At 38.7% G+C, this 72,089-nt stretch overlaps 1 protein-coding gene across 1 annotated transcript; it reads left to right on the top strand.

The window, feature by feature from the left end:
- The first annotated feature begins 22,400 nt into the window (after positions 1-22,400).
- LOC146003005 (uncharacterized) lies at positions 22,401-61,931 on the top strand. The gene is made up of 7 exons (XM_083141165.1): positions 22,401-22,436; positions 39,140-39,286; positions 49,734-50,135; positions 52,150-52,269; positions 57,826-57,962; positions 58,708-58,756; positions 61,282-61,931. Exons 1-7 carry the CDS (start codon positions 22,401-22,403, stop codon positions 61,411-61,413), a joined length of 1,023 nt encoding a protein of 340 aa, XP_082997291.1. The 3' UTR covers positions 61,414-61,931.
- The last annotated feature ends 10,158 nt before the right edge of the window (positions 61,932-72,089 follow it).

Genomic DNA, 72,089 nt, shown 5'->3' with positions numbered 1-72,089 from the left:
AAATCTTTCGACCGCAGCGCCAAATACGACCAGTAGATAAAACTTAGAACACGTTGATTTTCTCGCGTTTTAAACACTTGCTTTTCACACCATAGAAATCGCATAGCATTTTAAAATGTTCTTATACTTACGCTACACATTTTAAGACCTACAACCAACATCTGGCCTACATTTCACTTCCATGATTTCAAACAAGTGAATAACAAGAGAACGAGTCTAGTAAATAAGACTGCAATGACGCGTACTGCATGTTCGTTTAATTGGAGCTTTCCAACTGCACTAGGTGACGTCACTTCCAGCAAGACAGTTCTTGAGCCTGCTTTTTGGACCTTCGGACACAGCCAAAGTATTGTCGAAGTGTGCATCGTTCCTTCCCACTACTAATCTTCCATATCAAGTAACGGTTCAAGTTTTCAGAGTCGGTACAATATCACCGTTTACCTCAATTCTTGGCTCGAATTGCTTGCATAGGCCTCCTCGATGGCGCAGTGGTATAACTTGACAAGTTTAAAAACAAGATGCTGCAAATAGCCGTTGCGCAGCTCACACCACAGTTCCCCACTCCATTCTTCGCAGCGACGTTGGTTCGTAGTGTTGCAACCTGGAGGGAGCGGAATGGTCTGAGGATTTTCAACGAAATTTGTATTCGCTTTTTCCTGGGCTGTTTCATATCTGTCGGAGTACAGAACTTCAGCTCACCTTTCGCCAACGACTCTCTTCCTTCTTTTAAAACTTGAACTCCCCAATGGCGCAGTGGTAGCGTCGTCGCCTTGTAATCAAGGGATCCCGGGTTCGATTCCCGGTGGAGGCACATAGTGGTTCGGATTCCACTTTAAACTGTACGTCCAGTCTCGATTATCCTTACTGTGCATGAAGTGGACTTAAAACAACAATTCAATCCAATCGAATTCTTTTAAAACTTGAGAAACCATCCATTTAGATACTCCTGTGGCGGCGCTTGTGGACTCGACAACATTATACTTAAGTTTATGTAACTCCTTCTGATTTCGCAAATATATTGCAACATTGTAAACAATTTCTCTGCCTGTCCTCTAAGGGTCTTTCCAGAGCAGATTGTGGATTTCGTTGGACCCGGCATGATTTGATTTTTGCATTGCAAAAATATGCAGCCAAGAGTAAAGAGCAAGAACATTTCAATGATATAAAAAAGAACACAGGCAAGCGTGTTATCAGATTGCCTTCTCGAAGTGATTGTTGTACGATAAACAAAATAAACCCCACCCCACTGGGCTTTTAAAAAAAACAGGCCACTGTTCGATGTCGCATTCAGAAAATGAAGTCATTCGCCCAGTAGTTTCTCTTCGTTATAAACGTTAACGCGCGTGCGTAATACTACAGTTTACGATCCGCGCACCGCACGCACTTTCAAAGACAGGATTAAATGAAATGAACCACTGATAAACTGATATGATCCGGCACCGACAATCTACACAGTAAAAATAGTTTGTCATATTTGTTTTAGTTTAATTTTGCTGAGTTGGCACCACTCGTAGTCACAAGGCCAGACAAGTACGTAGAAGAGTGGTGGGGAGGATGACGTAATAGGACGTGCTCCGCAGCGATCTGCGCATATCGGGACTTAACTTGTCAGGCTTATAGCGTCATCGCCTTGTAATCAAGGGGTCCCGGGTTCGATACCCGGTGGAGGCGCATAGTGGTTCGGATCCCACTTTAAACTGTAGGTCCAGTCCCGATTAGCTTTTCTGTGCATAAAGTGGACTTAAAACAACAAATCAATCAATCAATTGCTTGAACGAGTATCCAAGTTTTGAGGACTCACCCTTCCCGTAGCTTGGTGTTCTGGTGAAAATAGTGCCAGACACAGAACGTAAAATAACCCAAATACGCATAAAATACATGAAAGACGGCCCCGAGATATCTGAAACTTGAAAGCATGATATCAAGCGGATCTTATTAGCTTGTTAAAGCCGGGAAATCCAAGATCATTAAGGCTTGGTTGAAAGGTGTTGTCTATCGCCTCGTTACTCCCTGGACGCGCTGCCAAGGACGCAGATGTTGGTTGTGGAGTGACTAACGTTTCTTGTCTGCCATTGGAAGCAACAGAAACATTTGCTCGTCTTTTTATTCTTCAAAGTCGCATATTCACACCAAACGGCTGTTAAGGCTTCTCAATGAAACGTGCAGAATGATATGATTTCGTTCTTTGCGCCCTTTTTATTTTGTCGGAAACACTTTTTTAAGGTTTTATGCTAACATAAATGCTACATGAACATACGAATCTTTCAGGCAGACATTATTATTGAGGTTTTGTTTATGTGCAGACATGCTAATCGGTAATGAATCTGCAAGTATAAAGTGTTATCCGAACCATCATGTGCCTCCACCGGGTATCGAACCGGAAACACCTTCATTACAAGGCGATGGCGTTAATATTACGGCATTGAGGAGCCCTCATAGGGAAGTAACTGACGAAGTATTCTTATTGACATATTCTGCTGACAGAGAGAAAGTATTATGTACGTATTCCTTATGGGGAATCAAGTTCAACATCAGGTTACGGCTAATCAAATGGGAGTTTCGACTTTTCTGCTTGGCCATCACTTCTTCAAACTGCCCTCTTCCCGTTGATATCATTTTCTATTACATCGGAAGTTTGATATTCCCAAGATAACAAATCAAATAATACTCCCATGCCCAATGCAATTCTCCTTGCCTCCTGGCAGTGTTGCCAAACCTGATGCGCATAAAAAAGCTAAATTCACCTTAAATGGATAAAAAAAACTGACTTTCAAGGAGCTAGATTTACGAAGTTCTTCCTAGAGTAATGTTAGTTGTCAAAGGGGTGGGGCGCTGCTATTTCAGTTCACTCTAAATTGACGACAATTTGGTCTTAGTTTTCACCATCTAGATCCGGCGGCATCACCCATCTCATGGTCGTATGAAATCGAAAATAAATGATTCCCTGATAACAATATTATGCCAATTTCACGTCAATACGGCGCTATAAAAAAAAGTAGCTGGGGATATAAGAGGGGGTGGGGCAAAGCACGTCACGTGCAAAATGTATAATCATGGCAAAAATTGGTTTATGTGGGCCGGAACCAGTGATGGTATCATAGTGGGGCACGGGGGCGGGCGCCCCAGTTCACAGCCAAGCGATTACACGAAAGAGCCAGATCTGGCTCCAAGAGAGCTAAGTTGGCAACACTGACTCTGAGGGAAAAGCCGGGCGGATGCCCTTAATGCTAAGTCAAACTGCCCTTTGCCACCCCCAAGGATTTGGCATCCATTCGCCTTTACAGCCTAGCTCATGTCCGTTGCCCGTCTAAACGCATGCAACGCCACCATCTGTCATACTATGTGAATGAAGTCTCACTACGAATCAAAAAGGGTTGGGGTTGATTTAAACTACACCCACATCTTACCTCTTCTGTCTCCGTGGCGGAGTGGTTATCACAGCGCACTATGACGCCAGGGGTCGCGGGTTCGAATCCTGGTCTGGGCATGATTGTTCTTTGTGAGTGTCCTTTCAACAATTTCATCATATCATCATTCAACCTCATCTCCGCGATTGTACACCCAATTGTCAACCTCGCTTCTACGTTGTACAGTCTTAGAAAAAAATACCTGGGCCACGGGACGTAGAATTTCGTAACGTCTTAAGCCTGTTGTTTATGCAACCCAAATAACAAAATATTCGCTTAAGTTTGCCTGGTGATTCTGAGTTCTCGGGAAGGATTGAGCTTTGATAGCATGAGTCACATGACTCGTGCCCCAGCCACAACAAACAGCTGGGTGCTACGATGCCTCCAGAAGAAAATTTCAGGAACTGGTTTCTTGACGAAGCTACTCGTAAGGAAATACTATTCTTTCAAGTGATATTAGAGTCATTGTCAAGAAGGTTCGCTGAAATGATGGTTCACATCACAGACCACATGCCACACGTTAATTGTTTAAGTCCAGTTCATGCACTGGACCTACAGATTAAAATGGGATCCGAACCAAATCCTCTCTATTTGGTATTGAATTCGGAAGCCTTTCATTACATGGCGAAGACGTTACCACTACGACATCAGAGAGGCAATGGAACCCCTTGAGAAATAGATAAGCGAAAATTGCTACGTGACAAACCATATTTGCCCGTAAATTTTAAAAATAAGACAATATTTTGTACTGACAGTTTCGAACCGTGGGAGAGGCATATATTTTTTTGTACCATCGTCCATTTCACGAGTTTATAATTCTTCCTCACCGACACGAGTAACGCGAGTGGTAGAAGAAAAGCGAAGTAAAATAACTGAAATAGAAATAAAAGGAAATAGCGAAATAAATTTTATTCATAATATTCTGCAGTCACTTGAGTTGTATTCACGGGATGCTATCTTTAAAGAAAGCCGTGGTCTCTTCCTTGTCTTTTTCGCTTCCTTTGTGCTCTTGCTTCCTCCGTCACGATTGGTCTAAAACTAATTAATGCGACGTTAATTAAACAATCCAAACAACGAAACAATGCACAATCAACTGCACAAAACAACATTCCAAATGTTTTCGAATCGGAAAACAATTGAGATGCTGTAAAATGACTTAAGATGCAGTAATAAAGTGGGAATTCGGTACCGTATAGAATTAAATCGGTAGAGATGTTCGATTTGATTGGATGTTTGTTATTTAGATTTGCTATTCTTTCACTTTTGGCAAATAGCAACGATGAAGATGAGTGATGCTGTGATGAAATTGATGAAGGGACACTTACCAAGGACACCCACGCCCAAGTCGAGATTCTAACCAGGGACCCATGGCATCGTAGCGCGCTGTGCTAACCACTCCTCCATGGAGTGGACATTATACCATATTTTGTGTGCTCAATTGGGATCAATCAATGGAATGAATAGGCATATTATATGATTAATAAATTCATATCATAATACCACGTCATATTATTCGGCACGAAGTAACATCAGAGACATTCAATCTTGCATTTTTGCCTTTCAACTAATTCTTTGAATTTAGGTTAATCACAACAATAAGATAAATTATGAAGCAAATGATAGTTATTACGAATTACCTGACAGAAACAACATTAAGCAGGCTCGGTGGTCAAGCTCATTAAGTGATTGACATTCGATATCGTCGCCAAAGTTCCCGGGTTTGAGTACCGTCCTTGTCGGGGGTGTTTGACTATTTCGTCATCAATTTCATATAATGGTCACTCGTCCTTATCGTCGCGATCATCGAACAGGGAATAAAAATTATCAAAATAAATACGATGGAAGAGTACTTACTTCATCTCTCACGAAATCTCCTACAAAACCGGAATATATAAAATACATGTATATTCATTCCCATACATTTTCGATTTCTATATTTAACTAATCGAGACCGAGAACGGGAGAGCAATTTTCAATTCGACAAACCGAGAGACGGAGAAACTGTCAAGTCTCGTTTCTTCTTGGCACCTCCTTAATCGAGTTGTTCTGTTTGTCATTGGCTTTGTATTGGCAATTATTGTCATTATTATTTCCCTGCAGGTAAACCATAACGATGAATTATGATGAAATGAAGCAGATAAAAGGGCAAGAACAAGAAAGTCATGCCTGTTCGGGACTCCAACCCAGAACCTTACGTAACGAGATTTGAAATTCTGGAGAAGGCGTCCGTGTTTCGCTTGGTTTTCTCTTTCCTCTACTTCCCTTATATTATCATACATATATAATAAAAATGGATCTGATACGATATGTTGCGATTCATAATTGTGCTGGTTAGATGCTACAGATGTGAACTCCAACATGCAATATATTATTCCCTTTTGTTTCGTATCTGGTTGAACATGAAATTTTCTTACACTGTGACAATTTCTTTCTTAGTTTTGGTTTGGTGCACAGATTAGAGACCTGCACAAGACCCGGAAAAAACCCGTCTGCGAGGAGGCGCGCCTACAATAATATGCAACACGCACGTCAAGCCCAAGTGTTCGAAATCGCGCAAGCGAGCTTCACGTCACAGTTGTGCACAGGCATCGATGCCTGCCAGGTTTTTCTATTAGCCGGGTCTTAAGAAGACCCGTGAGACTCGATGTAGTTCTTGCAGGTAGACGGCGAGCACTACTGTCAGTGTTGCCAACGGCCATCATATTTCACTTCGCATGGAAATATTTGAATTTCTGCTAGGCGCAGGTGCCTTGAGGTTGTATAACCATTGGATTAGCAAGGGGTGAGCGAAGTGGGCGACCACCCTGGGCCTCGCGTATATAGGAGCCTCGCGTCCTATGAGGTTGATACGAAAAACGTAATAAATGGAAGTGAGAAAGATAGAAAAGGCTAATTTTTTTGGGCAATAAAATTAAAACATTTTTTTTATCTTGCTTTATATTCTAGTTTAACATTATAATTTGAATGAATACGTGAAATCAGAGGCGGGCTGGAGCTCTAAGCCTAAGGGGTCCCAAAAAAGTCAAAACAATTCTCATTTCTCATGTGAAACATTTACGCTAAAATTGCTTGGACAATTTTATCCAATTATTATTTTCTTGAATAGAAAGCGCTTTGTCTTGGCTTTTCTTCTGTCTCGTGACCTTGCATAGCCTACACGATTTTAATATGTTAATGATAAAGCACCTCAAACTGCCACGGAGCAAAGTATGGGGCATTTAAATGCTCCCGGTGTTTTAAACTGAGGAAGGGTATGGATAATATTAGTAGTTCTTCCTTCCTTCCTACAGATGCAGCTATTGCCCTCTGTAACGGGCACGAATATGATTTATCTTCAGAATATCCTGATAAAGTTTTACGTTTCAGGAATGTGCTTAAATCTGAAATCAAGTGCTTTGGCAAAGTTTCTTCTCCTGACAGCTCTACACTAGCTTCCAGTGTTCTCTGTATCCTGTACGCCTTCTGTTTTTTTCCTACTCTTCAAGTAACAACCACGAAAAAGGAAATTTCTCAAAATTGAAACTTAGGAAAAACTTCTGGAAGGTAGTGTCGAATGGCATGATTCAGCCCAAATTTACCGGACTCAGTAATCTCACTCTTGAACGAGAAAGGACAAGATCTAATGTAAAAGTATCATTCACTGCCCAGAAGCCAGCTTTCTGTTAAGCAAGGTGGTTTGATTTAAATCAAAATTTAAATTCGGGAATTCTATTTTTAAAAAAAATCACTTATTGAAATCACTTTAAATAAAATGACAGAATAATGTACACAAGAAATTTGTAGATATCAGAATTGGCAAAATTACACCAGAGAGAAAATCTGTTTGATTGATTGATTCATTTATTTGGTCAATTTATGAACAATAATGCTAATCGGGACTGGACCTACAGTTTAAAGTGGGATCCGAACCACCATGTGCCTCCACCGGGTATCGAACCCGGTACCCCTTGATTACAAGGCGACGACACTACCACTGCGTATAGGGGAGCACCCCCCCCCCCCCGCAAAAGTATAATGTAGAACAACCACCAGTAACACAAAGTCCAAAATATTTACGATGGCACTTTTTACAAAACTTGGTTCGTACTCCTTTACAGGTGTCAGCAGTGGCGGCAATTAGGGGCGGGGCCGAGAGAGTGCAGTTGCCTCTCCCCCCCGACTTTTTGAAACTTTTGCACCACGCTAACCTCATGTATCAAGGGAAATTAAACTGTCCTTGCCCCCCCCCCCTTAGTTTTGGAATCCAATCGCCGCCACTGGGTGTGAGTGATACAAATGTTTTCTAGCAAGGAATAAATGTCTGCAATTTCAAATTGATAAAAGTGATGAACATTTTAAGTGCTCCTAGAACAGTTTAGAATCTAAAAGTTGGCAACGGTGACTGCGTGACTCATGTATCTGGAGACGGTGCAAAACCGGAATGAGCGTTCGCTGAAGATAAGCGAGCTTCGTCTTGCAAGGCCTTCCAGTTACCCGTGGGCTTTCGATGCTTGACGGGTCAAAACTCAGGTATATAGTTTTACTCGCCCGCCCGACCCGCCAGGCGGGCCTAGTAAGCGATTCTGACCGATATGCAGCCCTCTGGCACAGATATGCTAATCTGGACTCGACCTTCAGTTTAAAGTGGGATACTAACCACTATGTGCATCCACCGTGTATCAAACCCGGGATCCACTGATTACAAGGCGACGACGTTATCACTACGCCATCGAGGAGGCCCCATGACAAAATGTTATTCACTCGATCTCTACCATAATTTATTTCAGCATTTACATTTTCGTTTTCTTCTTTTTTCCTTTTGTTAACTACTCTTATACAACTCTTTTTGCGTCTTCGAATTTCTTCTTGTTTCAGGAAAAAATAATACATGCAGGCTGTATAAAAATCCCCCGTTCAAATAGATAAAACGTTCACTCTGGAGAACTAATTTACATGTTTATCACTAACGTAACCATTAGGAAACTATTGAAATGTTAACTGATATAACTGCAGATGAAACAATACTTACAGCCACTAACGAAATATCTATTCTTGTGTAGCCTCACAGACAACAAGTATCTGGTGAGTCATTCACTCTTGCTGACTACGGGCGAAGGTCACTGAACTAAAGGGTGGTGGCAAGCAAGCAGGCTTCTGCTCTACCAAAGACGAGGTCACGTGTTCCAGTTATCAATGGCGTACGAAATAAGGAGGAACACAGCTATCTGACGTATGATTTGGTCCCGTCATTGCACCTAGAACACTTTATCGTCGTGGCCTTGAAGTTCCCTCAGGGCACTCCTACGTAAAGGCTTCTCAGCTAGAAGGATATCTTCCCCATTGAGTGGAGGAAAAGTGGGTGCGTATAGAGGTCCTTCAACTTTCGTATTCTTTTTCATTTCAGAACCCGTGCTGTATCGTCGACTTAATCCAATCTATCCGATGTAGGTTTTAGGTTCTGGTTCTGTTCGGTTATTTCACGTTGTCTTCCTGCTTATGTTATTCGCGACGAAGGTTCTGGATTCGATAATCTGGACAATTGCTGGATTTGGTGTCTTAAGTCCACTTTATGTCCTGTTAGGCTAATCGTGAATGGACCTACAGTTTAAAGGGGGATCCGAACCACTATGTTCCTCCACCGAGTATCGAACCCGGGATCCCTTAATTACAAGGCGCCCACGATCCCACTCCGCCATCGGGGATTGTGTTCGCAACGAATGAATCAAATTTGAGTGATATGATATGCAACCATTGGAAGACTATTGAAAGAAAAGCAATGGGAACCTGCCAGTTTTTCTACTGCAGACAGGAAACCATAAACATGGAAGAGAAGCTTATATTCTATGAAACCTGACGCTATGTGCTCGAATACTGGCTAAATATAATCCATAGAGGCATAGCAACGTTAAACAACCTCTTATATGATACATATAGGTTTAAAAAGGTCGAAATACAAAGATTGTGTGCGCCTCACTGATGGCGTAGTGGTAAGGCCTTGTAATCAAGGGGTCTCGGGTACGATACCAGGTGATCGCACATAGTGGTTCGGATCCCACTTTAAACTGTATGCATTTCAGATTAGTCTATCTGTGCCGGTGACTCAGTCGGTAACGCGTCTGACTACCATGCTATAGGCCCCGGGTTCGATCCCCGGCCGGTTCAAGCCCGGGAACTTTTCTAACGTTGGAAGCGACCCCGGCGCCCACCCAGCGTCGAATGACATGGGTACCTGGGGGAAACCCTGGGGGTAAAGGCGGTCAGGGGCGTGATGCTGATCACATCACCCACACTCACGAACGAATCAAGAAAGTGTGGGGCGGCGTGATGCTGTTCACATCACCCCCACTCACGAACGAATCAAGAAAGTGTGGGGCGTTACCCCCACACCCCCTATACGATTTCATGGCGTAGCGCTAAGCACAGGTGAGAACTTTACCTTTTTTTTTTTTTGCATAAAGTGGACTTACAACAAAATTTAAACTTGCGATAAAGATTATGATAAGGTATTAAAGAATTGGGTCTAACACATTTTTTTATTGTTTACCAATGACATTGTTAACTAATATTCTTAATTTCAGTTTCAAGATGAAATCGGCTACGAAATAAAAGGAGTGGGTTCATATTTCTGTTACGAAATTCCACTTTTGTAGTAGACCTGTGCCACACTAAGATGTGACATAATAAACAAATCTGAGACACTTTCAAAGTATTAAATTGCTATCTACGTATTTGGGAACAATCTTTCAATATAATACTTTTTTTGGACGCGTCAAATCATAGTATTTAATTCCTGTTTTAGCAGCTTTAAGAAACCTGATTTTTGGGGGGGGTTACAAATGCCCTTTCTGCTCCCGTCAAGTTACGCCTATGACAAACAGGAATTCAAAGTAAAAGACTGTCCCGACTAAATAGGGAGACACGTCTGATAGATTTACAATTGGGAAAATCATAATTAAGCGTGTAGTTGAAAACAACCTATTTTCATATATTGCATGCAGCTCTACTTTTTCTGCAATGTGGATCAAGAACTGGGGACGTGGAGAAGCACAACACTCCACGTAACCAATAGTCACGTGATCCTCTTTGCTTTCCTGCCATGTTGACCTTCGCGTGGAACACATTTCTCGGTGTTAAGACAGGCAAAATCACCCGATCATCGAAGGGTGCAATATGTGTTGCCTACCCTCCTGCATTACTTGCTCCTATTAAAGCTTTATGGGGAAGAACTTTTTTCCATGACTGTACACCCTGGACTGCATTTTGCAGACTAACGAGGCTCTGGCGTCTGGAGCTACGGCCAGTATAATCTTTGTAGGACTGTGTGTGTGTTGTCCTGTGTTTTGTCCTTATGCGTGCTAAGTGCTCCTTTACAGCCATCGGCTTTCAATCCATTATGTTAAGGGGCTGGAACCCGTATAATGTGACCGGTGCAAAATAGCCTGAGTGCTGACGCACCGAAAATTTCAAGTTCAATCAATCAATCATCTCCTCTTTTAGGCAAAAATGGCAGAAAAACTACTATATCAATTAGTATTGATTGATTGAGTTTGTGTTTTAAGTCCACTTTATGCACAGTAAGGCTAATCGGGACTGGGCCTACAGTTTAAAGTGGGATCCGAACCACTATGTGCCTCCAATCAATTAGTATTGGTCGATATATCGTCCAGACGATGTGAAAAAATATCGCCCAGGCGATATCAACTAGACGATATATGGTCACGATATTTTGGCGGTATATATCGTGTAGGCGATATATCGTCACGATATTTGGCGATACTTATCGCGGAGACGATATATCACCGATATCACGATAAGGAATAAATATCGTATCGTATTGTCTGTGACGATATTTTCTTGACGATATATCGTGATATCAAACTTTCGATATCGTCTATCCCTAATATCAATCAAAGGTTAGGTTGATTTGATACTGAACCGCTGAAATTGCCTACGTTATTCCCCATTGCATACATTAGCTAAGAAGAAAAATAATAGTACACTGTAATTCCTTGGTGAATTGCTTCATGTGCGACAGAAGCAGCGGAAGAGGGGGAACCTGTCCCTCCCAATAATTCATAAATATTTTTTGTGAGGAGAAAAGGGGGAGTTGGAGATACTGATTCAAACTTGTCCTGTAATGATGCCATTTGAAAATGAACGCTTGAAGTACAAGGGTCGTTCAAGGTTGACCGGGACTTTTATTTCTGCAGAGGAAATAGGTAGCAGAAGAAACACCAAACTATGTCAGTTTTTCAAAGTATTCTCCGTACGCGCCGAGGCACCGTTGCCATCGTTCTGGCAGCTTCCGAATTCCTTTGGCGTAGAAAGAACTTAATTGTTGTCGTAGCCACTGGAGGACATCGCTCCGCAGTGCTTCGTCTGTCGTGAGTTTATTCCCTCCCAGATGGTCTTTAAGGGGTGCAAACAAATGATAATCACTGGGGGCTAAATCTGGACTGTAGGGGGGGTGGGGCAGAACTTCCCAGCGCATGTCGGCCAGAGTTGTTGTTGTCACATTGGCCGTGTGAGGGCGGGCATTGTCATGGAGAAGAATGACATTTCCAGACAACATCCCAGGTCTTTTCTTGCGAATGGACTTTCGTACAGCACCACTCAACAATGTGGAGTAATACTGGGCATTAATCGTGCTCCCTTAGTCCAGAAAATCCACATGGATAACGCCCTTCATGTCCCAGAAGACACTTGCCATGATGTTTCCAGCGGACGGCTGCGTTTTACTTTTCTTGGGGGGCGGGGAACCTTTATGCCGCCACTCCATGCTGCGTCTTTTGGTCTCTGGGGTTGAATTGTGCAACCATGTTTCATCACACGTGATGATGGATTGCAACAATTCATCACCTTCTGCTCGAAACCGATTCAGAAGCTGTTCACAGACCGTCCTGCGTGTCCACTTCTGATCGAATGTCAGCTGGCGGGGAACCCACCTTGCACAGATTTTGCGGAAGCGTAAGTGGTCATGAATCATTGTCTCAACACTCCCGACACTGATATTCACCTCGGCAGCAATATTCCACACTGTTACTCGCCGGTTCTCAAGAATCATTTGCTCAACACGTGCGATATTCACTGGTGTGACTGCAGTCGGGCGAATGTGTCCATGCGCTTCATTTGTCACCAGCTCCCGTCCTTCGCGAAACTGCTCACACCATTCGTACACTCTTGTCCGTGACATCGTTTGTTCACCATACTGTGCTTGCAATCGTCTGAAAATCTCAGCTGGTTTCACTTTCTCCTTCACGAGAAATTTGATTACACACCGCTGCTCCACAGCCACAGACACACTGCTTGCCGCCATGTTCGCTGCAATTGCTGCGCATGCGCGAAATACGTCATGCCGGGCGCTAGTTACTCGCGAAGGAATACATTACGTCACCCGCACGTTTCATCATGATCCGTCTATTCATCGATTTTTTACGTACGAAAATCCCGGTCAACCTTGAACGACCCTTGTAAATAGTCTAAATCAGGAATCCCTGCAAAGATATATAGGTGCATATGTCTGTACCAGTGACATCAGGGTCCTATAAAATTTAATTTTCCGCCCGGAAAAGTCTGGTAAATGTTTTCAACAATTTCATTCAGGAAGAATCGAGTTGTGAAACGAGTCAGCATGGCGGGCCCTGGGGAGGGTCAAGGAAAAATTGTCTCCTTCCCCCTTTTCTTTTACTTGTAAGTCTTTTGTTTATTTCTTTACTTCTATCTTCTTTCTAGCTTTCGATCTTCCTTTCTTAATTTTAGTACATCTTCGTTCGTGCTTATTTCTTCTATTCTTGATCATTTATTTTTCAGTTTTTCTCTTCCATATTCTGTCTGTTTCTTCTTTAATAATTTCCTCCATCAATGTTCCCTACTAAAACCCAATGTATTCTTATAGGTTCCCCTAGAATTTTGAGCAAAATAGATAAATCTAGCCTCCCCAAACTCAACGTAAATGATACGCATCTGCCCTTCTCCACTACTGTTAAGAATCTGGGTGTGATACTCAACCACCATCTCACCTGGGCAGAGCACGTTAACTCGGTATCTAGAACAGCTTTCGATCCATTGCATTCATTCTATCGGCTCAAAAACTTCCTCCCTGAACGCATAAAGATTAAACTGGTCCAGTTTCTTGTCTTTCCAATTATTGACTATTGCGACATTGCTTTTTTGGATGTCAATCACGAGCAAGCTAAACGACTGCAGCGAATCCAAAATGCCTGCATTCGTTTCGTTTTCGATCTAAAATATTCAGAGCATTTGACACCGTACTTTGCGAAGGTCGAGTGGCTTAAATTAAGCGATAAACGTAATTTTCGTAAGTTAATTTTACTGTACAAAATCTTCCAAATAAAAGACCCGCAATATCTCTATAACCGATTTCAACATCTTTCCGACTTTCACAGCCGCAACAACAGATCGCGCGAAAGGTCTCTGCTCTCCATTCCACTCCACAAATCCAACTTTTATGCAAACTCTTTTACTGTTACCTCAGCAGGCCTTTGGAAGAAGTTGCCACCTGGAATTCATGTCTCTTCCTCAATTGTGACGTTCAAAAAATTGTTAACGTTACACATATTATATAATGAAAATTAAATGTTTGACTTCCCTAATAAAGTGGCGGGTGCAGAGAATGATAGAAGGACGTAAGGCACAAAAATGATTTAACGTAATAGTTAATATGAATTATCGTCAAGGTAACAGTTGGGCTGAAAAGTTCGTAGGCTGACTCATAGATGGCGTTACTAGAATTAAATCCATGTGATTTTTACTTAGTACTAACCTTCAAAAGATACGTGTATAAATTTCACAGCTGCCGGATAATTAGTTCGTGAGATATAGCATTGTGAGTGAAGCAGCTTTTTTTATTGTGAAAAAATGGATAAAAAAAGAATTTCGTGTGTTAATAAAGCATTGCTTTTTGGCGAAAAAAAATACTGTTGAAGCCAAGGCTTGGCTTGATAAATATTATTCGGACTCTGCACCAGGAAAATCAACCGTTGAGAAGTGGTTTGCTAAATTTAAACGAGGCCAAATGAGCATCGAAGACGATGCACGCAGTGGACGCCCCAAAGAGGCTGTTACCGACGAAAACATCAAAAAAGTCCACAAAATAATTTTTAATGATCGTAAAGTGAAGTTGATCGAGATAGCTGAGATTATTACATAGCGTTGTTGGAGCGTTTAAAGGATGAAATCACGAAAAAACGGCCCCATTGGAAGAAGAAAAAAGTGCTGTTTCATCAAGACAATGCACCGTGTCACAAATCAATGAAAACGATGGCAAAATTATATGAATTAGACTACGAATTACTTCCCCATCCACCATATTCTCCAGATCTGGCCCCCAGTGACTTTTTCCTGTTTGCAGACCTTAAAAGAATGCTCGCTGGAAAGAAATTTAGCACTGATGAAGAGGTAATCGCCGAAACTGAGGCCTATTTTGAGGCTAAAGAGAAATCGTACTATAAAAATGGCATCGAAAAATTGTATGACCGCTATAATCGTTGTAATGCCCTCAAAGGCAACTATATTGAATAATAAAATCGAATTTTGTCAAAAAAATATTTTTTACTATGTTAGCCTACGAACTTTTCAGCCCAACTCTTATACCGTTTTGGACTGTGCTTAAGTAAGTGTAATGTTATGTATTTGCTTGTACGTGTGTATATGTAAGGGTAAGAATATGTATGTGTGAGTGTGTGTGCCCGTATTTATAGGTTAGATTACCATTCTTATATGTATTTTTTGTGGGTTTTTTTTATTCCTCTGTAATTTTTATAATTTTTTCTTTCTTTCTTTTTTTAATATTTCAATATTCCACATTCAAAATTTTTTGTAAACATGATCAAGTGGAAGAAAAGGCTCCACAGCCTTAACTTCGCCGTTGAAAAGAAGATGAAATAAATAAATAAATAAATCTTCTACTACCCTCTTCCCCATCTCTATATTTTCCTGCTTGCGTTCAGGGGTCCCGGGTTCGATAGCCGGTGGAGGCACAAGTGGTTCGGATCCCACTTTAAACTGTAGGTCCAGTCCCGATTAGCCTTACTGTGCATAAAGTGGACTTAAAACACCAACTCAAACCAACTCCTGCTTGCGTTTCTTCAATATTTATATTTCTCTCTCGCTTCTCTATTTCTTCCTTTCTTTCTTCTCTATTTCTTTCTTCCTCTCTCTCTTCTCTATTTAATTATTCCTCTGTCTCTAATTTCTCCATAGCTTTCTTTCGTCCTTTTTCTCTTCCCTATAATTCTTCCTCTCTTCTCTATTTCCTTCTTCCTCTCTCTCTCTCCCCCTTCTCTACTTCATTATTTTTCTCTCTCTTTCTCTCTTTTCTGTTTTATCATTTCTCTCTCTCTCTCGAGTTTCTCTGTCTTTTTCCTCTTCAACCTCACTGTGGGTTTCCCCCATTTCGGTATTTCTCTTTTATTCTCCCTCCCTCTCCCCCTGTCACTTATTTCTCTTTCCTCTGCTTTTCCTCTTTCCTTCTCTCTCTCTATCTTACTTTCTCTCATTCTCTGCGTCTTCTTTCGTCTGTCTTCTTTCTATCTCCTTTAAAGCACATGTAATTATTCTAAATTAAGGACACAACTTTTCGATTTGACCCTGCAGAAAATTATCAGCCATGTGCGCACGTGAGTCAGTACACTAAGTAACGAACGTTGCTTTGCTTGCGTTAGATTTGCCAAATTTATAAATGGTCAATATATTCAGCACGACAAAACAGATTTTCTTACAAGCGAAAAAGACTGCTTTATTTTTCTCAGAAAACGCTTGCTTCGAGGCTAACAATGTTGTGAAGACGTGTAAGCCCAGGTATGCATGAATAGTTCAGTTGAATTTTTTGTATGTCTATATTACACGACAATGTAACGAGTTCCTAAGGTGTTATTCTCAAAGTAAAACAAGGCATTATTTTACTCGGGTAACTGCCATATCGCTATAATCAATACATAATTGTTTACAATTACAAGTTGTTTATTTATCATCATCTTTATTATTATCAGAATCACTTCATCATCATAAGCCGTAGTAGTGATACCAGTAAAGTGGCTCACATCCTGGCATAATTCTGGCGGAAACTACGATACTTGTTTATGAAAGCCAATAAAATTGATTTTACAAATTATGGCTACCAACGTTCGGAAAGTTATTCTTTAAAAGTAACTCAGTTACAGTTACTTGAAAAATAACTGTAAGTTATTGTACTTTCTGCTCAAACATTTACTTGCAGACAAATTACACACAATCAGTGATGATTAATTGTAATCAAATAAATATGTGAAGACTTACTTGTGTTTTATTTATGCTTCTGGTACACAAGCTTTCAGATATTTATATTATTACAACAAATAAAAATATCATTGAACAAGGAGTAAACTTTGATCGAATGATTTTGGTTCGAAAAATCGTTCGTATGCCAGCCAGTAGCCACGGTAGTTTGCATGTCGTGGTATCAATTCCACTTAAACTTGTTTCTTTCTCTTCCATTCCAAACTCAACAAGATCGGTTTCCTCGGCAATAATTTCTTTCTACCTAAACTACTACGTTCCAAATGGATGTAGGGTAGCAATCCACCCAAAACACTGCAATGTTTAAGCGCAATGAGAAATGACGAATTGCAACAAATCGTGGATGTTCTAAATTTCGTGTGCAACGAAGTCCAGATTCCTTGCGTCAGGCGGTTCCACTAACATCGTTTCACCTTAGCATCCAGAGAAGACACGTAATTGAAACCAGAGTTGCCAAATTGAGCTCTTCCCCCACGTTACACATTTTCAAGTTAACAATTTAATTTAAAATAAGAGTAGAAGTAACTCTTGATAACGTTACTTCTATTGCAAAGAAGTAACTGTTAGATTTACAGCTACTTACTTTTAAAAGTAGGCTAGTTACAGTTGGAATTCCTAAAAAAGTAACTGTTAAGGCCGAACCACACGGAATTTCCAGTAGTTGACGCTGGACTGGCTACCTGGCTGGAAATGATGGTTGCTAGACTGGTTTTTGACAACTAGACCGTGTTCAAATTGCCACTGGCTTTATTTGCCTAGATTCTGTGAAAGAGCCAATCAGAGCGAAAGTTTGTTCATGCGAAGATAATCTGTGAGTTCAGCAAGGGAAAGTCTTTTATCTGTGGCTTCCGAGTGTTGGTTGTTTTTGTCCGCTGCTGAATGAAAGAAAAAGAACAGACTAATGTTCTTCGTGTTCATTTAGTAATTTATCCAAAGCGATGAAATTTTGTACACGACAATGATAATGAAAATAATTATTATTACCAGTGTATTAAATGCTTGACATGTTTAGTTGAACAAAATATTTTTTATGAATGAATCCTGCGAATCTCATGTATGAATATACATTCCAGAGTTCATTAATACGCTTGTTGAATACATCATGATTACGATATTCTCTTTCGAGCCAATTTGTCTGTTCTGTGCAATGCCTTGTGGGAACAAAAAAATACGGTAACATGTAGAGGAGAAGGTCTAAATATGGGCGAAGGTTTAAATATGGGTTTTGGAGTTATCAGCGCTCCCGGGTACTGCAGCCAGGCAGAGGCTATGGGAACTGGTTATCTGTCAAGGACAAATGTTGCGGCGCTAATTCGCAAGAGAAAGTGGTGGTTAGTTTTGACCTTGGACGCTGTTATAGAATTGCGACCTCCGAAAACTTTTTGCAGGAATGTTTTAACTCAGCGTTTTCTGAATTCTCATCTGCTTTGTATAGGTTATGATATTAGCGGTACATAAAACAAATGTGGGCTTTTATAATGCCATGATTTGTTTGTGAAATACTATGTACCACAGAGAGCGAAAATAAATTGAAGAAGAAAAATAGCGTGATGGTCTAAATATGGGCTATGACATGAGGTCTAATGCTGAGGTCACATTTTCAACAAATATTTGGATGTTTTTCTTAATTTCGATTTTTCACATTCCGCGTGATTTTCAAAACAACAGATTATTCCTAAATATGAATTTTATAATGTTTTAGCGATAAATGACTGTTTTTTAAAAATTTTAATTGCTTTTTGTGATATTGCCACTAGTAGCACATATTTAGACCACAATTTTGAAATACATCATTTTACAATATTTTGGAAATTGCTTTTTCTTAAAAAAAAAAAAAAAAGGAAGACCTTCTATACTTTAGCATGCTATTACATTTAAGTAATTATTTCATAGATATGCATTTTAAAGGCAGGTGCTTGATATATTAATTTTTTCCTCCGAAAATGACAAAATAAAAAGGGGGCCCATATTTAGACCTTTTCCTCTATCGTGTGAGGCGAGAACTAGCAGGTGAGCAAGTACCACACAGGTAGTCCAAGTATAACTGGAGAATCCAGCAGGAAATCTAGCCTCGCATTATTCGGGCATTACTTGCATTAATAACTAGTTACTTCCAACACTGATGACTACCCGAAGTAATCGTCAATTTAAGGCTTATATTGATTGATTAAATATACACTGAATTATTTTAAAGCCATTTTTCACCTATAAAATGAAGGAAACCGAAAGTTCACTGAAGTGTTCTGCGCGTGTATTCACAGGTAAAATTTGTCAACAACTTCCGCTTCTTTATACAGGGAGCAAAAGGATTCCTTGTAACCTTTAGCGGGTCTTTTGCGGTCTCTAATGGTTCGTAATTTAATCATTCTGGGTCATCTGAACTCCTGTTGGTTCTTTTAATAACTTAATGCGATACGACGAGGATAAATCATGCAAGATTTAATCCCCGGAAAGAAACCAAATTAGGAACGTTGAATGAGGGCACAGGTGCCTCAGCGGAGACTGCTGCCAGCGACATCTGAAGTCATTTTCGACACATCCCACACTTGAGGGGGCAGCACGGGCAAAAATCCTGGACGAAACGAAGGCAGGTTCCAGACGATCAACAAATTGAGAATGAACCTGACTGTCGCTTATCAATTTGTTTATGTTCTCTGTTCTTTTTTGGGGGAATAAATGTCAAGTGCAGTCTGCTGGTCTATGGCTTGGCCAAGGGCATGCGAGTTTGAAGATATGCTGACCAGGTGTTTGCATGTTATGGTTGCATTTTTAAGCTCACACAGATAAATAGTTTAAGAAACTATAGGATACGGATGCACATCGTACGACATGTTACTCGATCTACTTTCTTATTTAAAATGTTCAAGGTACAGTGCTGTGCAGATAGCTTTGCAAACTGTCCATGGCTATTTTAATTAACTTCTCTCTTACATCCTACATGTTTTATAAGGAATGAGATGTTTACGTGTGCCGATGCAGGGGTTGCCAGCAGTTTGTTTGGCATCTTGTTTCAATTCTTGAAGCTCCCATTGCGTAGATCAAAGAAAATAAAGATGGTGATGGAAAATTTTGTTTTTAATACTTATGCATCCCACTGTACCCTCTATGCCTCTCTTTAAGGAAGGTGGTACGTCACGAAAGTAATGCAAGTTACTTTTTTCTTATGCTATTTTTTGGACTGGCAATGAAATTGTTATCAATTAATTATAGTTTCCACTTCCATAATGCCTAGTTGATGTATAAGTTCGTGTCGCTGCATTTTGGCGTCAATGATGCTGTAATAGGAGGACTCATGTCATGACACTATTAGTTCACATCAATTCCTGCCGGATTACAGTACTTGATCAACTATATACTCCGCCTCTGCCAATGGCATTCTCCCTAAGTTTGTACAAGCAGCAGTGGCGCAACTACAGGGGGGCAGGGGGCATTGCCCCCCAACCTTGGACGGAAATGTGTTCTAGGGGAGGGGTAAAAATTGACGGCCAAGTGTATCTGCAGAGGGCAATTACCGCCCACAACTTCAAATTTTATGCAAATAAAAACACAATTCATAAAATTTTGTTGCTCGCTTTGCTCGCAACACCTCCTTTTCATGCTCTTATCAAGTCCAGGACCATAGTTAGGAGGCGGCAGGAGTCGGCCCCGGGCGCCGAACGATCTAAATGGAAATAAGTTCTATAATTGATTGATTACGCACAGAAAAGCTAATCGGAACTGGACCTACAGTTTAAAGTGGGATCCGAACCACTGTGCCATGTGCCTCCACCGGGTATCGAACTCAATACCCCTTGATCACAAGGCGACGATGTTACCACTACACCATCGGGGAGGCACGAAAGTTGTAAAAGAGAGAATGCATTGGCGTCCCGTGAAATTATTTGCGCCCTATTAAATCAATATTGATTTCAGCCTGGAAAAATATTGGATCCAAAAATTTTCTTCCTCGCTTTGCTCGCTGTATCATTGTTCTCTGTAGTGCATTGTAAATACCCAGACAGAGAAATAACACTTCTCTTAATTGATTTTTCTCTTAAATGCATGAACAATTGTTTTGAGGAAAGGGAGCGTGCACATTTGAGAGACAATTTATGTAATTTTTTCTGTTGGTTTATTGTGAGATGGATGAATTGGTTCTGTAATGTATTTAAAAAATATATGTTGTATATAATATGTATTAAAGAAACTTTGAATACGCACACAATTTATTGTCCACTTTGCTCCATGTTGCATATGTGTGAAACATATATCGTGCTTGGAAGTTATACATGTTAATGTAAAGAAGAACTATATTTGGAATGCATTTATCAAGCATTTTCTGTCTTTCAAAAATTGTTTGGATGCTTGTTTTCCGTTATTAATGTGAAATTGAACGTGTTCAAAAAAATAATTCAAATTGTTGGTTCGAACACAAATGCTATAGCACCAACTTCTACTCCCTTTTTGCATAATAATAATATTAATAATGTTAGTTCCGGGTTCGAATCACGGGTTGGGCATGGATGTTTGTGAGTGTCCATTCATCAATTTCATCATATCATCACTCGTCTCCATCTTCGCAAATTAGCCAAAAGTGGCACAAGAAGCGAAATAAAATAAAGCAAATTAATAACAATAATAATAATGTCATAATAATATTATTATTATTAACATTATTAATATTAGCGTATTATTATTATTCGTACGTTTATCACGGTACTTGCCCGTCCTCCAAACAAAAATTCGTGGTTGCGCCTCTGACAAGCAGTCAAGTCCTTGGTGGAATAATTGTACAAGTGCGGCCGAGAAGAAGTCTTCCAGAAAAGTTTCGAATGGAGCGTCGTCTTGGAGCTGCTACCTGTCATTGCATTCGAGAGCATAAAACAGATTAAAATATCATGGAACCAAGTTCGGAGAGTGTGGCGGATGCGGAATAGCTATCGTGGTCCTAACATTACCATAGAGCAGCGGTTCCCAAACTTTTTCGTATCCCGGTTCCTCCATCAATTTCATCTGATCATCACTCATCCTCATCTTCGCGATTAGCGAAAAGTGGCAGAAAAGCGAATTAAAATATACCAAATCAATCAATGTATTACCATGTAATGTTAATTGGACTTTATTGGGTGTCCTTAGAAAGAAACATCCCTTACAACACAAAAATCGAAGTTAATAGTCTGAAGCAAAGGTTGTTCAACTTTATATCCTCTACACGTTAGAGAATTTTTTTAAAGTAATTACCCTTACCACCAAAACGGAAAGGGTAAAAATTGTATTGCCACTTGGCGGGAAGCTAAACAATAAGGAAGGAGTTAAACTATAAGCAGCTATAAGTATCCATGCACCGTTTACTGAAACACCTGTTATTGCTGCAGTTCCATATTTCAAGAAAAAGCCAAAGGATTTTTAATGAAGCGAGCTATTCCTCGAAGCCTTTCAGTTATGACTAACATTACAGGCCCCTCGCAGCTGCTTTTCCACATTTTGCACATAGCTTGACCCGCCATCTATCAATGGTTTTTTTCACCCTTTTTAATTTCTTCATCCTTTTGGTCGCCGGCGAAGATACACTCGAGATGGTCCAACCCACAACCGTCCCGCCCATATTTAGATGGAAAGAAGCCAGCTGTGATGCATGTTGGGTATTAGCAGCGTAAGAAAACGGTTCGGTTTCCCCCAAAACCAAGTTGTTGGTCTTGGGCTGAGTGGCTGTGCTGGAGGGCGCTTCAGGAGAAAGCAATGGCGGACGGTGCTGAGCCGGCTAAGGGCGAGAAGGTAGGTCTGGGCGGTGGCGATCGCCTGTTCTTTGCAAACTGGTAGGCAAACCAGATAGTCTGGAGACAAGGACTCTGGATAGAGATATTTTATTCTTCCATCCGTTATAGATTGAAGCATATTTTTGTCTTTGATTTGACTTTTTATATTTAGCGGCGCTTTCCTGCCACTTTTGGCTAATTGCGAAGATGAGAATAAGTGACAACACAATGAAATTGATGGACACACAAAGAATACCAATGCTCAAGCCGGGATTCGAACCCGGGATCCTTGGCGTCGTAGAGCGCCTTGCTAACCACTCCGCCACAGAGGTTGGCCGTCATCCTTGTCGTCTTTCTTAGTATTCACGACAGATTCCCGCGTAGCTGAGTGGTTAACGCTCTCGCATTTGTATTTATCTTACTTAGCGTCTATTTTCGCTCATTAAGTCTAATCGCGACAATGAAGATGAATTGACTGGGTGAAATTGATTAGGGACACTCACAAACGACCACCCCTACTCAAGCCAGGACTCAAACCTATTACCTTCCGGGTTATGAATCGATTGCTGAACGGGTTCGGTCACACCTTTAATCTTTGTTATTCAGCATCGTTTTCTGCCACTTGTACCTAATCGCGACGATGAGATGATATGATAGATACTCACAAAGAACAACCATGCCCAGGCCGGGATTCGAACCCGAAAGCCCTACCCATGGGCGTCCGCAGGATTTTTTCCAGGGAGGGGCAAGGAAGGTATTTTTTCCAGGGGGACAAATAAGGCATATTTTCTACAATGATAGTGTTGTTCCCTCAAAAAAACATTGCTTAAATTTTGAATTTACCATGTTCGTGCAATAATGAACACATATTGTTGTGGCTGAAATGAAATTATATGTGTGAAATATATAATTTTTGAGTGCCTTTCATTTTCCAGTGGGGGGCACGGCCCCTTGCTCCCTCCCCCATGGTCCTAGCGCGTTGGAACCAACAAGTTGGGTGCTGGCTCAGTATCGTAAGAAGAGATGGTATAGAGGCAGAATCGAGGCGAAAAGGAAACCAAACTCTGAGACTTTCTTATGGCGAGACCGTGAACGTGACAAATGTTTGATTGCATCAAGTATACTTTCTTCTCGGGACTACATATACTACTTAATGTAGGATCAGAACTACTGTGAAATGTACAGTGAGCGGCAATAAAAAAGGGACTCCTAGATCCTGAAATGCTCGCTTACCTCCAAGGCGTTATGTGTGTTACCTAGCTCTACGGCGTTAAGTTGCTTTTAATAGCAAATTTTCAATGGCAACTTCTACCACCATCGTAGTTAGGCAACGCACCTAACGCCATGGAGGGAAGAGAGCATTTCAGGATCTAGGAGTCCCATCTTTATTGCCGGTTACGGTACAATAAAAATGACGTAGTTAGAACCTGAAACATTCGCTTACCTGCATTACATTATGTGTATTTCCTAAGAGTATGACCACACTGTATACGGTATCGCCCGAACATTTATACTGGCGTCGTAGAGGACGGAAAATTGTGGAAAACACAACACAATGTAAATAAGCGTGGGTATAGGCGTAAATTGGGAACTAACTTTGGATGGGTAGAATCGAACTTGGAAACTTTGGGAAGGGGGGGATCAAAAAGTTTTCAAGCCCATAAAAATATCGTACAGGATAATTTTGATAAATAACTGCCACAATTGAAAAACCATAAAAAAGTACTCGTTACTTTGCTTATCAGGTTCAAGGAGGTTAACAAAAGTACCATTAACATGTAAATTTTCATAAACATGAAAATTAGGAGGGCAAGTGCCCGCTCTGTCCCCGCCAAGTTACGCCTACGAGCGTGGGAGGTAACATTGGAGCCAAGCTATTCTGTCGTGCACGGCCGCTTCTCACCCACCACAGATTCGAACCAAAATCCTTACGTTTCTTTCTGCCGAATTCGCCATAAATTTAGTACCGTGCGCTGTTTATAGTTGTCTTCTTTGGTTCTTTGGCTGACAATAGTGGACAATAAAAAAATGTATTGACTTGTTTTACAAAAGTAAACGGATGTAAACACCTCAATCAAAAATATTTCAAGATCTAGGCGTCACATTTTTCATTGTGGATGTCTGTACGTATATCCTCCGGGAATCAAACCCCTTGTTGATAGCGTTACCAATAAAACATCGGGGAGGGGGGGGGGGCTCGTCTCATTTGACACTTTAGCCAAATAAACTACGAAGTACAGGGAGACCCCAAAAAAGGTAACCGTAATACTGACTTACTACTTTATTATCTTTTTGGACCACCATGTATATGAAAATTTGTGCCTAAACAAATTGCTTTACAATGCGAATTATTTAAGCATAGGGATGCTATCTGATATATTTATAGATATATAGGTTATAAGCATTATTTGACGTAATTACACGTCGACCTCCGCCGCGAAGTGGATAGCACAGCGCGCTACGACGCCAGGGGTAGCGGATTCGACTCCCGGCTTCGGCATGGGTATTCTTTGTATCCCTTCATGAATTTCTTCATAACACCACATGACCTCATCGTCCCGATTAGCTAAAAGTATAAGAAAAGCGACGCTAAATAACAAAAATAAAAATATAAAGTAATTGCAAGTTAAAATGGACAACTGTGGTGTGTTTTGAGACTCAAGAAGTTTTAGTAACTATTGATCAAAAGAGGTAAACACAAATATTTTTTATTTTTTTTAATTTACGTGGCTTACGTGTTCTTTTAGGAGAGCCATGCCCTACCTTTGTCATAGGCTACTACTTTTAGTTGTCGGAACACTCGCATTTGTTGTTCCAGTATTTCAGAACCTGCGAACTACTTCAAGCAAGTTTTAATGGCAATTTCCCGTTCCCAAACGCTTAAATTTTCTAAGAAATGCAACATGTTAATGTTCAATATTGGCTTTGAATTTTAATTGCATTTACTTCGAGTAGATTTTCGTTCCCCTTACAATTAAACGTTCCAGTGCCATTGGACATTTAAAGTAACAAAGAAAAAGAGAGAATTGTAGGTCTACTTACCCGAATTAGCAGAACTCCTCATCTTCATAACAGTGTGTTCGATGTAAGAGAACAATATGTACTGTACACATAACGCAAACTTCGCTGTTCCTTGAACACGCATTCAGATTTGCTCGAAACAAGTGCACAGAAGTACTAGCAATAAGGTAGTGATCCAATGTCAAAAACATAATTAGAATTACAAAATAATTGGAATATTCAACATAACACTCGTGATGTGTTTTAAAAAATACGTCGCGAAGACTGGAGATATCGATCTTATCTGTAACTCGGAACTTGGCGCCCGCCTCAACACGTCAATGTTGACAAGCACAAAGACTCAAACATCACTATCAAGCATTGATATTCCACTTTCCAAGTCATCGATGTCATCGGAGATTTTGTTTGGGTACCGTCATTTTAGTAAACCGACAGTGGCTTGTCAACCTATCTAGAGGTGGGAGTGGTCTGGCGATCGGTCAGTGCTAGAGATTGGGAAGTTGCATACGTGGTGGAAAACTAAATATACATTGCAGTGTGAGTTTGTTTTAAGTCCACTTTGTGCACAAAAAGGATAATCGGGGTTGGACTTAAAATTTATAGAGCCTCCACCTGGTATTGAACCTGGGACCGCTTGATTACAAGGCGACGTCGTTAGCACTGCGCCATCGTGGAGCCGAGTTGGCAGTGAAAGGCATTTCTTACAAATTACAGTTCATCAGGTGATGGCTCGTATGTTCATTTCAACGTGGGCACCACACGCGTACATAGAGGGGCTGATGGGGCTACAACCATATCCGACATTTTTTAAAATAAAACTTAAAATGACCCCTTCTTGCCACTTTTTAGAGTAGAAAGTACTAAATATGCTAAATATCTTAGTATTATATATACCGTTCCCCTAGAAAGAATCTATGTACTATCCACCTTTACAATTCCAGTCTCTCCCGAAAAAATCCTGTGTACGCCAGTGATGGGCACTGAATTGTAAATTGGTCCTTTTGCGGGCAAATGGTAAGACAACTAGCTGAAGAGAGTTTGTTGCACAGGTTGCATATTTAAGGTGTGATTTTTCGCAAACTGGTCTCGTGCAAGTGTGTCTGGTCGCTACATGTTATGTAATGAGTTGAGGATGACTGCGATTAAATTGTGAAGATTGCCTGGTCTTTATGCTGTAGAAGTATGACACGGGATGAAAACAAACAAATCTCCATATGATTAGTTTTAATAAAGGTTTTAGCTCTGATTAGTTTTAATAAAGGTTTTTAGCTCTTTTTATTCATGAGATCTATTCTACTTTGCATTGTTTCTAGTAGTCTTTTCCAGTATTGAGAGAGAGGTGAAAATGGTTCATAATTGTCCCATTAACTGATTCATAATTCATCGTCTTTATTGAGCTGCTAGTGATATAAATATTCAAGTTACAAAATTGTAATACAAATGATAAAAATCAAATGTTTCGAAGACTTTAATTTTCTTTCAAAATAAAGATGACGGGAAGAAAATACTTTTCTTAAGTGTTAGAAACAAAAGTCACTAAGCGAAGTGCAAATCTCCTACTCACGTGTGCTTTGGATATGCGTTGACCTGCGGTACTGCCAAGAGTTGAAATATTCCTCCTCAATAGCAAGGGCAGCCAAATGAGATGGCCTGGCATCCAGCAATCTGTTGCCAGCCCACCACCAACTAGTGCATCCAAGTAGGAAATCCAGATCCGTGAGATTTGTTCTTTACATTGATTTCTTCGAACAGATGTTAAGCATCAGGATATATAAATGATTCTGTTAACTTCATTCACTAAACTTTTAGCACCAAATAACAGCAAACATTATTATGGGATGATAATTTGAGAACACTTTTATATTGACAAAATTCACAAGAAGAATTTACATGTATTGAAGACCACATATACTTATTAATTAAAGTATCTGTATTTTCCTAATATAAATATTTCTTCCTTGAATTTGTTTTGCTTGGTAATCAGGTGGGGGTTGTTCCTGGAAACCTATGAAATGAAGTACGAAAACTAGTTTTCTTTAAGAAATGTCATTTATAATATACCTTAAACCGTGGAAATAGACACAGTTTTCTGTAATATCCTATGAGAAAGAAGCCTTACAGTCGAAAATGTTAGGTTTAACTAGCTTGAGGTTCTAGTAATTTTTTAAGCCTGATAAAACCAGGAGGAATATACAGGGTGTTTCTGTGACCGTGTTACAGACTTGCAGGGATGAAGGAAGGGAACAAATGCAACAAAATGAGATAGGGAACCCTGGTCCGGAAATGCCCCAGTCAAACGTTACAAGCCAACAGTGACGTGCACTGAGGAATAGCTAGTCTAGCAGAGATAGATCAATCAATCTCACGTCTCTAATTATTTTCAAATCACAATATTTATTATCTTCAAGCCTCTGTTCATATGCAACATTTCTTTCCACGCGCTCCTCGTCCCTCGATGTGATCAGCTGGCAAGGCTGAATACCCTAGCTGGCTCTTCTTCCGCCTTACCAGATCCAGGTATAGACAACCGCCCGAAGGGAAAGGGAAGATTTCTACCTGTACTTCCCTTGCCCCCTCGCCCCCCACTTCAATGGTTGATAGCCCGTGGTTTCAGGTTCTCCAGTCTATCTCCTATAGGACAGATAGGGGATAGGTTTCCCTTCGATTCCGTTGAAAATCCTCTAAAGAACTCAGGGGAAAATTTTCTGCATTTCTCTGTATTTACACAACCTTTTAAACGTTGTACAATATGTATATATAATAAGGGATGTAGTTTTATTTGTATATGAATGGGAACGTACTTGTATTATGTGCAGACAAAAATGTTATGTTTTTTTTTTCATTTCTTCAAATATGGAATATATAATGATTAAATAACAAATATTTGCTCAGGCTCTGTCTCTCGCTCTCGTTTTAGTAGTGTTTTATTTAAATATACTAATAATTTGGCCTCCAATAAAAAAAAATGGGTAAGCTAAACAGTCATAAATACGGGTGTATTAATTTGGGCAAGAAAACGCGCGTTCTAATTGTTGTTGTTGGTTTGGTTTATTTTACTTCACCTTTCTGCCACATTTGGTTATCGCGAGAATGAGGATGAGTGATGATATAATGAAATTGATGAAGGGACCTCACAAAGAACAATTCAGGCCGGGATTCGAACCCGTAACGAGTGCGCATTCTTGTTCCTGTGTGTTGTACTCTGCAGTGAATAATGAAATAATTTGGAATGTAAAATGTATCCCCGAACTAAAAAATCCAAATGAATATTGTTGAAGAAACTACAGAAAAGTGTGTTTAGTTACCTGTTCATCCCCTCTAATATATTTAATTTTTGCCACCTTCCATCACTTTTTCTAGCTGTATAGATTTAATCGTGATAAGTAGCTAATGAGCTTATGGAAGTCACGAGGCACAATCATAAACAGAGAACTTTGGACTCCTGATTTCACAGTGCCATGCAGATGCACTGGGAGGAAATTATTTGTATTTTCTTTTTCCTTTCTTTAGTGTTGCTTTTCCATCACTCTACCTAACATCTGCCATGACGATGAACGTTGATTAAATTAAACGGATGAAAAGTGGTTACATAGGAACACTCATGCACAGGACAGGGCTCGAGCCCGGATCCTTCAGTAACGGGATCGTGAGATGAAGAAATTAGGGAAATCAAGCAATGCAATTTTTTTTTTTTTTTTTTTTTTTGGAAAAACGTTAATCATATGCAAATATGGTGTTCCAAAAATCCAATTGAAATTTACGTACCACTGAGTAAAAACCAGTGGCGTAGCATGGGCATTTCGGGTGGGAACGCCAAGTCCGAAGGAAGGGTCGGCCCTTTTTTTGCTTAATAATGTACTTATGGAATTACTTGCCACAGGTATTGTTTATTTGAATGAAGTCAGCTGGGATTTCAATGAAACATCATCTATGCTTGTTTTATCTAGAAAATGAGATACCTTACTATGCCAAAAATGTTTTGAACTCTGTTGTTTTATACTTTTCGGTATGACCCAAGACAGACAATCTACCAGAATCACAAGCGCCTCTGAACAACAGTAGGCGTCATTGTTGTGGGCGATCCAACTACTGATTGATTTGGTTTATTTTACTTCGCTTTTCTACCACTTTTGTTTAATCGCGAATATGAATAAGAGTGATATTTATGAAGTTGGTGAAGGGACACTCATAAAGAACACCCGTGCTAACGCCGGGATTCGAACTAGGGACCTCTGTCGTCTTGGCGCGCTGTGCAAGACACTCTTGACACGGAGGTGGGTGGATGATCCAACTACCGTACACTCTACTGACGTAACAGTGCCTTTTAGTAATTCAGACCACTGTTTATTACATCTAGGAATGATGATAAGCATTTTAAAATATAGATACTAACGAAAAAATAAATAAAAAAAGAATGCTGAACTTCTACCATGAGGACTTCACCAACTTATTTGACAAAAGCTATGTTGATCTTTTAGTTTTTAATACACATCGCTGTTCGTGCGATAAATTATACAATGCAATGGTCATTAAGGAATGGTATATTTGAGTTTGGTAAAGTTACGTCAGTCAATATTGCGTATTGTAGTATCACATAGCACGGGTGGCACGAGCTCGAAGAACCGGTTAGGAATTCTACCGCTGTCGTCTGCTTCAGAAGGCAGGAAGGGTCACATGAACCAATCACGTATCCTTCTGCTCCATACTCTGGCGTACGAGAGAGCATTTGCGCGAGTGCTGTAGAGATCCAAGCTTTCCCTCCAGAAAGGCAGCAAGGAATATAGAGTTCTTTACGCCGAACCTGCCCGACGTCCAGGCAGGAAAGGCATTGAAAAGTGCTGGAACGAGCGTTGTTAGTGGAGCGTTGCAAGCGGATCGCGAAAAATAGCTATTATAATGCCATGAAGGTCAAACATATATGATATTAGTCAAGATTTACTTTATATTTACAGCATTTACGTATTTTTGAAATTTTAAATCAGGGAACGACGGGCGTATGGGCGTACTATAACGCTACGCCACTGGTAAATACGCAGTTTGCTTTACCGATACCCAAGTATCCGAATAGTTAGAGCTTTCCACTCATCTTTGTTGTCGACCGACCTCCGTGGGGGAGTGCAAGTGGCCCCGGATCGGTACCAGGTGGACGCACATAGTGGTTTGGATCCCACTTTAAACTGTGGGTCCTGTCCCGATTAGCTTTTATGTACATAAAGTGGACTTAAACACCAAATCAACCAACCGCGGGTTAGTGGTTATCACTGCACGCTATGACACCAGGAGTTCCGGGTTCGAATCCCGGCCTCGGCATGGGTGTTTTTTTGTGTTTGTATCTTTATTAATTGTATTGTACCATCTTCGCGAATAACCAAATGTGACAGCGACGCTAAATAGGATAAATCAAATCATTGATTGAGTGTTTGATTTGGTTTGTATTACTTCGCTTTTCCTACACTTTTGGCTAATAGTCAAGATGATACGATAAAATTGATGAAGGGACAAATACAAATAACACCCATGCCCAGGTCGGGGTTGGAACCTGGGATCTCTGGCTTAATAGTCAAATCAACATGTTTTGGATTTTCGAAAGTGGGTGGGATTAACACGTGCTTCTTTTCAGTAGTCCTTCCTCATTTTGCAATCCTTTCCTTTCTTTGACATTCTATTTTTAGGGATACTGGGCCATAAAGGGGGGAGGGGGATTATGACCCACACCAACCCCTTGGGCACGCCACTGATTGCTACCCCAAGTGTCGACATCACCGCACGTCACTGCAAGCCAAAACCTTCGAAGGGCAGGCAACCATGGACAACGTGGAGGGGAACCATAAAAGATGTCTGGGGAAGTGGAAAACAAACACAGAAGAATCACTATCATGACTTTAATGAGTAGTAACTGCAGCCATTATTACAGCAGTTGTTCAAAGTGCCTCGATACAGGCATGACAGTGTCGCAATGAGCTCTGTCGCATTCACTCCAATATCCCAGGGGTCGTTCGGAGCAGATCACAGACTGCAAGGATTCTTGCCAACAGTTCCTCAACATTACTCACAGGTGTCTCGTAGACAACACTTTCGACATGACCCCACAAAAAATCAATTGGAAACAGATCAGGTGAACAGGCAGGCCAAGCAACAGGTCTGCCTCTCCCAATCCACAGCTGAGGGATGGTCTGCATCAGAATATCACGAGCACCAGCTACGAAGCGGGCTGGAGCCCCATCATGCTGAAACCACATGCGTTGACGAACGAGAAGTGGGACATGTTCCAATAACTCGGGCAGGATATCTCTCAGAAACACAGTGTGCACTGGTCCAGTTAATCATGGTGGTAAATGATACGGACCTGTTAAATGTTCGCCGACAATGCCTGCCCACATGTTTACAGAAAATCTGTCTTGATGGCCCTTCACAATTGTGGCACGGGGATTTTCATCAGCCAATACTATTCTATTGCGACTATTCAGCATCCTGTCTCTCGTGAAACAGGCGTCATCAGTGAAAAGCACACAGGCATGAAATGGAACTGGGGGTCGACCACACAGCGTTGCAGTAACCATTCACTAAACACGACATGGTGTGCGAAATCAGCTGGACCCAAGGCATGTATATGCTCTGGATGGTAAGGGTGCAGCTGTTGCTCCCTCAGAACTTTCCAAACAGTACTATGGGCCACACCAATTTCACGTGTCACAGCCCGTGTACTAATTGATGGTTGTCCTTCCACCAGATCCAGAACTGCTTCTTCAAGGCCGGGTGTCCTTGCAGTTTTTCGTCCTCCTTGCTTGTGGAATTGAGGTTGCACTTGCCCAGTTCCCCGTAATCTTTGGAAAAGTCTGGGAAACATTGTGTGCACTAGATGTCTGCACCGTGGTTTGATACAACCTTTCAGCTTCCCCACAGTTCCCATTTGTACTTGTCCTTACACAAACACCCTATCAGCCAGTTACCCTACTGTATACTCCATTGCACTGATTGCAGCCGCGACACTCGTCCTTCTAGACTACATACGTCGAGTTTGATGTTACGTCTTCTCCAGGGCATGCACGGTGGATTCTTTCCCTTTCATTTATGGTTCCCCTCCGCGTTGTGTGTGGTTGCCTGCCCTTCGAAGGTTTTGGCTTGTAACTTTTGACTGGGGCATTTCCGGACAAGGGTTCCCTATCTCATTTTGTTGCGTTTGTTCCCTTCCATCATCCCTGCAAGTCTGTAACACGATCACAGAAACAACATGTACATGGATTTTCATAATTTAAATGGGAAAGGTATTTCATCCAAATTACAAATTTAGTGGTAAAGGAGTTTCTGCACCAATACTAACCTGAATGTAAGAGCTTCCGTCATGCCTAGATTTATATTTGCAGAGGCCCAGAGCTATCATCATACCTCCTCCTCCCTTACAGAAAGTGTGTGTGTCCATGTGTGCACACACACAAAGTTTTTAATTTCTTTTAACCCACATCTGTGTTGTTTTAAGAAATGGAACTCTGTTTATGCAAAGCAGATGTTGTTCTCTAATTATTGACATTTGTATTTCAATTTTTTAACATCACATTGGAAAACAGACTGGTGATGGACAATTGTGTTTACCATTTCCATCACCATTGGGTGTACAACAGTAGTAATCTCCACAACTATCAAAATCTCAAAAAAATATAATACGCAAACAAAAACTTTCATTAGTGAAAGTGTTTAGCTATTTAATTTACAGTGGCCAATTAAAATTGTAGCTAGAAATTAAAGCAGAAGCCCCTTCATCACAAATTTACTGATAGTTGAAGTATTTTTCCAAAAATCTATCTTTTCTTGTTCTTTCCCATTTTTCATTCTTAAATCACAGGAAATATAACACTAATACACAATACTTGCCGTTAGATGTGTTTACTGATGACAGATTGAGATTACAATGGATAACATCAACTTTGCATAGAATCGATAAGTGAATTACATTTCAGGCTATTCACAATTATACACTTTCCATGGCCCACCTAAAACAGGATAACTAAAATCTCAATATGATTTTAAATCAAATGCTCTTTGTCCAATATTAATAGAAATTGAAATTAGCACAACTATCTCTTTAGACACTGTACTTTGAGATGAAGTCATTCTATGCTAATTTTCAGTTCCCTCCAAACTTTCCTGGGGTGCAAAGTTTAACCTTCTCATGATCATCCAATTGTTAACCTCACTTCCACATAGTAAACCCCAGAAAATTGCATTTCTTCAGGCTAACGAGGCTCTGGCATCTGAACCTACATCCGGTATAATCCTTTGTAGGGCTGTATTTTGTCCTTATCAGTGCCGAGCGGCCCTTTACAGCCTTATCCTTTAACATGGATAAGGAGATTTTATCCCTCAGAAACACATTTTGATTGTAGTTATGGTAAGGGGCTCGTCCCCATATAATATGCCAGTTGCAAATAACCTAAGTGTTGACATACCCAGAATTCCCACTTCTATCAAGAAATATATATGAACATGTCCATTTCAAAAAACGATTATTAGCTATTAAAGGAAATAAAGTACAAAAATGAGAGGAGGTATTTCATAGAATAACAAACTTAAGACTCTTGCACATTATTCTAAAAATAATAATAATATTGACATGCAGAAAAAGCAAGGAATGTATAAAACACAACTCGAAGAAACTTCCAAAATATTTCGAAAATGTTCAAATTTCAATATTTTTCTCCTGCTTTTATGAGATCTACATAAAAAGAGGCATATTGACTCAAATCAAAGGAACTGATAGTTGTCAATGTTCAATATCGTTATTTTGACAACTCTGACATTTCACATGGGTACTGCAATGGTTTCTGCATACAAATAATTTGCATTATGAACAACCTACCATCATTTTATTGTTCTTTTTTCCTCCACATACATGGCTGGTGTGATAATATTTAAAGTAAGAAATGTTCCCACACATGATATGGAGTGCCACCTAAGGTGAAGTGATCACTTCAGAGGCATGTAAGCAAATGAAAGCACACGGGAAAAAAGTGCCGCTGCACGGGTTACAGATGGTTAAAAACCTCAACATCTTAATCTAAGCTGATTCTATGGGATAACAATTGAAAGTAGGCCAAGAAATCCCATTCCTTCACAGATTAAATCACTAGTTTTTTTCTCCTACAATTAGCAGTTGTGAACATATATTTAAATTGAAGGTTGTTTTTTTAATAATCAATTGGGTTCAGTGGATTTTTTTTCCTTTTCTACCTCTGTTTTTTTTTGTAAATAGTCAGAGGAGTAACAATAATTTTTGTTTTCTCACTTTCTTACATAAAATTATAAAAATATGGAAAACATCAAAGATATATATTTTTTCAACTTTTTTCATAACTTGTAGAGAAAACCTTACCCTATGTAACTTCAGAAATACTTCACCTATTTAGTTCTAGGACATATTCCATGGTCTAATGCAAACAAGTTGGGTGAAGAGATGCCTGCTTTAAATAGGAGATTCCTTCAATTTTTTATTTTATTTGATTTGATTTAGTTTATTTTACTTCACGTTTTGTGCCTCTTGGCTAATTTGCGAAGATGGGGATGAGTGATGAAATGATGAAATTGATGAATGAACATTCACAAACAACCAAGCCCGACCGGGATTCGAACCCGGGACCCTTGGCATCGCAGCGCAATGTGCTAACCACTCGGCCACAGGGTCGGGCTCTTCAATTTTTAGCATTCAATTCTATTCTAATGTGAAGGATACCTGTTCCATCATTTCTAAGTCATGGATTATAAGACAATTTAAAGTTGTTTTTTTTTGTACATATATGCTGTGTAATGATAACATAAATTACAGTGTAATATGAATAGATTATTGCAGTTTACGGTTGTTACACAGTATTTTTTTCAGTCATAATCATATAATAATCATATCATTTCATGGACAGTAAATGCTAAAATTTTAAAATTCTAAATTCTAAATTAGTTTCTTGCAGACTCTAAAATTCACATGAAGCCATGAACCTTCAGTATTGTGTACCAGCATACAGAAAAAGGGGATAATATTAATTTTGGTGGAATTAGAAGGCTGGTTAGAAAAAAAAATCTGCTACTGAATTCCTGAAGTACAAAGCAGTTACCAAATCTAATGATTAAAAATAATTGAAACACCACCATAAAATTAAACTTTTTTGTTCTCTGTAATTTTGAATTTAATTCAACAAAATATGATTTTCTCTGTGAATGAACACAACCAAATGAAATAGGTGAAACTTTCATGCAGTTACATGGAATAGTGTTTTCTGCAAGTGTATTTTATAACCATATTTTTTACAATAAGTATGTTTTTGTGTGATTTTTATATATATTGTTAATTGTTTTTGATTTTTGAATTCCTCAGTTAACGCTTTTTTGGGTCTGATTCAGAACATAGATAATATTTTTAATGAAAAATATGTGATCAATATTTTCAAACAAAAAAAATATTGACGTTATTCAAAAGATTATTGACATTATGTATTCCATATTATTTCAACACACACAGGACATTTATGGGTTCATTTTATTGTTATTTGAAGTGCAGTAAGATTTACAAATTTTGAGCAACTGAATCCAGGCCAATTGTATGTGACTTTAATAACAAAACCAAGAATCTATACAATACAGAAAAAACACATGTATTTCTCATAAAATAATAACAAAACCAAGCATCTACACAATACAGAAAACCCCTGCATTTCTGATAAAAACATTCTTTAACATGTTTAAAATTAGATCTATAAATGTAACAGGTGACTAGATCGATAACAAAACCAAATCTTTATATCTTGTACTTTAAACTTCTCACTATTAATGACATTTAATTACGAATTTTTCATGATATATTAATATTTCAAAATATGTTCTTTATAAATTTATAATCACACGATGGCATTGACAAAATGGGAATAATGTATGTGAATGCCTACCTAAAAATAAATCAATTACAGGCACACAAAATCTTATGGGATGATTTTTCCCTTACTATACATATAATCAAATTTTGGTTGCTCAGAACATATGGTTTATTCTTCTTACTTCATTAAATGATTGCACAAATCAAACCCATCTGTTCAATATTGAAAGATATTAAAACTGACCAAAAAGTTATGCTACAAAAAGTATTCAGGCATAAATTAATTATGCAATAAAGAAAGAGAAACATGAAATAATAGAACGCAGGTGTGCCTGCACACACACACAGACCACAGACACACACACACAAAACTCCCCACCCCCACACAAATGTTTAATTATTGCTACTACACCAAATTATCTTCAAAAATGTTTGCTATAAAGTAAATGGTGCATTGTTTAATAAAACAGATATTTAGTGCACACTGAAAAATAAAGAAGCAATGCAATTTCAATTTATATCTTTCAATGATTCTACCAAAAGTTTACAATGTTCATTTTCCTAGTTGTTATTCCCTTGCTTCAACACATTATGAGTATTGTAGTTTAGTTAAAACATATCCCTTAACATGTACTGAATATGTTCAAGAATATTTCCCATAGGTAGGAATAACAACCTCTACTTTGTATAAATTTGAAATACCCCCCTACAGCCGGGAAGGAATAACCTGGCAGTGACGTCACTACCTGCTAAGTCAGCCTTGCCAACTGTTATGAAAGGAATCATGGCATGAGTAAGAGTACGAGATTGAGACCCACATGGTATGGGGGAAAGCTCAACACTTTGTGTCCTTTGCTTGCTGCAATTTCGTCCATGGCGTGCCTTCTATAAGTGCAGTGGCGTGCCCAGGACTTTCAAAAGGGAGGGGTTATGTATACTTTCTCTTGGTAGTCAGCCCTCATTTCGTCATATTTTCCTACCTTTGACGTTCATTTTTTAGAAATACTGGGCAAAAGGGGGGTTATAACCCCCATCAACCCCCCCCCACTCTTGGGCACACCACTGTATAAGCGACCTTGTTTATTTTAATTATTTCATATAATTCGGCTTTCAGCAAACCTTCTGGATGCGGAATATTGTGTGATAACAGCCACAACTTCATTTCATCCTTCCTGTTGTTTGATGTTGTGATTTTTTTCCACTAACGGAGCATTGTCACACACAATAACAGAGTTTGGGGGCAGATTGGGAAGAAACTGTTCTTTGAACCACAACATAAAATTGTTAGTGTTCATCTCCCCATGATAGTCCCAAGAAGTTGTTTTTTAAAGGAACACTAACTTCGCCCTCTCCACAAATCCACTTTCACCACCGGCATGCACAATAATAAACCTGGGACCCTTTCCTGTTGGCACTTTTAACCCCTCGAATCTTTGGAATCCAGCCAAACTTTGGGGACAGTGTGGTGTGTGTTCACGAGACTTTCATCCACGTAAATGAAAGACCGGCGGGGTTGCTCTCTGCGCAGTTCTTTAACTTCACGCAAAAATGATCATCGCAAAGCAACAATGCTGTTTCGTTCAAGGAATAGCTTCATGCAGCCTACGCTATGCTTTTTAAATCTGAACCCTAATTTTCTTATGATCATTCGCAACGACCAACGCGAACCATTAAAATTAATATTTTCTTGCAGTTCCTTCATCAGTTTATCTACGGTGACAACAATGCCTTTCGTGTATAAATCATGGATTGTTCGGTGCATGATTGCTTAATCAAAAGAATCCTGATTTGTGACACGTTGTTGGGCATTTGGTCGGTTTTTGCCCTGTGTTGAAAAAGGTTTCCCGCTCGCACTCGCAACACTTTTGTCTTTCTCCTTCAATATTCTCCACACAGATCTTTCACTGACACCTGGCGCCACAGATGTTCTGGCACCACAGACGTTCTGTGAACAGATGTTGTTTTGTTTTCATCGCAATCAAAGTACTTATACACATTGAAAACTATTTCTCTTGCATCGCTGTGCAAGGGCTTACCTTTACGCCACAACAATGACAAAACCAGCAAAAAAACTCACTAACAAAGAAACAAAATAGCCTGCAATCACTCGCTTATAGCTGCGGTTTATTTCGAAAGACTAATGTAGCAGTGTGGGGGTTTGCACGCCTGCATAACTCCTCTTGGAATGATTTCGATTGGTTTGCATGTCACCTTGTCATCCGCTCTAGCGAATGAGCCTTCGCTTCTGGGAGGAGAGGTAAAGATGGGAGATGACGTCACTACCAAGTTATTCCTTCTGCACTGTACTGAATTTACATCTTTTCTACTAAAATGCAATTATTTCATAGCAGGTGTAATAAAAACCCCTTTACATTGGAAATTTATATAGATTTTCTTTGCACTGCACTATTTTTATTTTGGACACCTTTTTTGGTTTAATATCCAACTTCAATTTGTGAAATAAACCTCAAACGTTTACAAATAAACCAAAATCTGTAAGAATAGGTGATCTTTACTCTCATCGTTAAGTATTTTTGTATAATATGCAATATTAAAAAAAAATTCAATAATTATAAAGTAAATTTGATTACAGTGAAAAGTTTTTTGTTATTTCATTCTAAATACAAAAGCACCTACTCACTTTTATAACGCACAGTCTCCAAAAAAACACACTTATATAACAGCACCACACTGCAATACATCCAACCGTAGGATTTGTATACACAATCAATACTGCTAGAACACAAAACATGCATTCTGAATCAAAGAAGTGAGAGGAAAAAGCGTTAATTGGAACTGCTTCTCAGAAAGGAATTTGCAGATGATAGTGCTCTGCCTAATCTCAGAATGAAAACTCTGAAGATTCCGATTACGAAGAAGATGAAGATTCTCCAGCAGATAACACGAACACTCCCCGTGTGATATTGTACAAAGGGAAACCAATTTCACCGTCAGCAGTGACAGATAGAGTTAACTACTTCACAGACATTGTGGTAAGTAAATGAAACATGTGCCACCAAAGCTGCCATTCAAGTGACTACATTATATTGCTTCCTGTGACATATAACACAAATAATATGTGTTTTATGCAGCCTCATCAAATAATTTCTACCTACAGGCTTGGATTTAGACCAGTGGATGCTTCGGCCTATTCGCACAGTTGCACATGCACAATCAAATAAATCTGTAATGCAAATTAACTTCTATTACACTTATTCAATGAACCATCTCCTTCAAAATATCAATGTTCCCATGCTACTTCACCTTCCAGTTCCTTCCATGCTTCAACCACATTTCTGCATGCCATTGGGTCTGTTGCATCAACTGAGAGACACAATTCAAAGTGCTGTTTTCTGCCAGAGAGTAGAGAAAGCAGGTAGGCTCCTCTGGCTTGGGTCAGGTCAATGGGTTTTCCAAGGGCTCATACACATTTGCATGCACTGGCATTCCTCTTCCATCATGTGATGTTGCAGCCCCATTCTGTTCAAGATTATGTGATGAGTTGAGCCTAGTTCCTAGGCTATGGGAAGGCATTGATATCTATTATAGCTTTGTCTCCCTTTCTAAGATATCTCAGGGACTACAAGAAGAAAGGAACACCTCTTGCCAAATCTAACTGTCCATAGCTGCCAAAGTTGCAGAACAGGTGCACAATAATATAAATAAAAACCACCTTCTTAAGGCCAGCTGCACACCGGATCCGACACGACAAAATGAGTCATTTTTGTTGCAAACCATTGCAGAGAAGGTTTAAAATTACTCTCTTATGGGTGGCCGCACACCGGGTGAAACATTTGACTGAGTCACATTGCAACAGTTTGTGACAAAACAAAGAAAGTCCGTGGAATTTGGTATTGCGTGGAGTGGCATGCGACAAGACAATCTGCACATGCTCGAGTCCATTCACTTCAGCAACAGAACTTTAAATACAGACTGGAAATGAGATAGGGGAGGAAACTATTTGAATAGCGTCTGTGGTCACCGCACTAAATATCGCCACAGTGCAATTATATAGATTCAACTCAAAACATACATCATTACCCGCTTCTTAAAATTGTGTTGCATCGTGTCATATCCTGTCATGTTGGATCTGATGTGCAGCTGGCCTAACACTGCAGTGGTGACACTAATCACAATAGTGATCCACTCGTTTTTGTTTTTTTTTGCCATTGACCTTTGCTCCTAGTGTACCTTAATGGAACAGTCCAGGAACTCTGCTAGTTCAACATTTACTTGGAAAAGATCCATTGTTGACTTGTTATAGAGCTCACCTTTCAGTGGAGCACAATAGTGATCCGCATGACTATTTACAGGAGCATTTTGGATAGGTAGTATTTTCATATACAGGGTGATTCAGAATTCCTGTTACACACTTCTAGGGGTTGTAGAGGGGACTTAGTAGATCAAGTTTTGATAAGGAACCCATGTCCGGAAACGTACTGTTTTGGTACTACACAGATGACAAGATCACATAATTTCACATCTCCAACATCATCTAATTGGGCAAAAATTGTATGTGATGGAGTGACACGATGCGGAAAATGCTCTGCATACAGACGTTGCGCAGCTCTACCATTATGTCCAGCTTCGCCGTAAATTAGGAACATGTTGGTGTTCTCAGCAAATGCGTATTCAACCATACTGTACTGTCTTCCGTAACGACTGAATAGCAACTGATGTGAAGGTCGAAGCACACCGGATAGTAAACAGAGGATGTTGGAAGCAGCACACATGACATCAGGTGACTGAAGACATCACCCTCCGTCAATGTGGGTTTCCTACTGTGAAGCAGATGTGAAATTATGTAAACTTGTCATCTGTGTAGTACGAAAATGGTATCTTTCCGGACATGGGTTCCTTATCAACACTTGATCTACTAAGTCCCCTCTACAACCCCTAGAAGTGTGTAATAGGAATTCTGAATCACCTGTATATAAAAATCTGTTATAAATGTGTGAAGTGGGTGGGGTCCAGACCACAAGAAACCTGGTTGTGAATCTTGTGTGGAAAAAGAATAATACAAGTAAGACTCTAAGACACCCTGAACGTATTTTTGTTTGGTTTCATCACATTCACTAGATTTAGTATTTCCTCCCTCCTGTAATGTATTTATTGAAATAACTTATAATTTTCTAAGTGAACCAGAATACTTTAAAAAGGACATTCTCACTATAAAACTAGATAAATTTTGACAAATAATGGGCAAAAAAAGATAATATTCGATAGATCAATGACGGGTGTTTTTTCCAAGAAACCACTGCAGTGTTAAAACTTGTGATACTTGTTATGCAATCATGACATGCTTCAAATTGTGCAAGGTAATGGTAAAATAAGTACCTGGAACATTACCTCTGTGCTTACATCAATCACAGCATGAGATTGCTTAAGCCATATGGTTTCATCTCATCTTGTATTCTTAAGCTATTTTATGGAAATATGTGAAGAACTTTAAATAGTACTTGAAATGTAAGGTAGAGAAATATTAAAATATTGCATTACAGACACAAAATATTTCTTGGCAGTCAATACAATGAATGTCACAGCACTAGTCTTCAAGAACTCTACTCTGCTTCTGGTCCATTAAGAATTGTTATAACTCCGTTAAGCCTTGTTTCCATGATTATGAAAAACTAAATATGCTGACCAAGGCAGTAATTTATTTTATTAAAAACATAAACTAACGTAACGTTTCAACCTTCTAGCAAGGTCTTCTTCAGACTCTGTATCAAGTACAAAAGTAACCAGATACAACAAGAAGGGTAATATATATACACAAACATTACTCCCTCCAGACTATTTAGAAAGTTGTTTGGAACTTTCTAGCAGATGACTTTCACTTTCCAACTTTACTTTCACCTAAAAGGCTAAACACAATTACTTCCATATAGAATGTGGTTGGACTTTTTAATCTCACGCTCTTTCCCCTTCATTTTTCTTCCTTCTCCTCTCCTCTTTTTCTCTTGTCCTTTCCACTCTTTCCAACATCTTCTTCCATTCTTTGTTTAACTTCAGTCCCTCATTCCAGTTCATTGTGTCTTCTTCGCCTTTCTTCTCTATTTCCTTGGCTTCCTTCCATTTCCTCACTAGCATTCTCTTCTCCCTTCCTATCTGCTTAGCCTCATCCCACTCTATGTCATGTCCTGTTTCTCTCGTGTGTTTAAATATTGCATTTCTCTCTCTCTTAAGTCGTACATCATCCCTATGTTGTTTCAACCTGTCTTTCAGCCTTTTTTTCGTTTCTCCTATGTACACACTCTGACATTCTTTACATTTTACTTCGTAGATAATCCCTTCTTCTTCCTCACTCTTTCCTCTTCTTCTACAGAAGAAGTAAGAAAACGGGCAGGGGAGAATTGGAAGAGAAAGAAAAAGAGGAGAGAAGGTTTGGAATAAGGAGTATGGGGAAGACCACAGAAAAGATATGCAAAGTGCTTAGGAAAGCAGGAATTAAAACTTACAGGAAGGGAGGGAGAAGCATCTTAGGAATAGCGAGGAATGCTAACAAGAAAAAGGAAAACAGAGAAGAGGAAGAAGAAGGGATTATCTACGAAGTAAAATGTAAAGAATGTCAGAGTGTGTACATAGGAGAAACGAAAAAAAGGCTGAAAGACAGGTTGAAACAACATAGGGATGATGTACGACTTAAGAGAGAGAGAAATGCAATATTTAAACACACGAGAGAAACAGGACATGACATTGAGTGGGATGAGGCTAAGCAGATAGGAAGGGAGAAGAGAATGCTAGTGAGGAAATGGAAGGAAGCCAAGGAAATAGAGAAGAAAGGCGAAGAAGACACAATGAACTGGAATGAGGGACTGAAGTTAAACAAAGAATGGAAGAAGATGTTGGAAAGAGTGGAAAGGACAAGAGAAAAAGAGGAGAGGAGAAGGAAGAAAAATGAAGGGGAAAGAGCGTGAGATTAAAAAGTCCAACCACATTCTATATGGAAGTAATTGTGTTTAGCCTTTTAGGTGAAAGTAAAGTTGGAAAGTGAAAGTCATCTGCTAGAAAGTTCCAAACAACTTTCTAAATAGTCTGGAGGGAGTAATGTTTGTGTATATATATTACCCTTCTTGTTGTATCTGGTTACTTTTGTACTTGATACAGAGTCTGAAGAAGACCTTGCTAGAAGGTTGAAATGTTACGTTAGTTTATGTTTTTAATAAAATAAATTACTGCCTTGGTCAGCATATTTAGTTTTTAAGAATTGTTAGTATGCAAATATGCATTCCAATTTTCATTTGGGGGGAGGGGGTGGAGACACGTAAACCCAAATATCAAGACAATTTGCAACTGCACTTTTTGTCATCTTCTGGGAATTAATTATAAAATGTGGATATTTTTTAATTGCTTTTTTGAACTGCAAGTCAGTAACACATTTTTTAATGGCATTTTTTTTACCTTTTGGATGTGATATGTAAATAATACCTAACTAATGTCAATATATTTATATTTACTCTTGAGCATGGATTATTTCACTTCTGGCATATACTCAAGTGTTAATTTTGACCACATACATATTTCAGATACTTGTTTCATGTTTTGGTTTTTGAAAATGAAATGGTACTTTTTGAAATATTTTCATTTTGCCATCATTATTTTTTCTTAATAGTTGAATATTACAGAGGCCATATGTCAAATAACTGTGGTATAAAAGTTTAATAAACAATTAAAAGTTATTTATGAAAAAAAAACAATTTTTTTCTAACTTCTGAAATACTTTATGAATACATTTTGAAAATATGAAATTTCCTAAATTTCTGGAGATTTACAGAAAAAAATTGCATTTCATATTTCAGGGTGCATATATATTTGGTACGCATTACAAAGAGCCTCTTGGTCCGGTCAGTCAGGTATCTGATTGCCACATGGGTAGGGTTACCAGACGTCCAGTGGCGTGCCCAAGGGAGGGTTGGTGGGGGTTATAACCCTCCCCCCCTTTGGCTCAGTAATCCTAAAGAAAATAACATCAAAGGTAGGAAAAGATGGCGACATTAGGGCTGACTACCAGAAAAAGTGTACATAACCCCTCCCTTTCAAAAATCCTGGGCACGCCACTGCAGACATCCTCTTTTTTCTGGACATGCCTACATTTTAGCTTAATGTCCAGCATTCGGGAGGATTCAGACACTATAAAAAAGTTGTGCTAGAACAAAAACTGAAGCTATTAATCAACAAAGTTTTACACGGATGGAAGTAATCATGGCTCCTACAAGGTGTTTGCCATTCTTAACTTTTTTTGTAAAGCAGGGGGTTTACAGAACAAAGTTATTGAACCCAAATTAAACTTCTGGCACTATTTCAAGTTATGTTAAGGGCATTGTTTCAAATAATTTCAAGTTACATTAATTGCTGAATACAGTGGAACCTCAATTTTACATTTTTCATGGAACATGCTGAAAGGACTTAAAATGCAGAAGAATGTAAATTCGAAGACAATTTTATATCTTGCTTCATTGGGACCATCATGATTGAATGTATATTGCGGGAAAATGTAAAATCGAGGAACGTAAATTCGAGGTTCCACTGTATTTGCCATTCCAGGTAATAATGCAAATGTTGAGAGAGTATTTTCATTATGTCAGCACAATGGACTGAGAGAAGAAAATTGTCAACGAGCCTGTAAAAGGTGTGATACTGGTTCAGTATAATTCAGAGTTCCATAAGTATATTTTGACTGAACCTTAAAGTTTAAGAAAAATTGGCTCCTCCAAGAAATATGCCTGAAAACGTGTAGTAAGAAGTGTGTTGTTTAGTATTGATTATAAGTTTAGGAATTTTGTATTAAGCTGATTAATATGTGTCAACCTACTTCAAACTTTTTTTGTGCCAAACACATCTGACATGCTCTTTCAGACAGATATTTTCTAGTAAGAACACTGACAAACATGATATTAATGGAAGCACACATCATAGTTAAAAATATCACTGTACACTGGATTGTGTAACCTGCGACTTATCAGAATGTCTTCTCATGCAAAAAAAAAAAAAAAAAAAAAAAACTTATAAAAAAGAAAAATCTAAGATTTACTTACACTATAAATATTTTTATTTTTAATTTTCAAATTTTACTGCTTGTACTTATCACCGTGAAACTACATCAGCAACTAAGATTTGTGTATTTTGTACTTTGGTTAATTGTGACAATGAGGATGAATGATAAAATTGATAAACAGTGATGTTCAGTGACCCCAGCAATTGGTGTAGCAATTGATTATGGGTAAGATTGTTCATCTCCTACCCCTCCCCCCCCCGACAATCAAATGCATAGATTTCAGTGTTGTTTCAATGCAGACAAAATAATTTAGCTATTTAATGGAAGTGATAATTTATTTAAATCTAAAATTTATTTATGTGTATCCACGTGTGCAAATACCTGAATCCTCTATGAAGTTTCACTTCGAAAATTTAGCACAATTTGCATCTAACGTTATAGCAGATCAGTCCTCACCTTCACAATTAAATAGATATAACAGAGATGCTAAATAAATAAATACAAACTGGAAAGGAATCTTATAGTGGTCATAAATCCCCTATTGGATTTAATATTCTTTAAAAAGTAAGTAATTGTATTTATCTTGACCCCATTTTTCTGCCAATGTTGACATTCAAAATACTTTTTCCGAAACCTGACCTTTATTAAAAACCATAGGTGTAGATAGAACTTTATATTTGGGTGTGCACAAAGAAAAAAAATGAGGTCTTGTACCTTTTTAATAGCATATTTTGCAACACAATCACTTGGCTCTTTAACTGCACTGATGTTTGTAAAGGAATATAAATTCACTAAATGACAGTGTTGAAAATTTCTGAATATATGTAGTAGAAAAAAATCAAATTGCATAGAAATTACACACACACAAAATGTTCATAAATGTTACAAACAAATACATCAAAATACCCGTCATCTATAACAAGAGACGTCTGTCAAAAGGTACAATGTTCTTAAACTCATCAATAACTTCATTTACATCAATAGACTAAGCTTTTTCCTGTTCCACAAATAGAAAAAGCAGGGCTTCCAATCTATCCTGCTTCTGAGTTGCTCTTAATTTAGTTTTAACTTGGGTAAGCTTGGAGAAAGCTCTCTCACACGTGCAGCTTGTGACAGGTATAGAAGAAAGGCGCTGTAGTACAGAGTAGAATGCAGTAAATATCTTCTTTCTCCAATGACATCAAAAAATCTAAAATCTATAGACACTCGTTTCATCAATGATAATGCACATGTTTGTACCAAGTAATGACATTTTCAACTTCTTACAAATTGCCGCTCTTATTGAAATATCTGTATTTAATTCTCTTTGATAAAGCAGCCCATTAGGGTGTGCCTAAGCACACCTGGCACACCCCATAGCTACGCCTATGTTAAAAACTTTATGAGACAAGCAAGAAGTTTTAAGAAAGCGCTCTTTGAAAATAATAAACATGTGGAAGAAAGGTCTTGAGTTCAAATTCCAAATGTTTATGGTGTTCCTCATCACTACTATGAATTCGTTAGCCATATTTATTGTCACATCGGGATTGAAGTTTGAAAACTGGAAAAAGTTACGTGAAATGGCAAAAATGTAAATTAGCACAGCAAGAAAACTGATAAGAGGTTTTGTGTAATTTGCCCCTTGTACATTTTTTCACTGTACTTTGTTTGTTTGTTTGATTTGTTGTTTAAAGTCCACTTTATGCACAGTAAGGCTAATCGGGACTGGACCTACAGTTTAAAGTGAGATCCAAACCACTATGTGCCTCCACCGGGTTCGAACCCGGGACCCCTTGATGACAAGGCAACAACGCAACCTCTGTGCCATCGGGGAGGCCCTTTCACTGTACTTGTCTGCAGACTAAGTACAATACACCAACCCCCCACCACGCATATATATATATTTCAGATTGATAGTCTTATCAAAATGTATTGATCAGCTCTCGTACTTGCGTGCAAGAGATTTGTGTAATTAAAGATAAAACTACTAAAATGAAAAAGAGAGGTTTTTGTTTTTTTATGTTATTATACATAATTACATTCCTTACTGGAGATAAAGAAGCTGTTTCCAGTAATTCATCTGCACACACAATACTTACTTTCTCATTTCATAAAAAATAAGACTTGAAGCCATATGCTATTATAAATATAAATGTTATATTATAAATATAATGCTTAAAATTTGTGGTGTAAATATTGGAATTACTCCCCTGCGTTTCTCAGGCAAAATGAAAGGAGGTGGGGGAACCAATCCTCTATCACTCTATATAGGTGATAGAGTAGGGTACCTGAAACTATGAGGTTTCAACCATTGCACTGACCGGAGGGTTCGAGGTGAGGGGGAGGGGAATAAACACAGAAATCTTCCCTTCACTTTCCAGGGCAGGCTCTACCTGAAACTGGTCTGGCGGTCGAAAAACCTGCTAGAGTAGTTCCTTCCAGCCTGCCTCGCTATGGTACCGAGGGGTGAGAAGTGCGTGAAAAAAACTGTTGCACATGAACTGTGGCTTCGAGAAGGCAATAAATATTGTGATTTAAAAATAATTAGATGTATGATATCATTGATCTATCACTGCTAGACTCCCTACTCCTCAGTGCACATTGATGAATGGGTTCTCACAAAATCTGGACCCAGGTTGGGACTGAATCCTGTAATCTTGACTGCTGATATTGTTAGTCAATCACTTAATGCATTTTGCCACTGGGGTGGTTACTAAGACATATGTGTATGTACAGGTATTTACACAGCACATAGGAGAACTGTTGGCATCATTTTACATGGTTTGTTAAATAATGTGCTATTAAATATACTTTTTATTGTTATACTTGGGGCGTTCAAAAATGATTGGCACTACAATTTTTTTGTGTTCACAGGTACCATTTATTGAACAATCGAATACAGATTATATTAAAGGTATTCCCCGCCAATGTCTATGCACTGTTGCCATCGTTCTGGCAGCTTCCGTATTTGCGTAGCAAACCATTCTGGGGGGGAGGGGATCCTGGCACCACTGGCGGACAACTGCATGAAGTTCGTCATTTGTGGTGAACTTCTTACCCCGCATGACCTCTTTCATTGCGTCGAATAGGGCATAGTCGCTAGGAGCGAGATCCGGCGAATATGGAGGATGTGGCAGCACAGTAAACCCTAGTTCACGCACGGTGGCCATGGTCTGGCAACTGAGATGTGGGCGCGCATTGTCTTGTTGGAGAAGAACGCCACATCCCCATTTTCCGTGGCAGCGTTGTTGAATGCGTCGGCGGAGTTGGAGCAGTGAACTGCAGTACCGATCACTGTTGATGGTCGTATTGGGAAGGAGCCAGTCCACCAGAAGTATCCCTTTCTGATCCCAGAACACAATAGCCATTTGTTTGTGCATGAATAGTCCTGGCCGTGACTTCTTGGGACAAGGGCTCCCAGTATGTCTTCACTCCATAGACTGGCGTTTTTTTTTCTTGAGTCTCATGGAAGAACCATGACTCGTCGACGGTGACCAGATGCTCAAAGAACTCCGCTGGATCTGCACCGTACTGTTGCACCAACTGTTCGCATTTCTCCACATGCTGCTGTTTCTGCGCTCTGGTGAGGGAATGGGGCACCCATTGGGCACATACCTTCTTCATCTTCAAATCCTCATGGATGATGGTGTGGAGGGTTCCCCGTGATAAACCTGTTGCCATCTGTAGTTCATCAAACATCATGCGTCTGTTCGTCATTATCAAGTCATTGACACACTGGGCATTGTTTGCTTTGCATGCAGTTGCTGGACGCCCAGTGCTTTTGCATTTTTCCGCAGTCCCTGCCATCTTTGATCTCTGCTACCCACCGAAACACGAATCTGCGACTTGGTGCTGTCTCCCCACATATGGCTAATAACCTCTTGTGGATGTCTGAAGCAGTCACTCCTTCCCTCCAGAGAAACCACACTGTTCACGTTGCCCATGCGTGTCTGCTTCCATGTTGTCAGATCACTGTCCACCAGCATACTGGCATGCCAGAACAAATGCTGCTGCTATGTGCTACCTATGGGAAGCAGCAACACCATCTGGTGGCGGTAGACAGTACTATCATCCATCTTCACGCAGACATCAACACACATTTCACACTGCTACTTTGCAGGAGTTATGGGGGAGTGCCAATCAATATTGAACGAACTATATTAATGTGGGAGTGAGGTTGGCAGTTGGTAGGTAGGGCCTGACCCTCGAGGGCTGTTGTGCCACATTGGTATTTTGTATTTATCTTACTTTACTTCATGTTTGCCACTTTGAATAATGATTAGATGACATTGCTGAACACATACTTACAAAGTTGTGGCTCAAACCTTGAACCTTCAGTTGACAGTTTAGAATACTCGGTCAAGTATACCCCCCACCAAGGAACTGTCTATTTTTGATGTACATTTTCAACTCTAATACTATTGTAAAATCATGCATGTAATTACAAAATATGTTCATATTGACAGAAAAAGAAGAAAAAGAAAGATGGGGAAAAGAAAGAAAAAGCCGTAAAGGAAGAGCAACAGGAGGAAAAGAAGGAAGGTGATGCAGAAAAGAAAGAAGAAGAAGCAAAGGCAGAAGAAAAGCCAGCAGAGGAGAAACCGAAAGAAATTGATGATGATTGTCTGACCCTCGCTGATCTTGCAAAGAGGAGAGAAGAAGCCGAGAAAGCGCTGCTGGAGAAGAAGATGTTGTTGGCTGAAAAGTTGCTGGAAATGGCCGAGGAGGAAAAGCGTGAAAGAGATGCTGAAAAACGGAAAGACAAAGATGACAGGGACAAGTATGACCCATCCACCTATGTGCCTCCCCCAGATGATGTGGATATATTTAGCCTGATAGATGAAGATAAATTGCAGGAATTTCAGGAGGTAGGTGAAGTGTTACTGATAATAGTGCTTCCCAATTAACTGCGGATCATTATATTTTCAAAGCCAAGCCTCAGACTTCTTTCTTGTACATTTAAAATTCTTATTTCTCTTGTAGTCTATGGTTATTACAAGCATAAAAACACAGTTTTTCATTGTGATGTTTCACAAGAACACATGCTCCCTTCATCAGACATTTATTTTTAGTTTGGTTAAAGATACAGTTATAACAATGGTTACAAATTTTTTAAAAAATAATCAGTTATACAATGGATCTTGTCAATGTTACATTGTTGCAATGTATCAATATAGCTGTGAAACAAGCAGTCTGTTTCATTTTCAGATAAAAAAAATTTTGATCGCATTTTTTTAAAAAAAATATGAATCCCAAATATCATCAGTCAATTCAAAATCATCATTGCTTTCACACTTTCTTGATCTCAGCCAAGCTGGGGGTGATGTGATCAGCACCACATCCCTGGCTGCCTTTACCCCCCAGAGTTTCCTCCAGGTACCCACTTTATACGAGGGGTGTAAGGGGTGACCTTCCACGTAGGTGCCCAAAAGTCAACCTCACTTCCACGTAGTGCACCCTGGAGTCAAGACTAACGAGGCTCTGGCGACTGGCACTATGGCCAGTATAATTTTGTGTGTGTTGTCCTGTTTGTTGTCCTTGTGTGTGCTGAGTGCCCGTTTACGGCCTCAGCTTTTAACAGAAGTCAGAACATTTTAACATTTTTAGTTATGCAACGCTAGAGTTGTTATTTGTAATGATAAGGGGCTGGCCCCCGTATAATGTGATGGGAGCAAAATAGCCTAAGTGCTGACGCTCCCAAAATTTTAAATTCAAAATCAAAATCAAATCACTTTATACGACACTGGGTGGGCACTGGAGCAGCTTGAACAGGTTGAAAAAGTCGCGGTTCTAACCCGTCTTGTAAAGAAAATATTTGTTATTCTTTAATGAATAAATTATCTTAGGTACATACTGCATCATTTCACTGAAATTAATAATATCTCAGCCCTCACCTTATACATCAAGTCATTCATTTTCTCAATAATGGAATACTGCTCTCCTGTCTGGTCTATTGTGTGTTCCATTCAGCTCTCTAGAATTGATTGTCTTTCACTTTTTCTAGCTATACTTTGTTACAGGATTCCCTCATTACACAATTTTTCATCTCCACATCTCTTACCTTTTGTAAACTAACAGACTGAATATCAGCACCATTTGCAGAATGATTTCAATTATTTATACAAAATTGTCAATGGGAAAATCCACTGCAACACACTCCTTGAGAAATTTCACTTTAGAGTACCTATGAAAAACTCAATATGCTGACCAAGGCAGAAATTTATTTTATTATAAAACATAAACTAAACGTAACGTTTCAATCTTCTAGCAAGCTCTAGTTTATGTTTTATAATAAAATTAATTTCTGCCTTGGTCAGCATATTGAGTTTTTCATACGGAAACAAGGCTTATTGGTGTTATAAGAGTACCTATGTGCACAACACATAATGCAAGCTTCTTTTACATAAGAAAACTAAGAGTAGAAATTTAAAATAGATCTCTCTTTTATAGACTTCCCAAACAATATAATGACCTCTCTTCAAGTATTGATGTATTTTCCTTGGAGTATGCCTTTTGGTCTTCTATCAGAAGAAATGCTTGTAAATAATATCAAATAGTGTCATATTTTATTTATTCTTCGTTAATATTTGTTCATTTTTGTGTTAATTTGTTAGTCTTTATTTCTATTTTTTATTATAATTATGTTCCTTCCTTCTTTTTTCAATGTTCACAATTTCAGTGTACAATGGCAATCTGTGCTGTGTCTGGAATATTCTCAATAAATAAATAAATAAAAGAGAGCATAACATTTACAATTTTACAATACACAGAAACGTAGTGTCATGGATTTTAAATCTTTGCAAATTTCCCATACAAATCTTTGTAAATTGCACATAAATATGTAAATGTAAACTTTTACACGAAACTTGACTTTTCATTCAGGCATTCAACTTGCTGGATCTTAACCAAGATGGTTTGATTGACAAAGCAGACCTTGAAATGACATTTATGACCCTTGGGAAGCTAATAACAGATGATGAAATTCAAACAATGCTAAGTGAGGTAAGTAATTGAATAATTTTATAAGTGACCAATACACAACAGTCAATGTTAAATTAATCCTGCTTCTATACACCAGTAGCAGTTGCTACCATCTTATGGTATCTAGAGTTTGCTGGTGTTCAGGCTACTTTTCACACACAGGGTGTTTCTCTAATTGGTTGACCATGGAAATTAATTATTACAGAAATACTAATTATTGTTTATTGTAGGAAGATAAAACTGGAATATAACATACATGAACATGTGACATTACACCAAACGCTGCAAATAAACCACCGCCTTGTTCTGAACAGACGGTACAACCTTTTTTCATATTCTCAAAGGTTACAGCAAGATGGTACATGTAATGAAGCATGGCCATCTTTATTCCAAGGAAGGCCGGAATCCTGAAATTTGACAATGCTGTTTCACAGACTTAAAAATCAAGCAACAAAGCATGGGCGCGAGTAGCAAAATTGATGTTGACTTTTAAAGAAACAAGGGAATCTGCATAAAATGTTTTTGTTGTGTCAAATCTAAACAGAAGATTGACATTACAAGGTAAGTAACATACAGGAACAATATAAATATAAATTTGCTGTTAAGTAACTGGAAATAAGCAGAAAACACAAGGCCAACTTTACATATCATACGCAGCATGGAACTCTCCAATAATGTGTAGTTTGCTCTAATTTTATTTGCTAGCATTTCGGAATGACATTTGAATCTCTGAAACAACTAAATATTTAAATGCTGGAAGATCTAACACACTGGCTTTAAGTTCTAAAGGTAAGACGCACAAAGTAGTTGGGGGCGCGATAAACCAGCATGAGCGAGTATTACACTCAGTGTGAAAATCTTGTGTACATATTTCTGTACGTCTTCATTTTAGCAGTCTATGACCTAATTTGTCAAGATTTTCTTCAATAGACAATACATTGTAATTACCATGTGCGTATGGACAAATATTTGTTTTGTGTGCATGAAGCCCATATGTACAAGGCTAAAATAATGCCGAGTGCTGGTGATTATGTACTCCCTGTGAGAAAGTGGATAATTTTGCATGGTTTAGAAATTAGGTGTTACATTTCCATTGTTTTTTTTCTTGCGGAGATATGTTACAGTGAAGGAATTAATGATTTTGTTCTACTGCTTTGTTAGGTTATGCCTGTTCAATTTTATGCTCTTACAGGTTTGTTTGAGTTTGTATCCATGTAGGAAGCGAGGAACTTCCTACAGTTTAATTTATACTTATTTCCAGTTTTCTACTTTTTAAGAGTTTAATGAGCATTATAAAATTTTGAGTGCAATCAAGTTTCACTACTCGACTGTCAAGATTCAATGTGCTAGCTATCACCCACTCATTGCCTGCCGTCATCCAACAGGCAGACGAGTGAGGGGCAGTGCAAGGGAGGGTGGGGGGTACGTGGTGGGTTACCCAGTTCCGCGAGGAAGGTCCCGTGGGTTCCTCAACAGTGATGCCAACTGTAGCATAATGGTTCTAAACATAGCAAAATTTGAACTTCGTTGGCACCTAGCCAGGCCCGTAGCTAGAATTTATCTCCGGGGGGGGGGGGGGGGGCCTCACAGGTTATCAGGGGGACTTTTTAACGAAGTCCATTTTTTTAAAAAAAAATATTAAATGAAGGTAAATTGTGTGTGGGGGAGTGCTCATTCATTTATAAATATCATATACTACACAAATACTACATTTTTCTACATCTTTTAAAACATCTCTTGAAGTGTTAATTGACTGATACTGAAATTATCCCTTACACATCCCACACCATTTTAGATGATACAGATATGTATATCACACACAAAAAACGCACAATATTTAATCAAAGTGCCTCCAGTATATTCCACCCCCGGCCGAAGCAATTAAACTCCCCTTCCTTCCCAAAACTTGGGAGCTGTTGTTGACCTTTGACGCAGATGCTGAGGGTACTTGCATGATGACATCAGAGTCATAGATTTCTGTCTAAACGGGAGGTTGCAACACGGACAGTGAAGGTACAGATAAACAAGCTCCCCTATGAAAGAACTTTCTGAAGTCTAGAGAATATTCTAAATACTTGCAGCTACTTCTGCTCATAAACAAAATGAGCGAATGTAATAGATACTGTTCCTATTCTGTGGATTTATCCTTAAAGTTGTGAGTTGTCTACATTTTCACTCTTCACTGCAAACAAATTATGCAAAATAGTTTACCTAATGTAAAGGGGGGCTGATGGCAGTGCCAGGGGGGCTGACGGCAGTTCCAGGGGGGCTCAGCCCCCCTGGTTCACTGCCTGGCTACGGGCCTGCACCTAGCACTCTGTTTTGGCATAATGGAAAATCCAGCATCATCTCAAAAACGGGCATCCTTGGGAAACAGAGAAATTGAATTCTAATGAACATATTTTGAGGAAATATTTATTTTTAAGATCGTGTTTGTACTTCTCTAGCGGACTTGTTTCAAACAAAAGGAAGTATGTCGACCAAAAGAAAGCTTTTACAGGCCCTGATCCATCCTCTTGTTTTCATATGTTCTTTATCCTCCCCGATTTAACAAGGGAGGAACATTTCATAAAAGGAAATCGGTAGAAAGTTGGAGGTCACAAATAAAACAAACGGACGCCGTTACCATTCATGGAATTTTCTTTAACTTTTTTCAAGCACTATGCTAAACCCATTTTATTTTGAATGGTCGAAATTCCTAATGTTGCTTAACTACAATAAATAATCAATAATGCAGTTCACAACTCCAAAATAGCAAAATAAAATTGAACTTAAAACTACTACAGTCATCAGAAAATGATAATAATAAATTAATAATAACTGCATAATAATAATAATAAACCCTAGCATAATTTTATCACATTTAGCATAATTTATGAGTTGAAACAGCACCTTTTCTTATCAGGAGGTTGGTATTGGCAAAGCTGTTCTTAATCCACACATGACAGGCAGGGAGGGCCTGCAGCTAACATTACAAATCCAATGGCTAATCCAAGGTACAGGCGATACATGTCACTGTGTAATTGAATGCATTTCGAAAACTTTCCTTGGTCTGTTTACCATAACTTCCTACACCCCAAAAATTCCACGAGTCGCCACTGGTTTGTATTGTTTCCAGAATATTTGTTTGAGTGTTGTAGTTTAACCCTTGCACTTAATACAAGTAACAGCTTCGAGTGTGGTACCTCATGCACACAACTTCTCTCAGCGTGGAATTTGCTCTTTGCATAAACATGTTCTAAATTAGTCTGCCTCTATGTCATGGTTATAGCTCTTTGATGTCGCTGATTAATTTTGCACATGGCAATTAAAAATCTTAATGACATCAATATTGGATATTTATTATATTTGATGATTCACCACATGTGAAAAGTAGCCTACGAAAAGTTTCGTGAAATGCTGGTATGCGGCTCAGAAAAGCCAATGTATATTTTTCAACAACTTAATAACATACTGCTTTACTTATGAAAAATAATGTTGAATACACTAGCACAGAGGTTCCCAAACTTTTTCGTTTCACAGCACCCTTAGGGTTTTAAAATTTTTCCGCTGGAATAGGATGGGGACAGATTTACAGATAATGTACAGGGTGTCTGATAATTCAATACCTATTTTTTTAGTTGATAACATAGAAAGCATTGTATAGTGGTAACTATCACAGGGAATGAAAGATAATTCTGTGCCATTTATGTTGCAGGTAACTGAATATGTCACCAACGCCTAGCACAGAAGAGAGAGCAAGAATTGCTGCAAGGTACGAGGTATGGAAACCGGTAGAGGATTACTGACTGACCAGCGATCCGAGAGCTCTCGAGTTTTCTGCGCATGCCCGAAGTAGAAGAGTCCAGTCGTAAATTGGGGGAGTTTGCGGAATCGCTTCTCTGAAACGCGAGCAGCGCGAGTGTCACGTGGGGAAAGAGAGCAATGTTGCCAACCGGAGAATATTGACACAAGATATTGGAAGTGCTCTGGCCGTGGAGAGGCGTCTTTGCAAAAGCTGAAGTCTTGAACGTAGCGCCAGTTCGGCATCTTTGACCCAACCCCAGAGGAAGCCGACTGGCCCCGTATCTGGTTTCGAGCCACCACTATGGGCGTCCGGAAGGGGGGGGGGGGCAAGAGGGGACGCCCCCCCTGAAAAATGAAAGTCATCCAAAACTTATGTATTTCGCACATATAATTTCATTTTAGCCACAATAATATGTGTTACTTATTGCATGATCACCATAAATTCAAATTTAAGCAATGTGTTTTTAGGGGACAGCACTATTTTTGGAGAAAATGTGCCTTGTTTGCCCCCCCCCCCCCTGGAAAAAAAACCTTCCTTGCCCCTCCCTGGAAAAAATCCTGCAGACGTCCATAGCCACCACTTGTTTTTTCGTAAAGCGATGTTGTCACTTTTGCATGCAGTGTTTAGACATCCATTCATTCACTGCCATGTTTTACTCCCAAGGTCTTTATATTATATATAAAAAAATAGCACAGCACAATAACACTAATCGAGATTCAACTCTTCAATACCAACAGTGAACCTAAAATTGACAAACGGCATGGTTGTGCATGTCCCTCGGTTTTCGTTACTTATGTTCTGGTGGATAAGCATCCTCGCAGATTGGTAACACTGTTCAACGTGCAACCGCGAGCGGCGTTCTCGCGCCTGCCTTCCTATCGCCAACTTCCCCTTTTTCTTGGCACTTTGCCAACTGGAGCTCTCGGATTGCTGGTCAAACAGTATCTTCTTTGTATCCGATCATGATTTCTGCAAATTCCATGCAGTGGTCACAGTCCTCGGGAAAGATTCGCTGGACATATTGAGGCTTCCAGGAACGGAAATTTAATTCTTTTTTCAAAACAGTCACAATGGAATAGTGTGTTAACTCTCTCTCTCTCTCTCTCTCTGCTGGCCTGGTGGATGAACTTTTTAGGGCTTCTTTCAAACATTTCCCGCACGTGTGCAACATTCTCCTCTGATAGTGATGTTGACGGTCGACCAGTACGTCGCACATCCAACATAGAACCTGTTATCATCAATTTGCTGTGACATTTTTTGTTGATTTTGGGATTAAGCGTTGCATTTCAACCATTCACAGCTCTCCACCAATGCTGGATTTGAACTACTGATTTCCATAACGCGTACCTTGCAGCAATTCTTGTTCCCTCTTCTGTGCTAAGCGATGGTGGCATGTTCAGTTACCTGCAACATAAATGGTACAGAAATATCTTTCATTCCCTGTGATAGTTAACATTATACAATGCTTTCTATATTATGCATTATCAACTTAAAAATAGGTATTGACTTCTCCAATACTCTTTACATATGTGTTACACCATGTTTATAATTACAATTGTTTCAAACATGAATATGAATTATGTTGCTTATTTCCAGATGGAGGTGAGAGGATATGGACATTACATTCATATTAAAATTGGCTAAGTTAGCCTGTTGCAGTCCACACTAGACTGCACTCGCTTATAAAATGTCAAAGGCGTAATTAAAATTCTGAATTTGGCTTATATTTTCAAATGTAAACTGTATTTTTTTAAAAAATAAAGTTATAAAATTGTCAAATTTATTTTCAGGCTCCAAGTCCATTAGATTTTGAAGGATTTGTTGTTTTATTGGGGCACAAAGCTATGCAGATGGAATGTGAAGAAGTTCTCAAGGAAGCTTTATCAAAGTGGGACTATGAAGGCAAAGGATACATTTCAGAAGAAAGGTAACATTTTCTCAGAATCTTAAGTCAATTGCTATAAACCAGCATGCTGACATTACACAAAATTCTAAAGGTTTGTGATTAATAAATAAATCAACGATACAAAAAGAAAAAAATTTGAATGGAGGTGAAGATGTCTTGTTTTATTATTGCATTCCAATATAAGAACACAATGATGTAAGAACCAAGTAATGTGCTTGCTTTTTTTATTGAGTAGTGTTTCAGTACGACTTATGTTACTGTCAGCATACCAGTTCAGCTGATAACTGGAAAGATGTCCACAAGGTACAGAATATGATGATGGTTGAAATTAAATAGAAATGCATATTTTTTCTTTAATTCGAGTGAAAATCAGGTGATAAAAGTGAATTCCGTGATCAAACGATGGCTGCTTTGCAACTATCTTATGAACAAGCACATATTATTAATAACAATTTCTGTCGTAAATTTTATGTCACTTTGTACATTAAACACGACAATGAAGATTGATTGATTTGATTTTATTTATTTTACTTCCCTTTTCTGCCACTTTTGGCAAATCGTGAAGATGAAGATGAGTGATGTCATGATGAAGGGACCCTCACAAACCATGACCCCTGGCATTGTAGCATGCTGTGCTAACCACTCTGCCATGGAGGTTAGCTAATGCATCAAAAACAAACCAATCAAAATTTAATATTTATTAACAAGTGTGCTCCATTTTCAACTGTAATTGTACTTAATTTTTAATTAATCTTTCATTTTCCAGACTAAAGCATGACTTGATGTGCTGGGGAGACAGATTTACATCTCACGAAGTGAGTAAAAAGAAACTATATTAGGGTTACCATTAATTTTGACAAATCAAATTCTCTGACGTTTTCACATTTTCCAGGCATTCTTAGGTACTTTAACACACTAATAGTTTCTTTAATAAAGAAAATGACCTCTTTCCTTGGATATCCATAATAACAGCAATCCTTGCCAATCTTGAAAACCTATTGAATGTTTGAATATGGACTCATCATACAAAAATCAACTTACATTATGTTAAAATAAAGGTAAAGGTAAAGTTCCACATGCATATAGCATCGTGCCTTGAAGGCACATTTAGGGTATGTGGGGGTAGGGGCCCACACATTCTCGATCTCAGCAATTTTGGAGGTGATGTGATCAGCACCATGCTCCAGTTGCCTTTACTCTTCAGGGTTGCTCCCAGGTAGGGCTGCGCGATATCAAAGTTCAATCGATATAGAGTCAATATATTGAAAATATCGACATCGATATTGATATTGACGATGCCAATAATATCGATATCTACAATGGCGAAAATACCGATATTGACAATACCAAAAATACTGATATCGGCAATCCAGACAATTCCGATATCGACAATCCTCTAAATCTTTCAATTTGAAGTTTCGTCACTGCTCGTACCATCGAAACTATGCATCAAACAGAAAAATGTTATTACAAAATAGTTTGTGATGTCACACGCTGTATATGACGTGTATATACGGTTGTATATCGAGGCGAGACCAAGAACGAGACAGTCATTTACAACTTGAGACCGAGTCTTTGCCAAGTGTCATCTCGTATTGATAGCATCTCTGTACATGGGCACACAAGAGTAACCAGTAAGTTCTATAAAGTAGGAACCTTACTCTTTTTCTTGGTTGCTGCACGAATTTCCTTCCCATGTTAATCAGAGGCAATCTCTCATCATTCACTTCCCAATTCCCAAGTTCTGTCCCCTCATGGTGAACGCATTGTCATCTTAACATTGTTATGCTTGACTTAAGTTGTACATAAGAAATGCACCAACACCATATGTCGATAACATTGACATAAACATATTGAATATCACCATCGACGTATCAAATATTGATATCGATATATCGCACAGTCTTATGCCCAGGTACTCATTGATTTGAGGCTGGGTGAGCCAATTTATGCGGGGACAAGGCCAGAAAAATTCCAACCTTAGATCACCATTGCCGTGTCTTTCATGTGGCTGTCCGACACCCTACTGACTGGACCACCATGGGTGGCCAGAGTGCTGGTATCTTATATATAGATAAGCAAGTAGAATATCTTAATACATATTGCACAAATTCTGATTGGATCATTTATTTTAACTCGTGATATGCATTTGTGACAAGTTCCTTATTAGAATTGGAGTGATTTTTGCATGTTCATTAAACATAGTGAAATCAGTTGTGTTAAAGTGCTTCATGGTATGATGAATAATCATATATTACTTGATTTAATTTTTATTATTTAGCATCGTTTATTTCTCTTTTGGCTAATCATGATGATGAGGATGAAGTTGACGAAGGAACACTCACAAAGAACACACATGCGCAGTCTGGGATTCGAACCCAAGACCACTTGTGTCATGGCATGCTGTGCTAACAAGAACTGTTTCCCCGTGATAATCACACATGCTTATCTAGTAGTGGAAATCTGAAACAAACAGTACACTCAGACACTACGAAACATTTTGATTCATGAATGTAGTTGCTAGATATGTTGTGTATTTTGTTTTGCTTTATCCGTACTAATATTTTCCTTTCAGAGTAAGTTACAATATTTTAATGTCTTTTCCCTGTATTTATTGTTCCTAAATCTTTACTGTTGTCAACTCAATAAGACTTGAATGTGTATCATTCATAATACAATGGCACTGTCCATCCTGAGGCCTATGCATTGGATATTAGCAATCTGAAACTTTTTTATCAACTACTGTTGGTTTCACCCAGTAGAAAGCATAAATTATTATTGTTATTGTCATGAACTTCTGTTTATGTATACTTCTCTAGATTAATCAAATTTTCATAGCAAGGTACACAAAGTACTCCGTTATGTGACCTACAATTATTATTTTATCCAAAAGATTACAGTTTACAGTTATGCTCTTTTATGAGCAGGATTACATGATTATCAGTTATAATTTGCATAAGCCTCAAAATATTAGTTAATTTTATTTAACATTAACATTAAAATTACACCAAAAGGCATGATTACCAGAAGAACAAATATTAATTCTGTTGATTACTTGATCTGTCAATTTTAATTTGCTAATTCCAAAACCTTGAGAAAATACACAGAGTACAAATCCAATACATTTTGGCTGCCATATTGGACGCCATCTTGAATATTTCAATGATACCTAGGCAGCTTCAAGTGGATCTATCAAAATAAATCATAAACCAAAAAAACACACCCAACAGGAAGGTTAGCCTGATTTTTGCATTTTGCACCCAGACTAACACACAAGACTCTTGTTGACTCATCGTTGATAACGAAAATTGGAATAATATTTTTTGTATTGTTTTTATAGGTGGACGTAGCATTCGAAGATGCTCCAATCTACTCAAGAAATGGTGAATGGATGCTGAACTACATTGAATTTTGCAGAATGCTTTCTGGTGTGCGAAAGAAGAATGAACAAGAAACAGCCGCTACTGAATAATAGTGCTTCCTTACAATGCACACGAAAAAGAGAAACAATAAGTCATCCTAGAAGGAACATTTATCATTGTCGAAGCACATATTGAAAGTTATGTAGACCAAAAAATTTATGACTGTCAACCATTACAACACTATGTTGTTATATGTATCAGTAAAGGATAAATTTCAGTGAATGTCATGCAACAAAAAGTTTCCTAATTTTCAAACCAGAATGGAATAGAAATAAAACCACAAAACCCTATCTCTACCCCATCAATATTCCATGGACATTTAAATTTTATTTAAGAGGTCAGAATTTGAATGACTTCTTACAATTTCACATGAACACCAAGAATGTAATCTGAATTTAATAGTCTAATTCTATGTAGAAAAAATGTGCATTTCAAATACTTTTGTCTGTAAGAAAACATTTTCAACAACACTTCGTAAGAGAAACAGTCATAAATTACAACAGTGTAATTATATCAGCACTTTTGTTACTGTATTTGCAAACGTTTTTGCTTTAAATATAGTCTTACAAGTTTCGTGAACTTTGAAAGTTTTTCTTCCTGTTTACAAGTATATGAGTGTGCATATAAGGGTTTAATTGGATAAATAAGTCACCACTAAGAGTGAGTTTGAAATTTTGTTTAAGCCCACTCAATGTACACAGATGAAACTAATCAAGACTAGATCTACAGTTTAAAGTGGGATGCCTCCACTGGATATTGAACCCTGGACCCCTGATTACAATGCAATGACATTACAACTATGCAATCGGGGAGGACACACCTCCATGAGTGAGATGGTACAGTCACGGACACTTCTGGGTTGTAGCAATCCCACTGACTTCCAATGATATTGTTACAACCCAGAAGTGTCCATGACTGTACAAGCTTATGGTCATACCACATCATAACAATATTGATATCTGGACAGTTTAGCAACTTCAAAATTATTTTAAATATTTATAAATATTGAGACATAATTAGGGATGTGACAAATTCACTGGATTGACTGAAAATGGCATATTGATAGATTGCCCATAATCGTAAAATCTGTAAAAAGAATAGTTTCAAACAGGTAAGAGAACACGGATGATCAATAGAGACCGGATTTTAAAGGGAAAAAAAATTACTCTTAAAAGGACAAAAAAGGGAAAATTATTGCCAAGAAAAGAAAATGAAAAAGGACAAGAGTTTATTTTTACACTCCACTAAACATATTATTTTAAATGAAAGCACAATATATACCATTCATGTATAAAAAGGGATACATTAAATTTCGTATGAAGTAAAGAAAAACTGCAAGAAATTTAATGTATTCCTTGTTGAATAGGAATGGTACATATCAGGGGTTTCCAACTGGCAGCCCGTGCGATGCCTTTTTTTGCGGCCCGCGAAGCCAGTTTGCAAAATACATTAATTTTATGTATTTTTATTAAAATACGTTTTATTTTTACTGAAGGAACGGAAGCTCTGTGAAGAAAGACAATATCACAGGTAGAATTGATTTTGCAGTCAATAATGATCATCAGTAAAATCTAAAGTGAATTTGAATCAGTGTCACTTTCTAACCAGACTGTACAAAGATGGGTTATGGATATCGGAGAACAAGTAACAGAAAAAAATCATAACATGGTTAAAAGTAGTTCCTATTTTTTGTTGTGTCTGGATGAAAGTACAGATCAAACAGATGCGAGTCAGCTCTTGATATTTATACATATAACGCAGGACGATTTCTCAACAAACGAAGAATTATTTGACCTCTGCTCTCTTCACGGAACCACTAAAAGGAAGGACATATATGATGGGGTAAAAAAAATCGGTAGATAAGATCGGAGGTTTTGATAAGTGTTCATGCATTGTAACAGATGGAGCAAAATCGATGACAGGAGAAAAATCTAATTTGTAGGATTGCTTAAGGGAAGTGGAGTAAATTGTCCAGCATTGCATTGCATTCTTCACCAAATGGCTTTGTGTATGAAATCAGTGAAACTAAATGAAGTATTTAAAACAGTTATACAAATAATAAACACGATTCGAGGGGGGAACAGAGCCCTACTACATAGAAAGTTACGAGAGTTTTTGGAGGATAAGGAGGCAGAATATGACGACTTACTTCTTTTTAACCATGTGAGGTGGTTGAGTGCAGAAAAGTGCCTTCAGAGATCTTTTGCAATAAGGAATGAAATCCATGCGTTCCTTGAACAGTTTGCCTCATCGGACGCAAGACAACTGGAACAGTTTCAGAGTATGGACTTCCTTAAACAACTGGCGTTTCTAACAGATATCACAGGTCATCTGAACAAACTGAACTTGAAACTGCACGGAAGAAACCAGCTGGTGTCAGATTTAATGGGAAACATAAATGGGTTTCGTAATAAACTGAAGATTTTCAACGTTACAGAGGTTGTTTCCGATCTATGGTGACGATTTCAAACTGCACCTACTTTAAGAGAAACCATGTTGCCACCATCGAGAGTGCTCTATTTGGTGGCCCTGCATCTTGACAATTGCCCGACAGCGAAGTTTCCACTGTAAGAGACTGGCACGAAGTGTAGTCATGTCCAGGCTCAACCACTTCTCCTGACAGGCTTTCCATAGCCCTTCAATGGTGCGAGGTCTTCTTTAAGATAAAGCTCGTTTCAGTATGCCGAAGGTGCAAAAGACCATCGGTGAGGCATCAGGTGACTTCACTGGAATGTTTGTGAAAGGGGAATGGCACGAAATCCAGTTTCTTCTGCCATTTGTTGGAGGAAGAGGCAGCTTTAGCGAGATGTGAGACTTGACACCTTGTCTTGATGCACCCACACACCCTTGCGTCACTTTTCCAAACCCAAATCGCGGTGATTGATGGTGCGCACTGTCTTCAGTGATGTTTGTAGCAGGTTTGCGATACTTCTCTGTGTAGCTGGATTCTCCCTGGTGACCAGCACCCTGATATCCCGAATTGTAGCTGGTGTGCGGCTAGTTGCCGGCTGGGGGTTGGTCTGTTTCTGCCCCACAGAATTCATCCCACACCTTGCCTTACCTGCTGCCCCTTTCAACACCCGTGATATGCAATTTTGAACACAGTGAATCCACGCTCCTTGCACAGTTTTATAATGGCACTATAACTGTAGTTTACGTCGGAAAGTGCAGTTATGTAACCCTCCCAATATGCACTGATTTTTGGCGGTATTCTTTCCGATATGCACTGACCACACCTGTCACGCACAGTCAATGGTCCAAGGTGCCAAAACGACTGGCAGCTTCGTTCTCTTCCTGCTTGGTTGTGCTGCACAAGGTATACAATTTTGTCACCATAGATCGGAAACAACCTCTGTACTTTGGAGGAATAACCTGGTCCATTTTCCAAGCTGTTCGGCGGCTAGCAGAAGATGAAGAAACACTGGACTTTTCTGAATTCAGTGCAAATATTAAAGAAATAATGGATGAGTTTGACTCTAGATTTAAAGATTTTGAAGAACTTAAAAGAGCATGCAGCTATTTAGCAATCCTCTTGGCGTTAACATCGAAGAACAAGAAGCTTCTCTCCAACTTTAATTGTGTGATGTGCAAGGCGATGTGTTCCTTCAAACTAGGCAAGAAAAGGAGCCACAATTTTTCAAATACCTTTCAAAGGAACACTTTCCAAACCATCGTAGTTTTAGGCAAAGAATGACATCAATGTTCGGCAGAACATACACACATGTGAAAGTGTTTCTTCTTCAGTGAAGTTCATCAAGAATCGCTACAGAAGCCGACTGGTAGATTCTTCACTGCTTCACCTTCTGAGACTTTCAAATACAGATATTGAAGTGAACATTCCAACTTTAATAAAAGAAGCAGATCGGCCTCAATTTTCACATTGAACACTTACTATGAAGGATTCTTATTTGTATGGTGTGTTTTTAATTTCTTTAAATTCATCCATAAGTATCTGGTTTTTGTGAAATAAATTGTAATTATACAATTTTGGTTTTTGATTCCATTGTTTTTATTGCCTCATTTTATAAATTTAGGTCATGCGAAAGTACTACATTTTCAGTTCAGCACTTACATTTTTTGTAATTTTTAACCCCCCACCCAAAAAAAAAAATGCAGCCCGCCAATCACCTGCTGGATATAATTTTGGCCCTCGGACCTTTTGAAGTTGGAAACCACTGGTATATATTGTGCTTTCATTTAAAATAATATTTTTAGTGGAGTGCAAAAATAAACTCTAGTCCTTTTTCATTTCCTTTTTTGAAGATAAAGTACAGCGAATAATCTTACCATCTGTTTCGATTAAATTTTCCTTGAAATAACTTACCACATTCCATAGCTTGCTGCCATTTGTACCTTGCTTCTCCATTTCATTGACATTCAATACTGCCGTCACTGTCACACAGTAAAGTGAAAACTATTCTAAAAAACTTCACAATAAAAGTCTAAATCTAACAGATGTAACAGATGAGTACACTTCAACTTAATAGGCATGTCGCTTACAATGCAGCATAAGACCTGATTGCATTGTTGCATCAATTGCTGCAACATATTCCCAACACTCATGTAGGGAAGGTAAGGTAGAAGGCACTTGTTCTTTCTTTCCTCCAAGATGCACCAAATGGACAATTGTTGAATGTCTTGTTCAGGGAAAATAGATTCGTACAACATATTTGATATCTTGTCAACAAAGGGACCAAGGAAGATATTTTTTAAAATGGAAAAAAATGGAATATAGGCTGAAAAACTAGTCAATAAAGGAACCAGAAAGAAAAATGTTTTTAAAAAAGGGAAAAAAAGGGGAATGTTGGCTGAAAAAGGGAAAAAAAGGGAAATCAAAACCATTTAAACTTATTGGTGAAAGATAATTACCAACATTATTGTTATTTATTCCATGATCCTGTTGAAAAAAAAAAGAAATCCCTTTAAAATCCGGTCTCTAATGATCAAGGTTAAGTCCACTTTGTGCACAGATAGGCTAATCGGGATTTGACCTTCAGTTGGTCATGTGTCACTATGTGCCTCCACTGATTACAAAGTGGACTAGCGGCAGGATAGTTATGCATATTGCATATTTTATTTTAAACGTTTTTATGTTAAGGAATATAGCATCTGCAATCATATGCAGGGTGGTATTTGTAGTGGGATGGGGGGATTTCCCCCCTCTGGGTACTTGTGTCCCCCTCTGCTTGATATATTTTATCCATGGGGGGGGGATGTTATACGGCATAAAGTCATTACCTCATGCTGTCCCTAGACAGTCAGTAGAATTTGCCCCCACTAGAAATTTCTTAAATACCACACTGATCATATGTATAAACTTCTCACATATTTTAGAGCAACCCAAAGGCACAACCACGATTTTTTGTCTGGGAGGGGGCAAGTACTGGGAGTACCAGGAGGATAAACGTGCCAATGCAGGGTGGCTACAAACAAGCAGAAATGAAATTCCCTGACTTTTCCAGGTTTTCCAGGACAAAATTTACATTTTTTCCTGACAATTACAAACTAAACTAAATCGATGTTTTAGCAAATGGAAATAATAAACTCCTACAGATCCAGGTATGGATTTGTTAAGTACCAACATTATCTTCTATGAAATTGACTTAATTTCTCTATTCTCTATGATTTGAATTCAAACTGCAAAATAGTGAATTTGGAAAATTATTACAATTCACAAGCTAGGGAAGGATTACAGAATTTTGTCATACGCAGTAAGTTTAAAATGAAATACTTGATTATTTTTAAAGTTACGACTAAATGAGATAAGGGTGAAGAGTGATTGATTAAGAAATACAATTTGTAATTTATCAGTCTCCTTATACATTCTCGGTATTATATGTTGATATTTCCACTGAGGTTTGGAACCCTCTTCTTGCAAGAACCATGAGTGCGGACTCATTTTTCAATGCATAAAGCTTCTCTGTAAAGCAAACAACTTAACTCTTGCATATAAGTGAAACAATTGAATCAAAGAAAATAAAGTGTCATATTTCCTTACATTATCAATGGGATTTCTGCTTCAGTACGGTATATCCAAGTGAAGTACTGTGAAACTGACAACATGCAGTTATACCATTATTGCTGACGAAAAGGGTATGTAGGTATTAGAAATTTAACGCAAGGAATTTATAGAATTGCATTGTATAGGTACCTGATTTAGCTTACCACACATTAAAACAGGAACACTCTAATAATAAAAGCTTCTGAAAGTTCATATACGAGGGGCATCCTGAAAAAGCTCAAATGGCGCCTATACGCAGCACTAGTGGTCGAAGAGCAACACACACACATGCAGGCAGGAAGAAGTGGCATGTAGCTGTAATCTGGTACAGTTGCAATGCAGCCGCTTTAGGACAGTTCTAGGTTAAAGATTGCAGCTCTCATACAGTCTCCCACCGACTGTGATGTAGCCTACATTACACGCTCAGAATTTGGCACAGAGCCACCAGCTATCGTGTGACGTGTGCAGACCAGATGTCGTGAGTGAGAGTATGGTCAGACGATGGTGGAGACAATTCTAGGAAGGCCAATCGAATGTGCACAACCCCATACAGTTGAGTACACACAGGCCCTTTGCATCACTTCAGTGAGAGATCTTGGACCACTCCCTGTACAGCCCTGGCCTTGAAAGTACAGACTTTCATCTCTTTGTTTAACTGAAGAGGTTTCTGGCAGGGCAAGGATTGATTTGACAGCTACTCTGCGGTAGAGATAGTTCCAGTCTTTGCTGTCAGACACATATACTATGGGCATACAAAATTTAGTGCCATGCTACAACAAATGCCAGAACAACGGTGGTGATTATGCAGAAAATTAGGATAGGAGTCACTGTTACTAATGCAATAAATTACAACTGGCTATTCTTGTTTTATTTATGACTAATCGGTAGGGACCTTGATATTTTGTTATTTTTTTAAATTGGTGTATTTTCTGATTTTTTAATTTTTTACTATACGGTGTTATTTTTCGCAGAATTCACATTTTCATTTTAATGCATTTTCTGGCAAATATCTGCAATTATACCTTCATGGTGTTTTCAAACTACTGTTTCAAATTGTAAGTCACATGGCTTATGCCTCTTCGTGAGAGTTTGATATCTTGAAGGTAATTTTGGGAAAGTTATTTTCCATACCCCTTTTTTAATTTTAAGGTAAGGATTTTAGATAATGGAATTTTCTCCGTATATACTGAAGGGTGCATAATGACCATAAGTGCCGACGCACCCAAAAAATTTAAGTCAATCAATCTCACGTGACAGATACCTATATATTATGGCACCAAAAATTGGCATTATCTTTTTTGACTTGTTAGTGTTACGTTTCCCAAAATTCGCGATTTTGTTTTAGAAAATTTATCTGCCAAATATACCAAAACGTATTTTCGTGACAGTTTGATATGTTGGAACAGATTTTTGAGGAAGTAAAGTGTTCCCCTGCACTTTTCCATGAAGGTGTATAGTAGGGGTGTGGAGTTAGGACCCCACACTTTCTTGATCACGGCTAAAGGTAGGGGGTGATGTGATCAGCACCACGCTCCTGGCTCCTTTATACCTCAAAGTTTCCTCAAGGTACCAGGTTCATATGATGCTGGGTGGGCGCCGGAGCAGTTTGAGTAGGTGAAAAATATCCCGGTTTTCCCCACAGGGGATCGACCCCGGGTCTCTCGCATAGTAGTCAGACGCCCTAACGACTGAGCTCCATTATTATTTGCTTGACAAATGCCGAATGTGCGCACTTAGCTTGGTAATTCAAAACATATCTCGTGCGACAAATACGAAGATGTGACTCCCGTGTGACGGTAGATATGCACTTGATCTCCTGTTAGAACCCTGCCACTTTGCTCTGTGATGCAAATGGTTTTGATAGAAGTTGAAAAAATCGTGGAAAATACATGATTTAATGTGGCTGTCGGAATTATATCATGTACGTATAACTCTATAGTTTACTCTTGAGTAAAATGTTGGAAAACTTGCATGTTCTATGTACACAAACATGGCCTAGAAAAGACAAGATGTTGGATTTCATGGAATATTTCGTTGTTTTAGGACATTTTTTAAAAAAATCGCTAGAAACGCCAACAATTCGCATTATTTCGATATTTAGAACAGGTGAAAAATGTGCCCAGACATCACTGCATATACCTAAACATAACTTCGCAACAATTAGCATTTTTCACGGTTTCCGCGTTTGCGAAAAATCAATGTACCTACTAATTGAAATTACTTTCTGGCCACCCCTCGTATAAATCAGTAGATGGAAAGTGAAAATTAAGCAGAGCTGGCAGAGAAAAGTCAATTCTTGAGAAAGTGATTTGCTTTTATGATTGAATGATTCGAGTAAATATGATATTAAAATATTGACGTATTTATTATTAGTATTTTATTTCATAATATTGGACATTAGCATTACTCAGTGAGAGATTAATGACCATCTCTCATGAGTTTAGCAGACAGGACAGAGAGTGGCGTTAATTTCATTGCAATACTATTGTTGCAGTAAATTTGAGGTTGGGAGCATGCACTTGCCAATTTTTATAACGTTCATCAATGCAGTTTATGTTTAACTTTTTCGTGATAGTATTCAATATACTGTATATCCCATTTGGTTGGATTCTTCTTGATATCTAAGAATAGTGCAATGTCATTGTAAAGGTATGTTAACTTGTGCGAAACCAGTAATGCATCAGAATGATGAAAGAAAACCTTCGTAAGCACTGCTACATTAAATAAGGTGAAGTGAGCCAGAAGAGTAATGAAATTCCAGCAGCATATTTGCAGTCTAAAGCTCTTCTTGTTTATGCATGTGATTTTTGTTGGATGTTGCAGTCCATGCAATTTCTGTCCCATGTTGTAGTGAGATACTTTGTCGGGTGACGATATTCGACAAAATATGGTATGTATCAATGGAACATATTTGTCTCCATGTTCCTTCAGTTTGCCCAACAAAATGCCTTACTACGATGTCCGACAACTATCGGACGGCGCCACCCGCTCTTATCCCCTCCATCTGTTGACAGTTCTGTCCCCTTACTACTCCATACGGACAAGAAAAAATGATAATTCAATGCATTTTCCATGTAATATTTAGAGGCTTAAACTTTACTCCCCCATGATACCATATGGTATCATCAGAGTAAGGTCGTACTCGCCCGATGATACCATATGGTATCATGGTGCTGATTACGAAATGAATGTGCTTTTTGGACCTTCATACTTTTATGTTTGGGTGGAAACTCTGACACAGGTCTGGAGCAAGCCTGGGAAATTCATATTGATGACCAACATCCCCCCTCTCTGCAACATATTCATGCCACATTTCCAAACAGACTTTCACATTTTGGCGCATTTTTCAACTTGTATGGCACCCAGGAACATAAAACATGTTACGTTCTCTTCAGAAATGTCCATTCTTCGAAAAGAATACTAAAATTCGCGCCCTCTCGCCAAAATAGTGGGAGAAGAGGGGCAAACTCCAGTGTTTTGTTTTTTTCCATTGAAATTCGGGGGTCGCGCCCCCCAAACCCCCCTTCCTCGGTTCGGCGTTCTGAATTGTACAAGGTTGCATGCTTTGATGTTTTAGCTGCAAAACAAAACTTATCAGAAATATATTGCTCCTATAGTGCCCGAGTTATAACAATTTTCCTCCAAAAATGCAAATTACCTATTTCTCGTTAAAAAAATCACATTTTGGCTAATTATTCAACTTGTATGGGATCCAAGAACATGAAACATGTTTCATTCTCTTCCGAAATATCCATTCTTTGAAAAGAATACTAAAGTTCGCGGCTTCTCCCCAACATTGTGGGAAAAGAAGGGGCAAACTCCAGTGTTTTGTTTTTTCCCATTGAAATTCGGGGGTCGCGGCCCCCAAACCCCCTTTCCTCGGTTCGGCGTTCTGAATTGTACACGGTTGCATGCTCTGATGTTTTAGCTGCATAACAAAACTTATCCGAAGTAGATTGCTCCCATAGTTCCCGAGTTATAACAATTTTTCTCAAAAAATGCAAATTACCTATTTTTCGTAAAAAAAAAATTAAAAAATCACATTTTGGCTTATTATTCAACTTCTATGGCACCCAAGAACATGAAACATGTTTCATTCTCTTGAGAAATGTACATTCTTTGTAAAGAATACTAAAGTTTGCGCCTTTTCCCCAAAAAAAAAGCGGGAGAAGAGGGGGCAAACTCAAGATTTTTATGTTTTTTCCATTGAAATTCGGGGGTCGTGCCCAAGCTCCCTTCATTGATCCGGCGTTCTGAATTGTACATGGTTGCATGCGCTGATGTTTTAGCTGCAAAACAAAATTTATCCGAAGTAGATTGCTCACATAGTGCCAGAGTTATAACAATTTTCCTCCAAAGTGTGTTCGAATTTGAGGTGTCAACATAAATAAAAATAAAAAAAGTCAATGAAGAGGAAATTCCCTGACATTTCCCTGACTTTTTTTGACACCTCAAATTCCCTGACTTTTCCTGGTTTTCCAGGTTTTCCAGGTCTGTCGCCACCCTGCAATAATAATAATAATAATAATAATAATAATAATAATAATAGTTTATTTTAAGTGTTGAGCACAGTATGAAACCTAATACAGCACTAAGTCAAATACAAAAGTACAAAGTTACACGAATAAAATACATAAGCTGCAGAATAACATAACAAGTTAGCACATTTACACTTCAAGTTACAGTTTTCAATGAGATCTATTATATCTCTGATACTAATAATTG

This window comes from Lepisma saccharinum, chromosome 19, assembly GCF_977018435.1.
Source record: "Lepisma saccharinum chromosome 19, izLepSacc3.1, whole genome shotgun sequence".
Classification (NCBI taxonomy): domain Eukaryota; kingdom Metazoa; phylum Arthropoda; class Insecta; order Zygentoma; family Lepismatidae; genus Lepisma; species Lepisma saccharinum.
The sequence above is the reverse complement of the archived record's forward strand: the minus strand, read 5'-3'. Positions and strand labels throughout refer to the sequence as shown.

What these genes read in the sequence shown, in the direction of transcription:
- LOC146003005 (XM_083141165.1), top strand. Translation starts at nt 22,401, where the DNA reads ATGGCGGACGGTGCTGAGCCGGCTAAGGGCGAGAAG. An exon ending in TTCAAACAATGCTAAGTGAG is followed by an intron (nt 52,270 to 57,825) that starts GTAAGTAATTGA and finishes ATTTATTTTCAG; the next exon opens with GCTCCAAGTCCATTAGATTT. An exon ending in ACAGATTTACATCTCACGAA is followed by an intron (nt 58,757 to 61,281) that starts GTGAGTAAAAAG and finishes TTGTTTTTATAG; the next exon opens with GTGGACGTAGCATTCGAAGA.